At 38.5% G+C, this 72,089-nt stretch overlaps 2 protein-coding genes across 2 annotated transcripts; both read left to right on the top strand.

The window, feature by feature from the left end:
* Positions 1 to 3,857: 3,857 nt before the first annotated feature.
* On the top strand, positions 3,858 to 14,154 carry ZC3H15 (zinc finger CCCH-type containing 15; the record flags this gene model as incomplete). Its single annotated transcript, XM_079538797.1, has 10 exons — positions 3,858 to 3,935; positions 5,161 to 5,262; positions 7,561 to 7,672; positions 9,215 to 9,367; positions 10,727 to 10,818; positions 11,481 to 11,663; positions 12,409 to 12,555; positions 12,708 to 12,812; positions 13,091 to 13,217; positions 13,876 to 14,154. The coding sequence occupies 10 exons, from the start codon at positions 3,858 to 3,860 to the stop codon at positions 14,067 to 14,069; spliced, it is 1,293 nt and encodes a 430-aa protein (XP_079394923.1). The 3' UTR covers positions 14,070 to 14,154.
* A 10,374-nt stretch (positions 14,155 to 24,528) lies between these two features.
* On the top strand, positions 24,529 to 64,239 carry ITGAV (integrin subunit alpha V; the record flags this gene model as incomplete). Its single annotated transcript, XM_079538947.1, has 30 exons — positions 24,529 to 24,680; positions 27,790 to 27,917; positions 38,981 to 39,072; positions 39,560 to 39,674; positions 41,028 to 41,089; positions 42,701 to 42,746; positions 43,820 to 43,945; positions 44,738 to 44,782; positions 44,968 to 45,011; positions 45,098 to 45,154; positions 45,791 to 45,843; positions 46,306 to 46,508; positions 48,565 to 48,756; positions 48,879 to 48,924; positions 49,521 to 49,622; positions 50,165 to 50,223; positions 51,347 to 51,501; positions 52,589 to 52,726; positions 53,329 to 53,396; positions 54,317 to 54,464; positions 55,180 to 55,272; positions 56,307 to 56,386; positions 58,352 to 58,432; positions 59,171 to 59,276; positions 60,265 to 60,423; positions 61,400 to 61,513; positions 62,312 to 62,425; positions 62,518 to 62,625; positions 63,633 to 63,755; positions 64,144 to 64,239. 30 exons carry the CDS (start codon positions 24,529 to 24,531, stop codon positions 64,237 to 64,239), a joined length of 3,105 nt encoding a protein of 1,034 aa, XP_079395073.1.
* Positions 64,240 to 72,089: the final 7,850 nt, after the last annotated feature.

Here is a 72,089-nt window from a genome sequence, read left to right as displayed (position 1 = left end):
TAGCTACTCTGTGGAATAAGACAAGCTAAGCAGTTGAAGAAAGCCTCTGAAGTAGTTTAAGATATTATAAGGAAAAGCCTCTATCTTGGAAAGCAAAAAAAAAAAAAAAAAACACAAGATACTTCTTATCTCATTCGTCACAAAGCATTGTTAATTTCAAGTAATTTGGGCTTCCAGAATTATCCTAAAGGCAGCAGCTGATGGGCCAAATAATGGGACATCCCAACAAAACTGGAGGGAAAACTAGATCCACCCAGGTTCAAGAAAGGGAGGGATACCAAAACAATACTTAATGGGAAGCCCTTGTGGATTTACTAGAACCTATACTAACAGATAAAATTTCTGGAGAGGAAAACGTGTTTTCAAAACCCTGCAAATGAAGTAGGTGATACCAGAAGCTAGAGGAAACTTAGCTGTGAGCTCACCATGAGGCAAAATTAGCCTAAGTGTACGTGATTAGCAAAGAATTTACTTCTCCCATGTGCCTTTCCCTAAATTACTTTCAGCAATTTTGTGGTTGGTAAATGCCTGCTGGTAAGCAAAAATAATTCTGTTCATGCAGCAAGACATGCTCCTGCCAAAAACATTTTACTTAATACAGCTAATACTGGCACCATAAGATAACCGTCTAGAATGGGTCTTCCTGACGAACAAAGGATTAACTTCTTCCTGCAGTAATCTAGGTGCAGACTGACTCAAGTTGTCACAAGGCTATCCATGTGGAAATTCAACAAAGAGCTCACATCATATGAACAAGCAATGCCTGCCATTAACATTTTGGTTAAAATAATGAACAACTGTTTAAGCCCATTTTAAGACACCGCATTCACAAACTCTTCACTTCTGGCGTGGGTTTAGAGTTAGAACTACATGATTGCCAACAACAACAAGTATAATATTCCATTTCTATACTTTTAACATTGCGCCCTGACATTGTTACTGAAGACTGTTTAAATAAACCCACAGCTTGTTTCAGAAATGATGCAGAAATAACCTTTGTTAATTATAGCACATCCTAACCAGAACCATACTCCTGACCAAAGTTTGCCTGTATCCATTATCATCCCTCCACTCAATGAAATTGCAGTTGAAAGCATACTTCTCTCTGAAAGCTAAAAACAAAAATAAATATTATATAAATAAATATATGTACATATATATGCACACACTTGAGGAGAAGGGAAGTCACTGACCAATGTATTTATTCAGCGCAATACAGCATAACAGCAATCTATTTCTGTAAGACTAATTTTGGTAGATATACCCTTTGGCTATCTGACACTGCAGCAAAAATAATACTGGCCCAGCAACAAAGAGGATACTCTAGCATGCAGAGCTCACCGTAATAGTCCCACGCTTCTGCACAAAAACAGAAAACACAAAGTGTCCTTTTAAATCCTAAGAACAGGTTTGATAAATTTTGTTCATGGGAACATAGAAGAGTAGGCTACCTTTCTCTTAAGCAGGATTTAAGACAATGCCCACAATGAGGCTCCTGTTAATTAACTCCTTGTAGGCATGTATTTAGGCTATTTTCCTCATCCAACCTTTTCTGAAATAAAAAGATGAGGAAATAACAGTTTAAAGTATTATTTTACATACAAATTAATTGCCCTCTCCTTAAGTCATGTTTTTCGAAGAATTTTTTTCCCTTAAAATAATTTTTTACACCTCAAGAATCTACTCATACGTTACACTTTAAACATTGCGCTCTAAGAAGAATAAGCACTTAAAGAAATAATCCTCTTTCAGTACTTTTAAGAGTTACCTCCAAATCACTACTACCACTAGAAAGCACAAAATTAGAACTGCTCTTACCAGAATAACACAAATAAACACATTTCATTAACATCAATCAACATTTCTTAGCTTTTGGACCCCAACATGAGAAGCCACAATCCCCATCCAACAAAAGGATCATACCTTTTGTATGATAATAATATATATTATATTATGTATATGTATTATGTATATTATGTATTATAGTATGATAATAATATATATTTAATATATTTATATATATATATAAATTAATATAAATATTTATAAATAAATATAAATATGATAATAAAAAGATCATACAAAGCTGGTTCAAGTCTCCTCTAAGCTCTTCTCAGAACTTATCACCCTCACTCCACCACACAAACAAACAAACAAAAAAAACTCCAGGAAATTACAGAACACTCACTTTTCTGTAATACCTTCACATAAATTATCAAGCTTATCAATATAAAAACAACATATAAATCTACTTACATGTACATCTATATATACATATAGCCCACCCTCTAACAAAAGAGCATTACATAACATTATATAGGCAGCTCTTACTACTAACCAGACCAACACCACCTTTATTAACCAATTAAATATCTTAATTAACCAATTATGTTTCACTTTATCTTATAACATCCTCTGTGGGATGCTAGCTTCTTCTAATGACAGGTATTCTTAATTGTGTAGAAAACAAAGTAGGAAGTAGTATAGAAAATATAGTAGGATAGCTTCATAATAGAAATCTCAACATGTTTTAGGAATGTAAAATGAGATATTGTTACTTTGTAAATAAACAACCACAAGAAACATTTGAATATCTGCTTTTGGTTGTATAAGGAGCTTTAGGGATCAGGATGTAAGGAAGGATACAGCTGTGTGATGTTATGAAGGGGCTACCAAAAGCTCCCTTACCAACAAAACAAAGAAGGTAAGGTTCTTCCTAGGCAAGTAGGAGCTGCCTTTTCTCCTTGGAACTGGTACTTACAGGACAAACTGTCTCTAAACTGGTATCTGCTGGAGGGAGAACGGACCTTGCAGGAGTGCACTGATGATAACTTGTCCCAGTGGAAGAAGAGCTGCTCTGCAGGACTCTGTGCTCCCTGAGGAAGCAAAGCTCACAGGCAGCCTTGGTTGTAGTGCTTGTCTGCTCTCAGGCAGGCTGCAGCTGTTGGCATGCTAAACCTGACCCCTGTGTAGTGCATGGAGCAGGGTGCACCTTCTGCTTGTAGAAAAGCCTGCTTATTTCTAAGGGCTGCTATTTAGCGCAGTTCCCCCGGTAGCCAGGGTTCACGTGTGTCAGAATGCTCCACGGAGCAACAGGTTCCTTCCCTCAGTCCTAGTGAGCATGGAACGCAGTCCCTTAGTTGCTCTTCTAGGGCAGTTCTCAGGGAATGCCGAGTTTCCCAGCTGACCCGAGGAGGGGCAATGCAGGGCCGCGCACGCGGTGCTTTGCACCTGGCTGTAGCTGAGAGCCTTTCTCGCCCTCACTCCTTCCCTTGCAGGTTCTCTTGCGTGCACTTGGGCAGATGGCAATACGAGATAAAGCGTCTCTTTTCCTTTTAGCGTTGTCTCGGTTACTTTTCCCTTCCTCATAAAGAGCAAAAGAAACATACAGCAGCAAAAATTACAGCTGCAAAGATGCGCGAGCGCCATTACGTGCTTCGTTTCCGCTCCCTGCACCTACTGGAGCTCGAGCACGCTTCTCACGCGACGAGCGGCACCGAGCCGTCTGCCTCACGCCCCTCCGCTAACAGCCGAGCGGGAAAGCCGACTGCAGCGCGCCCCTTTCTCTCCTAGTTTTACGATGCCCGCCTGCAGCCGGGACGCGCGAGAGGCGGGAAGAAGGCGCGCTCCGCCCCCTCACGGGAGCCAAGCCCCAACATGGCGGCCCCCGCGGATCGCTGCCGATGCCCTCCCTCAGGGCGGGGCCATTGACGCAGCGCGCCCTGCCGGGAGCCGAGCGGCCCCGCGCGCCCCGCGCCGCAGTCCCGGCGTGCCCCGCGAGCCAGCCGCCCCGCGCCTCCCGGCGGCCGCTTGTCCGTCCCCGCCAGGCTCCGAGTGGGGGCCGCGGCCGTCCCGCCATGCCCCCCAAGAAGCAGCAGCAGCCTGCGGGGGGCAGCAAGAAGGCGGACCAGAAGAAGAAGGAGAAGATCATCGAGGTGAGGCTGGAGGGCCGCGGCCTGCTGTTCCACGCGGCTCCGGGCGGCCTTCTTCGGCCTTGGGGCCGGGCCTGCGGGCCGCCTCCGCCGCTCATCCCGCGGGGCCGTAACGCGGGGCGCCGCTGCGGGTGGGAGCCCGGGGTGTGAGAGTGTGTGTGTGTGTGTGAGATGAGCGTAGTTGGACTGATGCGTACACAACAGCTGGAAGAAGGAGGTAAGGAACGAGTACGAGGGGAGGCCGCTGCCGCAGGCCGGGTGTTACCTGCACTAACCCGCCCGCCGCCGGGCTGGAGCCGCACGGCCGCAAGATCTCGTCCCTGTGTCTTCTGTTATGTGACACGGTGTGAGTGGTGACAGGGTGACCTGGGAGTTGTTTCCTCCATAGCTCTTTTAGGATAGATTTATGTTTTACTGTTACGGTTTCCAGAGGTGTGTTTGAACGGAGGTATTATTGCCAGATGAACATCTGGCATTTCCTTGTGACCGGAGGAAAAACCCTGCTGTCACATCCCCGGCTCAAGTAGGTTTTATTTTTGTGCGTGTCGCTTGGGAAGATAGCTTGTTTCAGATGCATGTGTGAGGGGAGCCATCTTCTTAATTAGCTTTCTGAAAAGGTTTGATGTGGAAGCCTTATTGCTAGAAGTCTAGTGGTAAAACTGAAGATGTAGAGGAAGAACTGGTTCAGGTAATGTAAATGAACTTCTTGCTGTGCAGTGCAGGGAAGTATGAACGTCTGTCTGGATTTACAGAGTGCATAGGGGAAACACTGAAGGAAGTACTGTTGGAAGAAAAACGTCTGTAATACTTAGAAATCACTACAGATATATGGCAATATTAACCTGCTTAACAAGAAGGCGAAATACTTAAGATACGAGCGCACGTGAGTGTCATGTATACAGGAGGGGAAGAGCAGTATGTATGGCTGTTCAGTTTTCACACATGCGTACATCTGCACTAATGTTTGAACATGCAGATCTGGGACGAAAAACAATAGGTGGTGGCAGCAGCGTTTAGTACGATTTTTGCAAAGCACACTTAAAAGTGATGGGAGGGAGACTCACTGTCCACTCTATTGCTTGCATTGTTCGTGCTGCCAGAGGAAACAGTTTGTGTGTTACTGAAAGCCCAGGTGGAATGGCAGGTTTTTGGTTTTGTTTTTTCTTTTTTTGTAGCAACTTGTTCTGATTCTTGGTCAGTTACAAGTAACTTGTCTTTGAATTTTTAGGACAAAACATTTGGTCTGAAGAACAAAAAAGGTGCAAAACAACAGAAATTTATCAAGGCTGTGACTCACCAGGTTAAATTTGGTCAGCAAAATCCACGTCAGGTAAGCGTTCAGTTGAATTATTTTTCCACCATGTAGTGAAATCCTCTTTGACTGTAGGAATTGATTGTCATGTAATACTGTAGTAGAAAAAATACTGAGATGTTACTCAGCTGTCTGTTGTGAGATGCACAGATTTAGCTAGTTGTATTTAAAATAGCACTCTTTGACAAGTCTTTCTGCAAAGATTATGTAGCTGAAAGTGTCTCCATAAAGATAGCACAGTGTTTTTTGTCTATTGAAAAGTAGAAAACACATCTAATAAGAACATCTGTTTACACAGTACATTATCATAATTGCATTTAAAGTATCCCTAAAAATGATTGTAACACACTGGCTGTTGGCAAAAGTGCAGCTGTGTGTTCCTTCTCTCTTTTTCTTTGATTCCCATTCAGTCTAAGAAATCATGAATCATAAATTGTGACTAATCTTAAATTGGGGATTGAGGATAACTTCAAAAAAAAAAACCAAAAAGTGCTCTTGTACTTAATGTTGTACCTATGAAAGTGTGTACTGTAATTGGAAGTGCAAATAAATCCAGCAGTTGTGTGGCTATTTCGTAAAAAGGTCAGACAGACTGAAATCTGGAGCTGCTGTCACTACCACTTTGATCTGCTTTTGCAAGATGAATTAAAAATGGATGTGGCTGAGACATGAAGTTTCATTGGTTAGAAAGCAGGATTTGAGAGAAATATTATTGTAATGGAAGTGAGCCAGGTCTTACTCCTGCAGTGCTGGAGAGGTTAGCAGCCTGGTATTCATAACGTTCCTGCTCTCTGAATAAGCCTGTAGAATAATTACATTTGCAGCAGTTAACCTCAGGATGTTGTGGCCTGTGCTAGATGCCTTACGTGATGTGAGGATGAGCTAACAAATGTCGAGTATGACTTCAAAAGTCAAGTTGATGTGCATGTCCTGAGATTACTAGCTTCTTGTAGTAATGGGGTCTATTTGGTATCACTCAGAAACATTGATGCGACTCAGGCAGTCCTTCTGAAAGGTGTGTGAAGTCCCTGAATCTGTAGCATGGACAGCAATACTACTACATGATAAAAAAATATTTTTTTCAAACATTCAACTGATGGTGTTCGGAACCTCATTCCAGACCTGATGGCACCTATCTTACCTTGTAAAAACAGTTTTCATTTAGGATTGTCCTGGAGAACTTAACAATACCTTAAAGCAAGTACTGCTGTGTCCTTAGGAAAAATGGAAATGCTATCAACACTGAAAAAAACAAATGCAAATCAAACTGTTTGTATGTTTTTGAAATCTTTAAGTGAAACAGAAGCCTAAACTACATCTGTTGTTGTTAAAAATCAGGTCACTTTTTTTTTTTTTTTTTTTTTTTTTTTGTAGTTGCCATGTTAGGGTCTGCATACTTGGTAAAATAGAGTTTGGGAATTGCTGTATAAAAACAGGGTGTTCTGTAATCAATTCCAGTGTAAAACAGCTTGGCAACTAAGCTCTTTTATGAAGTTTGACTGAGTATTGCCAATAACGTCTCTGAAATATTTGTTAAAAGTCCCACTAGCTTCTCTTAAGGATAAAAATCAAGTCATCTAAGCATGTTGTGTTTCTCTCATGACCTTTTTCATCTATCTTTACCCTTCTCTACCAGTCTCGTGCTAGATATAGGCCTTTCCTGGCTTCTCCAAAAAAGGCTGAGGCAGGGGTGCCATTTTTGTCTTTTATACCAACTTTTCCTAGGTGAGCCTGTCCCTTAGTCTTCCCCCCTTGTGCCTATGAAAACTAAGAAAAATGTTCTCGTTGTATAACCTACTAGTTGGCATTGAAACATTGCTGTGTTGATATCAATTCAAGCAAGTAGTGTTCCAAAAACATTTCCCTGCTTCTACACACAGATAACTCGGGAGCGCTGTTGGTATGCCTGACAAGAAAGCAAAGCAGGGTGTGGGTGATTCAAGAGAAGCTTTTGGCACATATTGAACTACCTGGTTTGAGTGGTTGCCCTGCTGAAGCATCACAAAAGAACAACTAGCATTTCCTCAGTCTCAAACTTCCACTTCATTTCCTAGCCTGTGAAGGTGGTACAGGAGTAACAACATCTCACATCTCTGACAAGTTCTAATTCAAATCTCTTCTGTCTGAAATGTCAGTGCCACTAGATGGCATTTGCAAAGGCAGGGATTTGGAGGAACTTAGAAATCATAGGCTCCCAGCTCATGCCTCTCTCCCCTACTCATTCAGAGTGATTTTATGTATTAAGGTAAGGTTCTTGTAAGTGAGAAATGTCATTATGATTTTCTGTTACTAATAGCAAATTTGGCATCGTTGCAGGCTGCCCAAACAGAAAGTGAAAAGAAATTAAAAAAAGAAGATAAGAAAAAAGAACTACAAGAACTAAATGAACTCTTCAAGCCTGTGGTTGCTGCACAGAAGATTAGCAAAGGTATGAATGCCTGAAACTTATGTTTTGTTCTACTGCTCATATGTCTGTCTCAGGAAAAACATTTAGAAATACTTTGCTGCGCTGAGGTATTTCTGGGTGGATGGCCTGTTTTGTTTTTCTGTAATGACACTTGTTTAAAGTGGCCTGTATCCCTGTGGAAGCATGAACATGCAGATGTTACAGGTAATAAGCTAATCATTGTGTTCACAGAAAACGTTAATGCACATCAAAAGAGCAGAACTTTGTCAATGACTTCTGCTCTTTCTCATAGTTAACAGTAGGATGTTGGTTTCAGAAATGTAGTCCGAGCTGAGATGGGTTATGGAGCGAGCTAGTATTGCAATGATTGTAAATTGCAAATTAATTGCTAAGTGCTTGATAATGCTAGAAGACTCCACAGTTGTTTGCCATAGGGAAGAAAAAAATACCAGTATTTCAGGAATGGACTTTATGTTAGTTACTGTGGGCTGTATTGTGCTTCTGGAACAAGAGTTGTTTACCAAAGAAGTGTGGGGGTTTTTTCGTTGGTTTTGAAGTGAACTTGATGTTTTGTCGTCGTGTCATTTAGCAACAATAAAGGCGAGGTTCTTTATTTTTATCTGTAGTGGAAGCTATTGCATGAGAGGTATTGCAAAACACCAACATTATCCTAATTAAAACTTTGTCTTTCTGTGAGCTTGCCAGCAAGTTCAGCTATGTTACCAGATGTTCTTGTAGGGGTTCAGTTGCTGATAAACTAGTTCTTTATTTAAGGTCTTAAGCAGCTGCTGCTGAGCATAATCTAGTCCCTGGTGACTGGAACCAAGCTTGAAATGAGCGAGTGAGAAACTCAAGCTTAAAATCATACGTTAGTACTTGAGAACATAATGAAATCAGTAGTACTTCATCTGTTACATCTAGTAGATAAATTTAAACCCCTCTTCATTTCTTCTTTTGCCTCCTGATGATCAAACAATTTGTTGCTGTGGTATTTACTTGAAAACCATAGTTAGTGATTGGGTACTTCCCATTTTAGCAGCACTGGCTTATTTTTAAGGCTAGAGACAGCCATCTTAGTATTATTGAATGAGTACAGGTTAGGTTAATAAAACTTCTTCTTGCATATTTCTGATTATATTAAAGAAAGGTTGACATTCAAAAGATGCTTTACCACATATCAGAACCAAAAATGGCCTACTATATAGGGAAGAACTTGTGTGGAATGATTTGTTATGCGTTACATGAGCACATTCTTCTCAGGCACAATGCTACCCATACTTCCTATAGTCACATCTTCATTGATAGTCAATATAAATATCCTGCTATACAAAATAAATGAGATGCTTTCAGAACACAATGTATCTACTTGAAGTGAAGAAAGGGCTGTTGGGGTGAACTTTTCATTAAATAACTTCTTTTTTAAAACACCTTTTCATTCTGTGCAGGTCCTAAATATGGTAAGATCTTAGACAATGTTCTTTAAACTTTCAAGATACAACTTCTGTTGTGTTCTAGTATTTTGCTTACAGATGTTATTAAAATAGAAAAACTTTCTTCACTCAGGTGCTGATCCCAAATCTGTAGTTTGTGCTTTCTTCAAGCAAGGGCAGTGCACTAAAGGGGACAAGTGCAAGTTTTCTCATGATTTGTCCTTGGAAAGGAAGTGTGAAAAACGAAGTGTCTACATCGATGCAAGAGATGAAGACCTCGAAAAAGGTACACTGCTTCTAGAAAACATTCCGTAAATCATCTTCTGATTCTGCAGTTGCATTTTTAAGTTAAGCAAGTTGCTTTTGTATGATTCCAAAGACCCTGGTCACAGTGATAGCAACCCATATTGCTGTGTTCAAAATGTAAATGAAGCTTGATTGCTGCTCTTAAAAGCTGGCTTACAAGTATTCTGTAGTCCTTATTTGAAAGAGTATCACTAAGTGATCTTGGATGGGGGTTTCTGAGTTCTGCTATGTGTGAAGTATTGTGTCATACGAATAGCAGGTCATACAGTATTTGCTCTTCCTCATCATTTCTACATTATGAAGAAGTTTAAGGTGTATAAGTAGAGTCACATTTCTTAGTCTTTACCTGAAAATACATTTCACATATTACAGATTACAGATAAAAGTTTCTCAAATTTTTGAGGAGGATGTCTTGTGAGCTGTATAGCGAAGGAAGAACACGGAGGTTTACCGAAAGCAAGTGTAGTATTTTGCACCTGCGAAGGAATAACTGCAAGTATCAGTACAGGTTGGGGTATGACCTGCTGGAGGATCTGAGGGTCCTGGTGTTTGACAGGTTGACCGTGAGCCAGCAGGGTGCCTTGTTGGCCAAGAAGGCCAATGGGATCCTGAGGTTCTTTAAAAGGTGCGTGGCCAGTAGGTCAGGGAAGATGATCGTCCCCCTCACCGTGCCCTGATCAAACCACAGCTGGAGTACTGTATCCAGTTCTGGGCTCCCTGGTAGAGAAAAGCCAGGGATCTCCTGGAAAGAGTCCAGCGAAGGGCCATGAAGATGATAAAGGGCCTGGAACACCTTTCTGATGAGGGAAGGCTGAGCAACCTGCATCTGTTCAGCCTTGAGAAAAGAAGACTGAGAGGGCATCTTTTTCACGTTTAAAAATACCTTAAGTGTGGGAGTCAGAAAGACACTTCTATGTCTTTTCAGAAGTCTGTGGGGACAGGACAAGAGGAAACGGCTGTAAACATAAGCATAGGAAGTTCTGCACCAATATATAAGGGAACTTACTCATGGTGAGGGTAACAGAGCACTGGAACAGGCTGCCCGGAGAGGTTGAGGGGTCTCCTTCTCTGGAGACATTCAAGACCTGCCTGGACGCCTATGTGTGCAGCCTGCTGTGGGGGACTGCTTTGCAGAGGTATTGGGCTCGATGATCTCTAGAGGTTTCTTCCAACCCCTACAGTTCTGAGATTGTGTTTTATTACAGAAGACTGAATTGGGTTGGTTTTTTTTCCGTAGGTTAACTAAAACATAATAACTGCATGTTACTGCTGTTAATTAGGGGAAAAAGAATATTGTTTAGGATTTGGAATGTTTGTGCAAGCTTCTGTTGTCTTCTAGACACGATGGATAACTGGGATGAAAAGAAACTAGAAGAGGTGGTGAACAAGAAGCATGGTGAAGCGGAAAAGAAAAAACCCAAAACTCAAATAGTATGTCTTCTCTTTTTTCACTGAACTGTAGTTTTTGTTATTTAGCAGCAGTGACAGGCTGATTGAGTCGTTTTGGCTTTGTGACACCTGACTGCTAAGAAATTAGTTTGTACACTGAATGCTGTATCTTAATCCTTTGTGCTCTTGATTTATTTTTGATCCTTCAGGACGACTATGCCTTGTTTACAGTCCCAAACAGGCTATTGATACTTGCCAGAATTAAACTTAGGTATGACTAAGTGTTACAAATTGCTTGTCAGAAGTTTCAGAATGATATATTTATGTCAGGATCATGAGTTGGAACATGAAACATCTGAAATTGTTTATTTTGATTAAAAGTACACTCGATTTTCATGACCAAACATAAACCCTTAGCATGCTTTTACATGTGCTGCTGGGTTTACTGTAGTGCAGTCACTAGTCTTTCAAGTCAGACTATCTAAGTTGAGATTATATTAAGGGTGAAAGCTGTTGAGTATTTGAGGTTTTAGATAGTTAGTTGCTCTTTTTATATCTACTATTTGTAATAGGAGTGCATGGCAAGTTTCTTTACTTTTGACCACAGCTGGCTTTGAATTACTGTACTTTGGGCATGTAGTAGCTGTGCTAGTGTAAATTGCTGGGGATGAGAATACAGTACTAACAACTGTTGTTTTATGCAGGTCTGCAAATATTTTCTTGATGCTATTGAAAACAACAAATACGGATGGTTTTGGGTCTGTCCAGGCGGCGGAGACAATTGCATGTATCGCCATGCTCTTCCTCCAGGTTTTGTACTAAAGAAAGACAAAAAGAAGGAAGAAAAGCAAGATGAAATTTCCTTAGAAGATCTAATAGAAAAAGAGGTAAAGTTTCAATTAGGTACCTCTTGGTGGTGTTTGTTTTCATTATACTGAAAAGAGGAGGAAAACTGTCAATAACATCTTAGTGAATTATTGAAAAGCATTGAATGGTTGTATATCTATATAAGCTGGACTGAGGAATGCACAGTAATTCGTGTTTTTTGTTTAGCTAGTTTATGTTTAGCTAGTTTTCTTCCTCTCAATCAGATGAGTGAGTTTCTAAAAGTATAGCTGGATACTTACTGTTAGGGTAAGATGGATAATCCTGTTTTAGGAGGCTTCTGTTTCTTACTGCTGTTTGTCCTTTTAACTCTTACAACTGTTTCTTCCTCAGCTCAAATTCACCACTGCCTTAGTTCTTGCTTAATTCTGACATTCATTACTGTATGGTTCTGTTAAAAGGAATCAGCATGAAGAAAGGGCCCTCCCAAAGATGTTATACTGCAGCTCTGCTGACACCATTCCCTGGCAGTGCCAGATGGAAAGTAACTTAAACTAATTCCACAGGCTTCTTCCTTCGTTTTCCACGTTCACTTAAGTGTTGATTTGTCTCAACTGGAAAACTGATGTGGAATCTCACTTTAAGTTGATGAAGCATGTTTAACAGCGGTGAGAATGCAGAAGCAATTAGAAATAAATGTTTTCAATTAGTTTCTAGAAAAGAGTAATTACATATCCTTAATTTGTTATCCCTAGGGTTTGCTTTTGGAAACAATGTCTAGCATTAATCAGTCTTTCTACTTGACAGCGTGCTGCCTTAGGACCAAACGTTACCAAAATCACATTAGAGTGTTTTATTGCATGGAAGAGAAGAAAAAGACAAGAAAAAATTGATAAGGCAGAGCAAGATATGGAAAGGAGGAAAGCAGATTTTAAAGCCGGCAAGGCGTTGGTGGTACGTTCTATACTTTCATTCTTAATGTAAAGAGTAAATATAAGCTGACTACTTTTTTAGAAAAACTAGAATTGTTGCTTTTTTTCTTTTCTTTATTTAACAACCTTATAAATTCTGTGAAATTATAAATTAATTGCTTTTTCTGCTAACAGATCAGTGGACGTGAAGTATTTGAGTTCCGACCAGAGCTGGTTGATGCTGATGATGAAGAAGCAGATGACACTCGCTACACTCAAGGAACAGGAGAAGATGATGAGGTAAGAAAAAAAAAAAAAAGGGGGGGAAAAAAGCTAACCAAAATAATATTTTGAGTTACATTGGAAATTGAAAACGTTGTTTTTTTGCAAGGCTTGCTCCTAATTTGAGAGCTCTTAAGGTACAATTAAAATTTCAAGTACTTAATTCAGTGCTAATACGGAATGTTTTCCCAATTACGATGTCAAAAGGAGGATGGAAAAGGTCTGTAGAAGTTCTGCAGAAATTATAATCTGTGTAGAAGAGTGATTCATATGGAAAATACTGTTGTACTTTTCAGGTGGAAGACCCTGTGTGTGTAAATGATATAGACCTGAGTCTGTATGTCCCAAAGGCTGTAGATGAAACTGGCATTACAGTGGCTAGTCCTGAGCGATTCAGCACATACGCTTCAATAGAAAAAGATGGTAAGTTTATTATGTAGGCATCCCTTTTAAGGGAATGAATTGATAAGTTCATTTTTTTTTTGAAAACTTGCTTCCAAAAAAGCAAGCAGAAATGTGTTCTTGATATGCCAAAAAGTATTGTTTGTTTGTTTGTTTGTTTTTTAAAGAGCAGAAGCAAAATGACTATCATGATCATTGTACTTACTGGAGGCAATGATTCTAGTAGATCTGTGGTGCACTTCTTATTTTTCTTGAGTTCAACTTCTAAATAAAAAGTAGTGTATAATATTTTTACAGCTTGCATAGATTAACTTCTAATTTCTACAAGCTAACACTTCATTTTGCTGCAGTTGTCAAATGCAAACTCCAGTCTTCCAAGTTAACCCGAGTCTTTGAAGTGCAGATGTTGAATAGGAGCAAAACGTTAAGCCTGATCCTGTTATAAAAATAGGAGTTGGGGGTTAGATATGCGAGTTATTGTTTTCAGCCTGTTCTAATAACTAATGATCCAACCTTGCATGTTAATTGGGCATGTGCCGTTTAGTCTATATAAGCTCAGATACAAAAATTGAAAATATTAAGTGACTGGTTGAAAGACTTCAGATCTTGTCTGGTATGATTGTGAACTAGTGATTAAGAAACGTGTGACACTAAAATGTATAAAAAACTGTATTTTCAGATAATAAACTAAGTGAAGCTTCTGGAGGTGAGATAAACAGCAGTGAACAAAATGATTTAGAAGAAGGTCGTGATGGCGATGAGGAGTTAGAAAATGGAGTCATTGATGCGGTGCCCGTTGATGAAAATCTTTTTACTGGCGAGGACTTGGATGAACTAGAAGAAGAACTAAACACTCTTGATTTAGAAGAATGAATTAAAAAGCTCATTGGAATTAAAGTCCATGTGATAAAGTGCAAACTGACTACACTTTTCCTCCTTCTTGAATAGAATTCTTAAACAGGATGTTTATGGTTACCCGGCTGATTCTGATGGGCACGTCATATACCAGGAATATTTTACTTCTGTCTCATCTCCAAACTTGCTATGATCACAGTAAGAAACTCAGAGTAGTTCATAATTACCTGACAGCTGAATTTGCAGAGAATGAGATCATAAATTTCACCTAAAAGTAGGAAGTGTAACTGCTTTGCCAGTATGCAGGTGTAAGTGAGAAGTTGATACCAGCTGCAGTATGAAATAAAAGTGAACGTTCCTGACCAGAACTGCATTTGCAATAGTGATTGTGTTGATTTAGAAACTGCCTGACTTGCTTTTAGGCAGAGCACTCTAGAGGAGCTGATGCAGATCACGCTTCTTGACATGTTGATTAGCTTTATTTGATCAGCTGGATACTGAGGATACAGACAGTGAACTGATACATCAACAGTACAATATGGTGCCCTCTGTTGAAAAACTTCCAAATTTTCCCAGCGCCTTTTGCCAGCGAAACTGTAAATAAAAACTACCAACTTAAAAAGCCCCGTGTTGCTTTTTCTCTGTTAAGATATGACAGCAAATGGATATTAACATGATTTTCTGATACAGTGATGGATGCTTTCTCTCCAGTCCTCATGAAGTGATTGATGTTGGCTTAAATTACGTTAGGGTTAATGGCAGTTGGATTTTTTTCTACTCTTCACGCAGTTTGTAGAATTCAACAGCTGACTTCCCCTCCTGTTGTCATCTCCCACCCATCCATCAACAGATTTAATCCAAGCTATTCAGTGCCCGTTTTGGATTGAGTCTCATGCTTTCCCTGCTCTGTTTGTATGTTAGCTAAGGCTTTGAGCTCTGTGGAGCAGGGATGTTATGGTCTAAAAATGCCTATAATGTCTTGGGTATTCTCTAAGTTGTGCAGTAATAACGTTTGGCTGAAGGCAGAGCTGTGGATGCTGTTGTGTACCCTGCAGGGGGCAGCTGTCAGGTTTCGGTGAAGTCGAGTTGCCCTTCCAAAATTTATCAAAACCTTACCATGATGATGTCTGTAGAGGTGCTTTCTCAAGGGGGCTCAAAGTTTTATGCCTCATTACCACACTACTCAGTATCTGTAACAGTACTGCTGTACTAAGGGGTACCGTTTATATGGCTCTTTTTTCTGAAGTTTTCAAGTTACTACTTAAAGTTTGTTAAGCTTCATGGCATTGTTAGCAAGCTTACTTGAACCACTGTTGAGTGGTAATACGAGCTTTAATGGTTATTTCTGACACTGCTGAGTCAACTCTTGTATCTTTAATGCTATTTCTAAAATAGCTGACTTCAACCTTTTTTGCCCTTTTTGGGATCTTTGTGGAATTTTTTTTCTCTTATAGAAACAAGAAAACAATGTTTGGGGAAAAGAGGTCTACTGGAATGGACTCCTAAATGTAAGTGTTTAAAGACAAGCTGCAGTATCAGATGATAAATGTTTATTCCTGCAGTTTTCTCTTGTGGCCATAAACGAAGAGTGTTGACAGATTATTGTATTATACTGACCAGAAATAGGCTATCTGGATTTCAGGACACTTAAGAATGCAATTCAAATTTGAATGTATGATGCCTAATTTTTCAAAGTTGTATATTTTAAATGGGAATAAAATAATTATTAAGGATTGAAATGGCTATATTTTGTTCTGGAGACTAATGTTCTGACAGCATGTAAAAAAAAACTAATTGTTCTGACAGCGTGTAATACTGATGTCTATCATCTTGTCTGTTTCATTGATGTAAACATGTTACATCTTCACAATTGCAACCACGTTCTTAAATTATTTGTACTTTGCAGGTTAGCTCATTTCAGCTGAAGGAATGTAAAAATAAATGAGCAGAATGTGCCCTTTTTGAGTTCAGTATAAAGGGCTCAGTGCAGTGCATACCCTGCTGTGTAGGTTGAAACTAAATAGTAGGATATAGTCACGTTGCATAGCATTTACATAAATTGAATAACCATAACTTAATAGAAAAAAAAACAGTTTTCTTGGGCATTAAGTTTTGGCTTAACTCTCTGTGGTCATGAAGCAATAGTTTGCTGCCCCTCTGATTTGGCTTAATTGATTCTAGCATTTCTACAGACTCTGCTTGCTCTTGCTTTGGCCTCTTGGCTCTGTAGAGATCTCTAACCACAAAAGTGGGATGGGTGCTTCTCAAGAAGCGTTCATGTAGCACTCAGGCATGCTTCTGAGGATTGTTGGCATTATGCTGCTGCTTATTCCTTTTGCTTGAAGATAAGCTTAAATGTAACTAGTTGAAAAATGCTTTCATGAGTGAAAGCCTACATTAGAGCCTACAATAGAGTTTCAGTCATTAAATGCTTAATGAGAAATGGGTGCTAAGACCTTACTGAAGGTAAATTGTGGAAAAGAACAGCTAATTAAAATGAAGTCCACCTGAATGTTACCTACCCACGAGCTGTTTCTACAGATGCAATTGTCTTGTAATTCCTCCAATGTAAAGTGAATAGCCGATGCCATAGATCTGCTTAAAGAAAAATGAGATCCTGAGATAGCAGTGTCTTCACCTGTGTGTTTTTAGGGGTCAAAAAAACAGTCATCTTACTACTGTGGGAAGGCTCTATCCAGAGGATTCAAGTCAGGCTATGCAGACGCATAGGCCAGGGAGGAAACATTTCTGAGGAGCTTCACTCATTCTGTGCAGTGCACACAGCCTGCTCTGCTGTTTGCCTCATCTCTGCCCCCAAATTTAAGTGGAAAAAAAAACTTTTTTCTCTTATAGAAAGTGAGAACTGTGGTGTAGCTATGGGGCTTTCATAACTCCTGGGGAAAAAATGCTGCTTGTAGCACTCCGCCTTCATTCTGTTTCTGTGCAGGGAACATCTGCATAGAGCCCATACTTTTACTTTTTCATAGTAGTTTCAAACAGCAGTTTGCTGTTAAGGAAGTGGAATACCTGTTGACTTTAAAGCTTGAAAGACAAAAATCCATTTCAGTCACAAGATGACACCTTTAACTGAAAATTCTCTTAGGACTTCTGAGGGCTGTATAATTGAAAAAATAACTTACCTCCTCCTCGATGTTACTCAGAAAGCTTCCTACTTTAAATACACATGGCTGGTAAATGCCTGGGAAAAAAAAAGAAGGAAAATTAAATGTGAAGGTTGACCTTAACTATTCCATCACAGCATTTCCACTGCAAGCAATTAGTAGATCATTTCTTACTGGATGACATTTCTCAGCTGTATTTTATCAAGGGGGAATTCAATTAACATTTGATGGAGCAGTGATGTTCTCCTTGGCAATGCGTTATTCTCCTATATCCCATTGTGTTCATTTCACAAATAGATTGCATAAAAAGAACTTGCGTATATAAAATACACTCATTTCTGAGTACTTTCACAATTCTTTAGTCAGATGTGTGAAATAAGTGTTGAAAAAACTTGTGTAGGACATTCTGATGGCTGATTGCTATTTATGTTGCCAAGTGAATGCCCCTTTAAAAAAAAAATAATTAGCCAAATAAAATAAGTTTTGTAAGTGTTAGTTTTTTGCAGGCTTAATTATCTTGCAAGTAAATAATGGCACAGTTCATAAACTGCTAATATTCATGTGCTTCTTTGGGATAGCTTAATGGAACTTCAGATTATTTTATTTCAGTCAGACATTCCTACAAGGTTAGACCTTCCTTTCCCTCACTTTTTATTACAGCTGTAAGATGAGCAATCTCATTGTTTCAAATGCAAGTTTATCTCGTGTATGTGTGTGCATATGAGTCTCTCAATGGCTTTTTTTTTTTTTCTTCAATTGTGTTTCTCCCTTTTCTCCCCTCTGAATCCCTTTACATTTCCAGCATCTTTTAGCAAGCAGCCTAAGCTTTGTAAGCAGCTGACACACTTTGTTTGGAACATGTCTCCTAACTTAAAGTATTTGATCTCCAGGGAAAACACTTAGCAGAAACAACATCTTATGTCTTCCTCAGCTTTGACTTGGTGCCAAGAAGAGGAAGTGATACTGAAAATAAGTAAGTATTTCAGTTTGAAGGATACCATTTTTTACTGCGTTTCCATGCTAGAAAAACTTGTGTACAAAATTAGCAACTTTACCTCCCCAGTAGTGCATGAGACTTTCCTATGAATGGGCCTTAATCAGCAGAATCTTTAGTGGAGCAAATGGTCTTTGTTCCTAGTAATGTGCCGGATGTGCTTGATGTAGTTGTGATCCCATTAAGTGCTTTTTACAGTGGTATCTGCAAATCACCTTTCTCTTCCCCCCACCCCTGGTAGTATTAGAGGCTTAGAAGTGAGCTTGGCTTATTTTCTGTCACTTCCAGTTTCTGCCTTTCAATAGAAGTTCTGTCTTTTCACAGAGAGTGGCTGTTGCTGGTGTTAGCAACAGGGCCAAGATGTTTTATTCATTTATGATGCTATAGTCCTAATATGTGAACACAACAGGCTCCTTCATAACGCATTATTGAAATAATCAGTTCTTTTGATCATATGTACCAGCATTTCATTTGTGTTAAAGAGACTTCAGGCATCTGTGGCTGAGAATATTCAAGCAGTGCAATATACTTGGACACAGGTTTGAGAAAGGCTGGCATGAAACTAAAGAAATATTTCCAAACTGAACCAAATTGAACTTGAAAAGTGTCAAGGTGAACTCTTAAAGCAAGATATAGTGGAAGATGAAGTATACAACTTCTAAAACATTCCTAGATTTCTGTGTAGGGCACACGGAAAGACACGGGGCAAACTACTGTAAAAAGTTCACAAGACAAAATGGTATTCTTTGTACAATAAGGCATTAGAGAAATATATTCTACCAGTTGTACATTCTTGGGCTTGTGTTAAAATGAAACTGTATTTTCAGTGTATGATATGCTTGTAGAGCACGTTTTGCAGTTGTAGAAAGTTATCTAAAACCTTATAGTTCTCTGACCTGAGAGTGTTTGGTCCTCTTTGCGCTTCACTTCCATTCCTGTTTTATTCCTTGCTTTACATCCCGACACTGAGGCTGTCATTTCTGCACTCTGAACACTGCACACAAAATTGAATGTAAAATACTACTGTAGTGTGTCTACACAATAATCCAAATTCCTTGTAAGCTCTTAAACAAAGATTTCAGCTAACTTTGGAAACATTTAAATTTGAAGTAGTTTAACTGGGTAGGGAAGAGTAGACTTTAAAAAAAAAAAAACAAACAAAAAAACAACAACAAAACAAGATGAACTGACCTCTACTTAATCATTTCATGGCTGCAACTGAATGCCTCCTTAACATCTCAGACATGAATTGGGTAATAGCCATGTTTCTCAGCAAGAAACCTTTGATCTTCTCTCTTCACCCCTTTCTTCTGTTGTCTTCTCTCCCTTCCAAGCATGAACACGCTGTTGCAGAGAGTTTTCTGCCTGACCTCTGCTCTGTGCTGATGGGCTGAGTGTCTGCCGTGTGTTCCAGCTGGCTGCCTTCTGCCTTCGGCTGCTCAGTGGGTGTGCTGTGGAGCTCCGTGCTGCCCAGTAGCATGCTCTTGTGGTGGGAATCTGAGGTTTTGTTTATGGAATCAAGAGAAGAGTTAAGTTGGTCAGAAATGACATAATAAAGGCATTATCTCTAGTATGTCAGATGAATCGAAATTGAGGAGGGACGGGCTGTAAGGGGTGCAGAGGGGTTTATTTAACTGCAGACACCTCACCTTTGTGAACTTTTTCCTTGAATAAAGAGCTAGTGGGTGTCAGAACTGCATGCTGTTTAGTCATATCAGCCCTATATCGGTCTCCAGTCTTTTTCCTGTCATTATAGAAAGTCTGTTTTCTGTGAAGAGCGATTCTGTTATGTGACCCACAAAGTGTCCTCCACACAGGAAACATAAAGCTACAGTTTGACAGAATATGTGCTATAAATAGATGGGTGCACATTCTTGGTATGTATGGGAGGCAGGAGGAAGTGGAACAAGAATCCATAGATGGTAAAAAAAAAAAAAAAAAAAAAAAAGGGAGAAGTTTTAAAATACGCTCTTTATTAAGGCAAAGAATTGTCTGCATATTCTATCACTAGTGACTTGTCAACATTAACTGGCAAATTTCTTTTGGTAGAAACGGGGAACAGAAGTTACATTCCAGGAATTCTTCAGCCAGTAGCACCCAACTCAGAGCCTATTGGAACCAACGCCTGGACATCGCAGGCTAGGCAAAAGCCAAAATAGTTTTAAAAGATAACCATAAAAATATAAAGGAGGGGGAAAAAAAAAAAAAAAAAAAAAAAAAAAAAGAAGAAAGAAAACTGAAACAAACAAGACCCCATCCTTTGTGCCTGTAGATCAGGGCTGTTAGAAGCATTCCATTTCTCCTTGCTCCAGGCAGAACTCTATTTCAGATGTGTTTCTGCCAGGTAGAGTTGCTTTCCAGTAACAGCTGAGTGTGGGTTGAAGTCTTCTATGTACACATCACAACACATTTTCAAAATGTGTTTTCCCAGCTTCACAGCCCCGCCTGTTGGCTGGAGTTTGGTGTGGTGGCTTCCCAGGCTTTCCCTATCTCCAAAAGAAATGGGGTCATATTTACATATATTATTGTATTTCTTCCTTTTGATCCTTTTCTCCAGAGTATAAATGCTGTTTAAAAAGATATTCAAGTCTTTGGGGTTTTTACTGAGCCACATCAGGTTAAGTTGATTTGTTGGATCTAAAGATCTGTAAACTAAAATCTGAGGAAGATGGGATTTGTAACACTGATTTTGTCAGATAGAAGAGATGTGAATCCCTTTGTAGATTGTGTGGAGCTGCTTCTGAACTGGGTGATCTGAAATCCCAACATACAAAAACTCCTGTTGAGTAACCAGCATTCTGCAACACTCAGCGGGGACGGAGGAGACGCTGACTAACACTGAGGTAATGCGGCTATCACAACTGAGCAAACCAGAAAACAGCCTGGATCCGACTCATTTCCTTTCCAACTGGAAGATCTCAAACTTTGCCCTGAGCGTGGTTCACCAGTTAGAAACTGCTTTTATAGACACTCTCGTATTGCTAGAGGAAACTTTGCCTGAGAGGTTCTAGTAACCAATGAGTGGGGTTTTTCTGGACCGGTGAACCCTGGTGGAACCACAACAACCTGAGCTCACAACACAGCTGTGGTGGTTTTGCCTCACCCCTCACCCAGTGGTGCTTTTGTGGTTTGCAGTGTTCATGGAATTTCAAGAAAATAAGCATTAGTTGATGAGTGTTAGACAAAAATAACACTGAAGTAATAAGATAAGACCATTTTTAGTCAAGCTTGCTTTCTACTGCTGTATTAGAGACTGAGTTACTTCTTAAAGGTCTGCTCAGAGCAATTAAACTGCTTTGTGAATCTGAATGCCTGGGTGGCAAAAGAGAAGAGCTCTCTTATGGTTGAAGGACGCCTTTTGCCAGCCAACAACAGTATCAACAAACAAGTCAGTGGCAATCCATTCTGTGCTCCAGATGTTAGTAGAGCTGGATCTGAAAAATGCTGGATCTGCTAAGAAGCTGAAGCTTTTCCCTTAGCATGGGATGTTTTTCAGGGCCTTTTAAGTAGAACCACTGTGGAATGCAAATTTTTAACTTATCCTGAATTACGGGATTTTGGCTGTTTCTTTCATGACTGTAACATTACGAGAGAGGAACACAGGATTGCAATAAAAAAAAAAAAACATATTCTGAAATACTCTGTTCATTCTACAGGCTGAAAGCTAAGGAAAAATTAAAAAGGAGCAATGAGTTCTCCAAATATGCCTGGCATCCTGCAAAGCCTTACTCAACTGTGTTAATGATCAGTTGTATGAGGAAAAGCTAGCAAGGTCACAGCTTGCTGTCCCTGTTCTGCCCACTTCCTAGTGGCTACTTTCCACTGCTGTATGCCTTAGCAGACTGCAGATTGAAAAGTAGTCGGTAGAGCAAACATAGAAGCATATAATTTGTTTGTTTGCATTGCGTAACACAGTTCTACTAGCTGTTAATCTACTTGTTAGTCATACTGAGAGCTAAACAAGTTAGCAAGGAAAAATTACACTTTTACTAGAAGGGTGTTTCCTGCTTTAGACTGATACAAAGTCTTTTGGGGCCATCATTCCTTTGTCTGTGATTCTGTCAGACGTAATAACTCAGTGCCGGCTATAGCCTCAATCACTTTTTCTGGCAATAGAAAATGCTTGTTTTAATTTCTAGTGAGATATGCTTTGACTGGAAGTGCACCCCAGGCCTGTGTTTCTGTTCTCCGTGCTGAGGTGGAGGCAGGAGAGCTGCGGGCTGCCCGGAGCGATGGATGGGTTCTGTGCAATGCAGCAGCCCAGGCAGTGCCCCATCCTGGTGTGTGACTCATCATGGTGTGGGAGCTGAGTCAGGGGAAGAGCAGGCGGCATTCCCTGCCCCAGTGATAGCGGGCAGATAGACTTGTGAAGAAATTGTCCTGTTGAGGAGAGGAAACCTTCTGATGAAGGTATCCTTGGGGATGAGCAACCTCTGATGTATGCCACAGCTAAATTACTCCCCTGGCTTTTCACTTATCCATCCGCTGACAGCACGCAGCAGTGCTGCACAGCCACTTCTTAGGAAGACAAAATTTACCATTCAGTAAGCAGCCCTCATATCTTAATCATATCATACATCTTAATCTTATCATATCCCTTGCTGTTTGTGTAATGAGAAGGTATATGATCAAACACAGAAAATAAATCCTCCTTTTGCCAAATCTACAGACGTATTGAGTATTTTGTTATTTTATGCTTTTAGTATTTGCTAAGATTTAGAAACTTATTTACCTATCTGAAGTTTTGCTTTGATCAGGTACGGTGTAACAGCTGTGAGAGACAAGTCACTACATCATAAAAGTTATTCTTCGCCATGATTTTACCTATGGAGAGGTGACAAGATAAGGAAAATCAGCAACAAACATCGAGCCTGGGCATAGGAACTCTCCTGTTTTTGGCAAAATTATAGATTTTCAGTTGATTTCCTCAAGAAATTATCACTTGACAGTAAGAACAACTGACAGCAACACAGAATGACCAGGTCCTTCTTTCTGGCAGTGCCGTGCATTTACCTGCACAGGCCCCTTACTGTCCTTGTGCTGCAGTGTGTCAGACTGCAGACAGGCAGGCTGTGAGACTTCATAACTGATTACTTTAGCTTGCGTATTTTCATAAAATCTGACCATAACAATATACAATGGAATTGAAGTTTTTACTTAAAGCAACTTTCTCTATTAGGTGAGAAACTGCAATTATCACCCCAATGTTCAGTTCTTCTCCCCGAAATCCTTCCCTTTTTTCCTTTCATGTGTGTGCCACCACAATGGGCTATCAGTGAACACAGACTAAGTAGGCATCACCAAGAACAGTGCAGTGCTGTAAATTTGCCCTCCAAGATAAACAGGAAGCTGATGCTAATTCTGAAATGTGATTCATTGTGCAATTGGTGACAAAGCACACTTCCTTTTTTTTCTCTTTTTTTTGTGGGGGTGAGGGGGAAGAGAAGAGGGGAAGGTCCTTTGGTCCTTTGAGAGCAATAAGTCCTTGAAAGATAAGCAAAAAATAACATGCTAAGTGGTCCTGGGTCAACGTTTCAATATCACGCTTCTGAACGAAGCCGATTACATCAAAACTCAGGAATGCTTGCTGGCTATGAAAGGGTGTTCCTTCTGTCCAGCGGGTTAACGGGCAGCTCCGTCGCACGAATTCTGGCCGTAAGAGGCTGCCTACACGTGCTCTGACCGCTTTATTATTTTCTCCGTCTTTCGGTGAGGATTGCTGCCAGCTGGGCTCACTCTGAACGGCCGGCCCCGTACGCCGCGCAGTTCCTACCGCGGATCTATAAAGCAAAGCAGAACACTCCGCGCTCGAACCGAGTCCGATATCTCATCAGCGGTCCCCGAGCCGTCGGGGAGCGGTCCCAGTCCTTCGGAGGGCTCGGGCTGCCGCCCGCGGGAGCGGTCCCTCCCGGAGCAGGACGGGCAGCGGCAGCCCCGCGGTCCGCCGTTCCGCAGCCCGGCTCCGCCCCGCCGTCCGCAGGCCCGAGCACCGCCGCTCCGCCGCCCGGGCCACTCTCGGGTCGCTGGCGCGCGGCTCCCCGCGCGGCTTTCGGCGCTTCCTTCTCCGGCGGTCCCTCGCTCCGCGGACCCCACCCGCGTGCGGGGCTGCCTTCCCACTGCACGGCCGCCGGAGCAGGCCGCGTCGAGCCGCCCGGAACGGGCCGCGGAGGGGCCGGGCGGCGGCGGGAGCGGGGCCCGCCCCCGGCACCACATGATGCCGCTCCTCCTTCCTGCCGTCCCGCCGAGAAAAGGGAACTGGGCGCGGAGCAGAGGAAGCGGCCCGCTCCCGCTCCTGCTCCCGCTCCCGCGCCGGCGCCGCCCTTTTCCTCCGCGCGGGGCCGGGTCGGGAGCGCCGCGGGCCATGGCCGGGCTGCGGGCGCTGCTGCTGCTGGGCTGCGCGCTGACCGCCGCCCGCGCCTTCAACTTGGACGCCGAGCGGCCGGCCGTGTACTCGGGCGCCGAAGGCAGCTATTTCGGCTTCGCCGTGGACTTCTTCGCTCCCGATTCCTCCTCGTAAGTGTGCGGTCCCTCGGCCCCACGGTCTCGGAGCGGGTCTGAAGCGCATCTTCGCGCGGCTCCGCTGCCCGGCAGCCGTCCCGTCTGCGCTCGCCTGTGTCGCGACATCTCCTCTATCTTAATCTCGCGGAGCGCGTTATTAAAAGCAAATATGTTCTATTTGCGTTCCTCCCTTTATTTTCAGGCGGCATCTGCGGCTGCCGAGCGACCGGCAGCGGCGTGGGGCGGGCGCGTTCCTTCCTTCTCCCGTTGGAATCGCCCTTTTGCCTTTTCGCGTTTCTTTGATGGTAACTGTTGAGCCCCGGGTGGGTGAGCGTAGTCTGGGGCTTTGTTTGTTCGCAACTTGAAACGCGAACGTCTTAGATAGCCTGAGAGACTTCCTCCGTGTCTTTGAGAGAAGCCTTTCCCCGTGACTTTAGCTATGGGTAGAAGTTACTTTGTATCTGGTCGGCTTCCCCTGCTGCCTTTTAGATCAAATCTCTTAGTGAAACCGAGTCGCTCCGCAGCTTTTACAGCAGCCGGCCTGGCGCAGTCAGATCGGTGCCCTGGGAAGCAGGCCGGGACGCTCCGTGCGCGGGGTCCGCGATGCCTCCGGCCGCAGGCAGCGGTGCCGCGGATCTCTGAGCTGCGGGAGGGGATGCTCGGCCGTGCTGAGCCTGGGTGGCTGTGGTGGGCGTTTGGTGGGGCCTGAGTCCCGCACACCTGGCAGGAGTGAGTCCCGTTACACGCTGCTCTGAACTTGTGCTTAGAACCTCTTCGTTACAGGACGGAGGTAAAAAGCAGCTGAGTTCGAGTAATTCAAGTCCAATTAAGCTGTTTGGATCACCTAGTGGTACAGCAGAGTTAATGGCTCTCAAAAGCTCAAGCTGTTGTTTTTTAGCTGCAGGCAGCAGTGTGAAGCACGTTGAGGAGTCTTGTATGAAAAACGTACTCCGTGAGTTGGTGGCAGTCTTTTATCTGGGTGCTTTTTGTTTCCTGACTCAGGATGTAAGTGCAGTTCCAAGTGGCTGAAGGTGTGACTTACAAAGTAAAAGAGGCCTTGCATACACAGAAGAACCAATTTTTGTAGTCTGTCGTTCCCATGTATGAGTGTATTTCAAAACTTGATGGCCCTTATCAGCACGTGGCAAAGCACTGGAAAGAGAGGATTCCTCTAAGCACAGCTATGGAAACCTGACTGCAGAGGCTGCGAATGCGTTCCCAGTGTTGTCTGCAGCGTTATGCTGGGGTGGCTGGTGCCCTGTGTAGGGGATGGGTAGTGCCACAGCACAGCTGCTGTATGCTTATGGAAATAGAAATCTCCATCAGCTGCTCTCTTTACCAAAGTATGTGGAGTACAGTCTTCTTTGTGGATGGTCACTGGTCTTATAATTTGCCAATAGTGTTACAAATTGCTCAAGTCTACTGGTTTGGTTTCTGATTATAGAATTTATTTTTATTTTTATTTTATTTTTTCTTTGGGAAAAGAGGTGACTGAATCTTTGTGGAGTTCCACTGCAAGTCTTTAATTGGTGACCACCTTAATATACCCCATCATGGTGATTGTGTTATGAAAGAAAGGCTAAAATGAGTGTGACTTATTTTTTTTAAAGCAAATATTTAGTTTGGAGGGCTTCTCAAAACTAATGAACTAAGAGTGAAGAGCGAGGCAAGTTACCACTTGTTTAATAGATTGTATTTATAATAATTAAAGTATTTCTTCACTTGATATTAGGAATGTTTATTTTTAGACCTTTCTGTTATGCCCAGACAGAACATTTAAGTCCATTAAAGCATCTCAAATACTTTCTCTTGAAAACTAGTCTGTGAATGCCATTAGGGGAACCAATGGATTGTGGGAAGTCTGGCTTTTCTACCAAGTCCTTACCAGGGAATTTTGAAGGTTCTGCAAATTAAGCGGAGTTGAAAAATAACCTCATTTGTTGGTATTCATATGAGTTGAGCTTTGGTAAGGTTCTATGTGTTTATACCTGGATTTCATGTATTAAGAAGAAAAAACATAGCTCAGAACTAAAATGAAGTCTGAAGGATAACAATCACAACCAGAACAAGTCTGCCAAAGTTTGGATCTATTTACTAGGAGACTCACTCTCCAACCAGCTTATTTGGCTATGCCTATTTCAAAACCAGCTGCCCTATCTGATACGAGATAACATTGCCTGCGAGTGGAAGACTTCTCTCTTTGACAGTCTAAATGAAAGCAGCGCAACAGAGCAGATTCTGATAAAAGGAAGCATTTAGTTCCACATCTTTGCTTCTTCTGTATGTCACTGCCTCTGCTTCAGATGGACTTCCTAAGAAAAGTGCTGATGAGTCGCGTGTCTGAGAGCTGTGAGAGTTCCTGGGAGAACTTAATAGCCTTGTTTGGTCTGGCTTTGCATTCCATCTGTTTCTTACTCTGCAGCTTCTGCATTTCACCACTTGCACGAACCCAGTACCATAGCAGTTCCTGCTCAGAGTGGACCTCACTTACATAAGCAGGCATTTGTACAGTGACCCATCTTAATAAGAAAATGATTATTTTGTAATGAATTTCAGTGGGGATTCATAAATGCGCAGGTCTGTGGCTGTCAGTGTCTTGGGTGCTTGGTGATTGCTTTTAGCAGAGGGTTGGCTGATGCTGGGCTGACTCACTGCTCACTGCCTCCTGAGCGCTGCTGTTCTGTGTGTACATCACTGAATGCTGACCAACTTCCGTGAATTACTCTTACATACAGCATTAACTAGAAACGATGCCAGGCAATTTCTTTGTTAAATTACAGAAATACGCGGCTACTTCTTCTGTGGTGTCAATGCAGATTTTTCTGAAAGGGGGATAAAAGAATATAAGAGGTGTTTATCTCATTTAAATATCCCTTCAAGCAAGTCAGAATATGCCATTCTTTATCTTCTTTCGTCTCTTAAGTCAAAATTAGTTTGCCCGCTTTCACTTGCGGAAAGGAGGGAGCCAAGCCCGGTATCAATTCCTCTGACGCCTGAAGTAGTTTTGGCTTTAAACTTAATGCAAAAGCTTTATCCATTCAAATCTATGAACTGTTAGCATGTCATGAAGTAGCAGTGTCTGTGCCTGAAGTTTTGAGACTTTCATTTGTTCAATTTACTGCAGGATATTTCTTCTGGTGGGAGCTCCAAAAGCAAACACCTCCCAGCACAATGTGGTAGAAGGGGGCCAGGTGCTGCAATGTAACTGGAATTCCAACAGGAACTGCCAGCCCATCATCTTCGACTCCACAGGTAATGTGCGGTTTGCTGCAGGGGAAGGGGCTCTGCCGTGTTCCTGGGCATATAGGGATTGCTATTATCCTTATTTCATAGCAAAGTAAGTGGTGTATGAGGAAATATTCAGAAGCTTAGTCTGAAACTGGGAATATAAGCTTTAGACTGTGGAAAAAACACCTTTTCTTACTTTTCTTCTTGGGTGTAGCTTTGTAACGTGTGACATTACTAATAGGAGTTCTCAGGATGCCTCAGGTCAGAGGCATTGCTTACCCATCTCTGAAGTGTATCAGAGCTGAGCAGCAGCAACACTGACATAAAACATCTCACTCAGCCCTCATGCTCTAGTACACACACTGATTGCCACAAGCTGTGGCAGGTCATGTGAGAATGCACCAGGAGTGCTTTTCTGCTTGCGCCATTCAGTGCTGAGTCCTGTTTTCAGCAGCCTGTTTCAGTGGAAAAACCTGTGTGTGTCCTAGGAATGCATTAGCAAGACCTGCCTGGTATGGAGGAGGAAACACCTGTGCTTTGAAGTCTGGTTGGGTATAATTCATTTTAGCCTTCACTGCTGTGACTTGTCAGTCCAAAAGCTGTAAAGTTTATTCAGCTTTTGTAGATCAGGTACAAATGCACTGAGGAGACTTTTTGCTCAATCCCATTGTCAAGATATAGCACAGAATGCTGGTGATGTTGGGAGTTCTCAGATGTGTTTATATATATTTCTGAAAACTGACATGTTATCAGCTTCTTGCACGTAAAATGCACAAACAGAAGAGATGCAAATAGTGATGCACGCAAAATGCAAGCTGGTATCTATCTGCAGCAGCCTAGAGAAAGCTTTCTTTCAGATGACTAAAAATTTTTTTTTTATTTAAAGAATAATTTGTCTCAAATATATCTCTAAATAATATTCTCCAGTAATATAATAGCTGAAGTGCATCTCTTAGGGAAAGATGAGTCTCTTGGGTTAGGTTCCAGATGCGTCCTCAAATGAGAACTGCTGTGGACTCGCCCATAAGCCAGGCACAATAAACAGATACAGAGGCCTCACTGCTTTGCTTGATGGCTGTGCTTAAGATATATGCTATTGAGCAAATGAGCAGCATTTTGCATATAATCTGCCATTTAGGTAATGGACAAGGTAATCGTTTGAGTTGTAGCAGTAGAACAAGCAGGTCATAGTGGCTTAAGAGGATTCATGACAGGCATGTTTTAACTCATTCCAGCCTTGTGGCAGTGAAGTGGGAGATAATGCATTTGTCGATTATTCTCTGGGTGAAAAGGGCAATTGTATTTCAGTGTAATAAAATAATCAATGCTCTGAAACAAAATAAATTGTCTTTTTCTTTGTCTGTAACACAATGGTTGATTTCCTACATTAGAATGACAAAATCTAATGCCAGCACAGTGCAGTCCTTCACTCTTGCTTGCCTGTAACTCACAGTGTAGCACTGGGAGTCAGGGGAGGCTTATGATGCTACTCACAGGAAAAAAGCAGCTGAAGATAATGTGACCATTAATGTACAGTGCTAATGGGAAGGGGTTTTTTATAGATAGCTAAATGCAGTCTCTGCAAGGATTCAAGCTCATCCATCACTCCTTCAATATTTGTGTATTGTGGTTTGTAATTGCAGAGGCATTGCTTAGCTCTGGAAACACAAAGCAGATCTATTTTAGATTATTTAGCTGTTTTGTTAATAGGGAAAGTAGCACACCTTCTGTGTAATTCATTAGCTGGGTTTCTTTAGAGTTCTCTAATTGCTTACAGCTAGTGAGAAACCTGCCCTTTGAAAATAACGCGGGCGTTCGTATACATGGCTTTCTCTGCATCTCTGTCCTCCTGTTTGTGGCTGCACAAGGTCTGCACAAGGACTGGCATGATCAGAACTGCCCGCTGTAGGGCATGGCCCTGCTCGTGCCTCCTGGCCCCTGTGCCAGATGGCACAGCCAGCAGGCCTGGGCCAGACCGAGTCACCGCATCACATGCACAGCATGATAGAAGAGGCCATGTCCCTGTGCTAGCAGTGCAGCCCAGCGAAGAGCAAGTCACATTCTGCATGAGGTTTTCTATGCCTTTTCTATGCCCACTGACCTTCAGGTTGTATCACAAGTAGTGGATGATAGAGGTAAAGCAAGGGAGGCGCTTCTTTCCCCCCCCCTCATTTTTTTTCCTTGTAAATTTGTACCTTATTTTTATTTGTACTTTATTAATATTTACCTCAAGCTGTAATATCTTTTTTCTTCTGCGTCTGTACGAAGGCTACACTGAGCTCAGTTGCATATCAGTGCTTGAATAGAAATGGGTTTTATTTTCTGTCACTTGCTTTTGGTGATATGGTTCTTAGCACAGCAGTTTGGACACTTACAGCTGTTGAATTTGTCCTATGGTATGTAGCTGTAGCAAGAAGGTACCGCATCTTTGATATTGATCTCTGAAGGGTTTCTTCAAGTGTTTGCTTTCTGCTAGCTGTGCTGGTCACCCACCCTCAGCTCCTCTGGGGAAGAGCAGTAACTAGTTGAGCTGATGCTTAGTCAGCTAAGTCCCTACTCCTGCAGTCTTGCTTGTTTTCCTCCTTCCTGTGCATAACTACTTTTAGGGGAGATAGCTGGGTGCCTCACAGGAGGAGTCCATTCATGGAGCTTATCTATTTCTCATGCTGAAAATGAGTCAATATACATATATGTATGTTTTCATCTGAATATGTAACAGAAAATTCCTTGTTAAAATATATATTATGGTTTTTAAGCTGCTGGGCAGAAAAAGTTCTTTTGCTGTTGTATGTAGGATGTTTTCTCACTTAAAGCAGCGATAGAGTTGTGAAGGGGATGGAGGATCTCCTTTGCCTAGGTGTCCCAGAACTCCCTGCACGGTGAGAGTATGTTCTACATGTGTGCCTGTGTGCGTGTGTTTCTGTGTGCACATTACACTAATTGCTTTTGACATTCTGGTATACATGGTGGCTTTGGAAGGCAAAATATTTATATCACACATTAACACTTCCCAAATGTAAAGATGCTTCGCTGTGGGGCTTCTGAGAGTTTTAGCACTGACATCAGTTGGCTTTGATTTAACGTCGTTATGACTATGTGAAAATTGCATAACAAATGTGTGGTAGAACATGCCCCCAGATTCGAGGTACATATGGCTGTGCTTCATGTGTTTTTGTGTATGTAGCCGGAATGTTGGAATACTTTTTTTCTTCTTTGGAAGGGCAATATTATTGGACAAACATTTCAGGCAGATTTTTTTACACTTAGAAGTAAAATTAAAAAGAAACCAACCACTCAGGCAAGCTTCCTCACATGTACGAGTTTGTTCATCTGATGGAAAACTGAAATATGATTCAGTGCCTGTGTCTCTAACAGGTTATCCTGCTGCTAGAAATAGACCTTGCTGAAAAGTGTTGAATAAGAACTGAACTTCTTTGCCTGGTTCCGGTTTTTCTTGCTGATTCCGTAGCTAAACATGCCACTGTCACAAAACTGAAGTTTCTTGTCATTGTGTTCTTCTGTATATTGACTTCTTATTGCTTTTGCCACAGTTTCATCACAAATTCAATTGAACTGTTATGTAAAGTAATTGTTTTTTTTTTTCCTTCCATCTTTGTCAACTTTCAGGGTTTCAATGTGTTGGAGACTGTATTTCTTCAGAATGAGCAGCTGGTAGAAACTTATATTAAGGTAGCATATCATTCAAAATTGACCCAGTTTTGTCTAACAAATGATATTATCAGATCATTTTCTTTGCTAGGTGTTATATATTTTACACTCACATTTCACATCTGTTATTTGGTTGGTGAGTTTGGTTTTTTTAATTATTTCTTTTAATTTGTATTTTATTCCTATTTAGCTGAGGCATTCTTAGTATGATTAATTTTGCAGGGCTTGTGAGTCCTAGTGCTAATTCTCTACAGAACTGACTGGAGAGGTGGTTCCTCTCTTTGAAATTTGGTTTCGTCTTTTTACTTAGCAGCTCTTCTCAGGAAAATGCATGTTCCTGGTGGGTTCACTGTAAAAGGAATGCACTTAATATAACAGTCCTCTTTTCTATTACTGACCAGTTCTGAGAAGTCCAAACCCACTTGTTTAAAAGATGCACCTCTCTGCCTTCCCACAGTCTTGGTTGGGGCTTTGGCCAAGCTGGACTGGTGGGAGGCATCCGTGCTCATGGTGGGAGGTTGGAACTGGGGTCTTTAGGGTCCCCTTCTACCCACACCATTCTGTGATTATTTGTCAAGGATTTTAGAGAGTGGGTGCATTCTGAATTTTTGTTTTGACAAAAGAATTCTTCAGAGACCCATGTAAGCAGCTGGAATTAATGGAACTGTACACGTGTGAGCAATATGTAGCAAATTAATGTAAACCAAATGAGTTTCCTATGTACTTACTATCCAAAAGGAAACAGTCTTCTTCATAATTTTATTTTATTTCTGTCTTGGAGCCCTAGCTCTGTATCTGTCAAGAATATTGGGAACTGATTTGGTAGAAGTAGCACTTCTTCTTACTCCCATGTCTTTTAATAAAATACTAACAAAATAGTTTTGTGATGATGTGAAGTTTTTAATCAGAGCTATAACTGGGAGATATACCGGCTCCAGAACAGGATGCTTGAAAGTGCAGCTCGTTATGGCAGCATAAAGAAGAAGTGCGGTGCTCAGACTGTTTCAAGAGCTTCAGCGTAGAATAATCTGATGAAATGCAGAAATGCAGACAGTTCCACAAACTGTTACGAAGGAAAATATGCTCATCAAGCAACTTTGAACCTCTATGCTAATGAGTTACAGATTTCTTGAACAGATTTTGTTTTTAGTACAGACAGCACTGGCTGCTCAGATAATGCATTGTTGTGCTCTTCTGATATGCTTGGCATAACAGATTGGTGCAATGCTTAATTTTCATTCCTTCTTTTGGTGGAAAGCTTTTCCTATTGTTGTGTTAAATCTCAGAATGCAAGATTAGGGAGTCTTACAGAAATGGTTGAATGCTTAAAACAAAGAGCATCTCCAGTGCTGAAGTCCTGTTCAGCTCTGTGTGGTGTGCTCTTACTACTTTGGAGAAATAACTTCAAGTAGCCTCTGCCCGCCTACAATTTTGCCCTTTGACAGTTGTTTTGTTCTTCCTCTCTACAGCTTTCCATGTTTTTGACACACCGGAATTGTTTCAAATGAATGACTTAGTCTTAATTATTTTTGGATGAAATTCTCTGAAAACTGTTTATTTTGACCAACGCTAAAAGATGGGGGGGAAAAAGCTTTTGAGAAGGAAAATTAGAGTAAAACCTCCCGATTCTTCCTTATGTTCCCAACTTGTGTGTTGTTTTGTTTTGTTTTTTTGTTCATTCTGTTTCTTTCCATTCCCAAGTGGGTGATTGTAGACAATAGGAGTCTTTGTGCGCAAGCTTAAACCACCAGTTTGGCATAGCTGTATCTATCTGTGACCTATTTAGTTTGAAGTGGATATTTTAACTGCCTGGTGCAGCTTTATTCTGTAGCATTGCACAGTTTAAGATCTGCTGATGTAGGGAAGTTATGAGTTGCGTGGGTGTCATGAGCTTGTATTTTGAGGTTTTGATCATCTGCACAAGTGAGTCAGTTATTCACAACAACTTCTTTTCCACCTGTGGAATGAGTGGGAAAGAATAAAGAACTAGGGGATAGGTAAGTATCCTGTGGAAATAGCATGCCTTTGCAAATACTTTTCATTTGTAGGAGATTGGTTCAGTGGGATTAAGGTGCACTTTGTGCAGGGATTTCACTATTGATTTAGTCAAGAGCAAACCAATAAATCTTGTGAAGAGCATTCATTTGTAGTAGAATGGACTGATTTTATCTTGCTGCATCTATGATTACATCAGTCTCATTGAAGTTCAGTTGTTATCCTTATCGTGTGCTGGGATGACTAAAGTCAGCCTTGGGCTTTGAGTACCTCTGTGAATACAAAAGAGGGAGGTAGAATATATAAAACCTCCTCCGCTGGTTATTACAGCTGAGGGTGGAAAAATGCTCATGCTTTCATGATTAGGTAGACTCCTGAATGAATGCTGTTGGCGCTGTGTTTGGGTAGCTGGATCCCAACTGTATGACAAGCTGGAAAAAAAAAAAAAAAAAAAGGCTCTTAGTTATAGTAGGCAAAGGAAAAGATCCAGTTGTTCCAGCTCCGCCCAGAGAGAGAAACAGGATTCATAGCTCAGGAGAGGGAAGGGGAGTAGTGGGAATCTCTGTGTTCCTCTGTATCCTCAGCCAGTATCAAAGCACTGTTGCTAAACCCTGTGAGTCATCAGCTGCCTCACGGCACCGGGACTTTCAGGTGAAGTTAAACTTGGACTTGCTCCTTCTTGCCTGCAACTAGGGGTGAAATCTCTGAGGTTTTAGATGTCAGATAGCTAGCTTTCTGCTGTGTCAAATTCTGGCTTATGATAATAGTACGCTGGTATGTTTTTTAAGGTTTTTCATCTGGCTAGCTGTATTGTGTTTCCTTTTACCTAGAACTGGCAACATCCTGTACTTTGGGTTTGTTACAAAGAAGTTTATTTTGACAGAAATATGGTGAATTGGGTGGCTATTTAAGGTTTACAACTTCGTTAGTGCTTATAGCGCGCTGATACTGAGCCAGGCTTCTTCAGTTCACTGCTTCTTGTCTCATGGTTGTCTCAGTTCAGATTGGCACTCCAGACCAAGAGTAAATGGATGAGTGCAGTTCTGTCATTACTATACAAAAACCAGAGAGGCTACAAGTTAGAGACAGCTCCTGTCACTTTATAGTAATATCTTTATAACTGGTAACTTTTGCATTGGGAAATAGAAGGCAGCAGCTACCCAAAGCTGATAGCCAAAAGCAAATCAGCTTTGAAAAAGCTTTTGATCTTTTTATTTTCATTTGGAAGATGATTTAGACTATTAATTCTAGTTAGCATCCCTTCACGTTGTTTTTCACAAGTTGTAATTACATGTATTGAAGTTGACAATTTTGAATCTTATGTAATCTAGTGAAGTGATGATGCTACTCTGTCCAGGAGCACTCATGTGTAGAATTTTCCTGACCTTGACCATCACTGCCATCTCACACCCCCTCCCCAAGGAGGGAATTTTATGAGACAAAGCACTGTTGGCTTGCCATGGCAACCTTTTATCCATACTGAAAAAGACATGTGAAATCATCATATGATGTCTACTACAATGGGAAGGAGCAAAGGGAAAAACCACAGCATAAGTTGTATTCTCAGATACAACCCTACAGTCAAATGACACAGTCTTGGAATTAATGAGCCATCATGGAGGAGTCCCTGGAATGGCTGTGTTTTAATCTTAAAAAATAGCTTTTGGAGAAGAACTCTGAAGTAAAAGAAAAAAAAGTCAGAATCCAATTTGTATTAGTTGGCATATTTGCTTGAATGCCTGGTTTACGTTGTACAGCACTGGTGTGAAGGCACAAATAAGGCATTCTTCAGACACTCCAAAGGACATGAGAAATAGAAGCAAAACATCAGTGGCTATGACAACTGTCACAGCAGTAAAGGCAACTATGTTACATCAAAACACTGGCTTGGATTTATAAATCCCTGTATGCCTAAATCCTATCTGTATTAGTTTGCTTTGTTTAAAGCAGCTCCTGTTTTTAACAGAGGGGGAGGCTTTTTTCTCTGCTCTCTTCCCTCTCCCTTCTCTCCTCCCCACTGAAAACTTTTGCAATGATAAAACAATAACAAAACCAGGCCCTTGATTTCTACTAATACACAAACATCAAAGTCCGTCTCAATGTCAGTTAGCTTCACAGTAAAGCTAATAAACCTTATTTAACTTTGATTTGCTCCAATGAAGACTCACGTGTTCTTTGTTTGTTTTCCCCAGTCAAGAACAGAAACCCAAAATGTTTCTTATTCAAAGCAAGGGAATTTTTGATGGCAAGGTGTTTTCTGGATTTCCTCATAAAATTAGTATTTCTTTGGGAGAATTAAAGCTGGGAGAAAGAATCATAACCTACTTCTCTGTGGTTTGCTTCCTATGGGGAATTTTTAAGGGAAGTGGGCAGACAAATAAAAGTAACTTTTCCTCTTTAAGGAGAGTTAAGAGTAGGCCTGTATTTTAACATTCACAGTTTATGTGTCTGTGCACAGACAAAAAGTCTGTGCCTCCAAATTATTTTTCACTTGATTTAGATTTGTTAATTTCACTTAATTTAGGTTTTTTTCACTAGATTTTAGATTTTTGTGTTCTAACAAACTTAGCCCCAGCCGAACATTCTTGTCTTTGGAAAGAATGCCTTCACCTAGTGAAGCACTGAATACAGGATAAACTCACTCTGAGGCATTTTATCCTTGAATCAGGTGTTTTATATTATGTGCATGGGCACTGACATTAGCTAAGGTGTCTAATGGAGCAGTTTTTACTGTATGTGCTATGGATTTTTTTTTAGTTTTTCTTTTATATGAACTTCCAGGTTTGTTTTTTTTTTTTTAATCTTTCAGAGATCACGATGCTGGCTTCTGATGTCATGACACTTGAAACATAATTGACTTGGGGTTGTGCCAGCTTCTGACTGTATCTCAAAGCCTTGTTGCTCATCTTTCAGTTTTATTTTGATGACAGTTTTCTAATATTATCCTTAACGTAAAGCAGAATTATGGCCTTTTAAATACTGTAGAAAAAAATGTCTTCACTGAAAGCCTGAAGAGGAAGAGTTCTTCATTGCGGCCATCCTGGATGTTGCCTCTTCCTTGGTGTGGGCAGCCCTGGAGCTTCTGTAGCTCAGGAATACAATGGGAAAAGGCGGAGAGCTGTTGTTCTGGCAGCGTGTGCTGGATGAACAATTGCTTCCCCTCTTTCCAGTGCTATCACCATAGTCTGTGGATGGATGGCACCACTAAGCAATAATCTGTCTTTTTTTATCACCTCATTATGTCTTAGCTGATGCATTCAACTGAAACTGGAGGGAAATAAATTCCTTTATGTGTACAGTAAAATCAGGTTGCTGATAATGCTCTATGGCAGCTTACCTGCTATTCTGACAAGGTCATTACTTCTACTTATTGTTTAGTGCTTGAAGCTGACATTGGAAGTCTCTATATCCTCCACTTTTTTTATAAGATTTAGGATAGGATTCCACTTTACAGTATAAAACTGTTATACTACTTTCCATTGTAGTCATAAATAGGTAGTGCTGCATGAATATCAAGAGCAGACAAAGACATAAAACTCCATGAAGTAATTGTTCCCAACAAGATTTATGTTCTTTAAAGCATAGTGCTTTGTTTGGCAAGTAAAACTGAGAGGTGGCTTTGTATTTGAGAGTAGCTAGACAAACAGAGGGTAGAAGCCAAATCTGTCTTTAGGCTGTGTAACCTTGGGTGTGGTGTTAGAATGAGAATAAACCCAGTTTAAACTCATAATGCTGCCAGAAAGGATTTAGATCCCAGTCCTGGCCCTGTATCCCTGCCTTCTCCCCAGGAGGTCAGCACTGCCTCCCTCTGCTTGCAGTTAGCAGGGTTTGGCCCTGATCTACCTGCTTTTTTTCTATAGGGCTCCTTCTGTGTATGTGGCCAGAAGGGAGTAGGGCTATGACAAAGGTTGGCAGCAGGAACGTATGGACAGCATCACATGGAAACTTCTACTCCTGGGAGCAGCTGCATCCTTTAGCAAAACTGTCCATATTTTTTCATGAGTTAAAGGCGAGGAAAGAGTAAGATACAGCAAAACAGAGACTTTCTATGTGTGCTCAAGACATTTCGTATTTGAAAATAATTTGTGCAGTCTTTAGGTCTTTTTTTTGTGAGGAGGTGACATGCAGACCTTCAAACTACATTTGTCTGAGCATCTTGTGACAGTATACAGTGTGTGTATATTTGTGCAGATATGCTTAATCATCAGGCCCTCCCTGTCTAGAGCACCTTTTCAGTAAGAAAGTGAAGGAGGGGAGGGCAGAAGGAAGTGTTTTCTCCTTTTCTCTTCATTTTCTCATTACCTTTGAAAGAAAACACGGCACAATAGTTCTCTGTGATGTTATGTGCTTGGCCCTGACTTCTGCGTAGTTCTGATAATAGAGCAAAATGAGAGTAGTCCAGGTCTTGGCTTGTTTTGGCCGATTGAAGATAAGAACTGCTCTTACTGTACTTTTCGTGGGATTTTCCTAATGGAAGTGACACAGTCTCTCAAGACAAAGCATGCTTTCTGAAGTGTCTGACTTGCAAGGAAGTTGTGATTCAAGTGGTCACAGGTCTCGAGCACTAGAACTTCTGATTCATAACAAGGTTGGGCTTGGGGTTCCCCTCCAGTCTGTGGAAGTGATGTAGGGCTGGTGAACTCTTGGACTCTTTGGCTTTTAGGCACTGCAAACCAGCAATTTGGGCGTTTTAAAAAATAATAACAATTCAGAGCGTTACAATCATTTTTCTCAAGAGGCCGGGAAAGTTTCTACTTTTTCCATTGAAAGCACATAAGAAATATGAAACATTTTAAAGACTTCTTATATTCATAACAGCGCAAAACACCACTCGGTAAGTTGCACCTACCAAACTTCTTCATTGAACACAGAAAACTGAAATTATTCCTCTCTATGAACAAATTCATTACCATTTTTATTACTGTCTGCCTCACAACTTGTAAGAATGCTGATTGCTGCCTTTGTATGCTGCAGTCACATTAAGCATAGGCATGTTAACACTCAATAGAGTAGTAGATGAATTTCTGTCCTGACTCCAGCCAATGGGAAGATTAACGTAACTTTATCAGGATAATGTTTCTTCTAGAAGCACATTCTTAACTTAGCTTTGGCACTGATTCTTGACTAGTGCTGTAATCTGACTTGAAAATCAAATATCTGAAGTATGAGATATTTACTGTGTTCCTGTCAAAGATTCTCTAACTGTTGCGTGCTTACAATACTAAAAATAGCTGCATTTTGCCTAGATTGTAAAAATAAATATCAATAAGTCATTTTTAAATCTTATTTTGCTAGGATGATGTCTTCCAGTGTTACTGTTTTCTGCTTTTTTCTGGGTGTGGCAAAATCGGTGACTTAACATATTAAATTTTTACTGTAATAGTTCACCATGAAATTATGCTTCTTCCTCATTTTCTTTGTAGGCAACAGAGACTTTGCTCCTGATGATCCACTGGAATTTAAGTCTCATCAGTGGTTTGGAGCATCTGTGAGATCCAAAAATGATAAAATTTTGGTAAGTTTTTGTTGCTTTTCAGATGCTTCAGTACTGCTGTATTGTAGTAGAAAAGATACAGAAGGATCTTAATGACTCAGAATTTAAATAATACTTCACTAATCAGCTTGATTTGTCTTTTTCAGAATTTTAAAGTATTCATAGACAAAGGTTGTAGCAATTTTCTCTGGCTTTGAGAAAAGTAGTAGAAATCATTTTCTGAAGTTAAAATGTGTTTTGAATTCTTAAAGAACTCCTTACAAATGTTGCTTGAAGAAAATATTATTTCTCAATTTTTGGCTTTAAGTCAGCTCTTTCTAAAAATATAAATATTTCAGCTCGAACAAAATCTCCAATAATCCATGGTGCATCTGTCAAAATGTCTTTGGTTTCTAATCTGTTAAAAAAATAAAAAAATAAGGCAATTCCATAGTGTTAGTCCTTCTAGTCCGCACCTCCCAGCATTTTGAAAAGGAGTTTTTTTTCTCACTGCTGTCTTCTTCCTTAGGCTTGTGCCCCATTGTATCACTGGAGAACTGAAACAAAACAAGAGCGAGAGCCTGTGGGAACTTGTTACCTGCTTACTGGATCCAAATCTGTGGAATATGCACCCTGCAGGTCAAGTAAGTGATTTGTTGTGCTTGTGTTAGGAATTTTTCTTGTTACATTCTGTGTATATCTGAAGCAAGAAGTTTTACAGGTATTTCCCCCTTATAGCAATTTGAAATAAACTAAACTACATTTAGATATCTGGATTCTTCTCCAACTGATGATCAGGGTCCAGACCTTATTTCTCTACTGTAGGTCAGAGGAAAGTCTTTGATTCAAATATAATTGGAACCAGAAGATGCCAGACTTCTTATTGACCACTTCACTAGCAATGGCTCTCACATTGAAACTAAGCCCTTTTTTCTTCTTCTCAAGACGTGGATGTTCCTCTGTAGCCAGTGCAGTAATCATAATAATTTTTTACTTTATGCTCTTCACAGCTGTCTGATTGGCATAACATTAGGACAGCACATCTGGCACTTGACGACCATCTCTAGACATTTCTGAAGCTTAATTATTCATGCAGCTTAAAGAAAAAGCTCACTTGCACAAAATCATGCAGAGGAAGCTTCTGATTTCCATGAATGTGTATATACATGATGACACAGTTTTAATTACATTCGTTGTTCAATGCTGAGTCTTACTCTCCAAATGCTTTGCATCCTTACTGTATAGTTGAGTTGGTATACAGTTCAAAAGCTTATAACCCTATGTTTCTTTTCTTTTTTTTTTTTTTTTTCCTACTATGCAAGTCTAAAGGTTGAGCACTTGCATAAAGTTTTGTTTTTATTTTTTTTCCCCAAGTCATTAGTGAACAGCAGGGTTGAAATCCATTGTGGTCCAACAGGAAAAGAGGTTAATTAAGAAAGTATGACCTTCAGTTAGTCACGATTCTAGATGAGTGTCTGCATTTCTGTTCTGGAGCTATATAGTCATAAGATTAAGCCAGCTGTAAATGAGTCTCAGTGTGTGGGGATTTTTTCAGCCAGGTATGCAACTTTTCTTTTAAGCAATACTTCAAATATCCTATCGTTATTTACATTTCAATTTTGATTTTTTTCCATAAGAAAAGCAAACCTTGTTCTATATTTTCAATGGTTTCCTGAATAAAACAAGTAACGTCTTTTTCTTGATAATTTAAGATTAAATCCAGAAGAAATATGCAGTTGCTGCTTATTTAGACTGAAATAGGCTGGAAAGTATGCTAAGGTTAGAATACATGTTAGGCCAGCCCTGAATGTATTACAGCATTTGATGGTGAGTTGTTTGTACAGAGAAAATACTAATTCAAGAGAAATAAGTTTACAAACTTCAAGGTCAGGAGTGCAGTGTTACCTAGAAAGATGTTGGGAAGAATCCACAAAACAACCTGATTTACTACTTTGATCTTTGATTTTCTTTTTTTTCCTTCTATATCTGTTCTTTAGCCACTATTGATGCAGATGGGCAAGGATTTTGTCAAGGTGGATTTAGTATTGACTTTACAAAGGTATGTGATTGTTACTTAGTTCCTGTTACTCAGCAGATGGTTCCAATTTAACAACCCCCCTGATACAGACCGTGTACAAGCAGAGACACTATGAAACTACATGTAAACCACCATTCCTGGTCCAGCCAGGGAGAGAAAGCCAATGATAAACTCCTCGTAAACTAAAAACAATCCCTTCAAACCATTCCAGTAGTGTAAACACGTTTCTCCCTACACCTTCGTAACAGCTCACTTACCACTTCTAGGAGTCATGTCAAAAATAAATAATCCAGTTTTCCAGCCTCATGCTATGAAGCCTTGCTGCAGCTAGTACTCAGGTAAAACGTCTTCAGACCCTTTTTTCTGGAAGGACAAGTGCCTGGCTAATGGTACTTGTTGAGGAAAAGTAACTCACTGCTGAAAGGAACTTGTAGACAGCATTCTTGTGAATGGAGCTTTGTTTTTCTCAGTGACTAGGAGAAATAGACTTTTTTTGCCCTCTTTATTATATTTTTTTTCTATAGTATATTCTCCTTCCCTTTAATATACCTATATTTTTAATTCAGAATAACTTTTTAAATCTGCTCACAATAAAATTGTGCCTGAATCTCAGAACTAACTATAGTTCTTCTATCATCATTTTTTTTTTATCACTTAAATTGTTTAGCATTATCTGGGCCTGGTAAGACCCATTTGCGATGTGGCAATCGTTTGGGTTTTTCAAACCTTATATTGCATAATACTCCTTCGTTCTTTGCCTGAAGACACCCTTGTTTCTGCTCCACAGACTGTGTAAATATTGGCCTAGAAGTATTCATTTATTTTGCCTGTACCCTTCAGGACTACTGTGCAGACTCTAGCTCCTGTTAAAACAAATGCTGGGCTCCACTCCACCTCCCTAGCTGAGTTGGCAAGACTGGTGTCTCCAAATCTCTGACCTATTTTGTTCTGAGAGGTGAATGTGGGAGGTTTTTAGATGAAAATGAGGATAAGTGGCTTAGTTATGTAGCAAAGCCAATGGTCTGATTGAGTAAAGTACTTATGGAGCAAATTCCCAGCACTGGGATAGCTAATGTGGTTCAAGTTGCTTAAAATGGTTTGTGGACTGCATTTCTACCAAGGAATATGGATTAGCGGAATTACATTACAGCTTTTCTGAATTAAACTTTACTAACAAGAAGTTGTAGAAAAAAGAGGGGCAGAAGATGAGTCTAGTTTTGTGTATTGGCCAAAAATCATATTGGTTTGTAGCAATCTTTATACTCTCCCCCAAATATGTTTGTTGCCTTACTTGGATAAGAAGTTCTACTAAAACGAAAAGCAAAATGACGCTGATAATTTTAGATGGATGATATAGAGAAGCAAGTCACTGAAGTGATATTGTAGTTTATCTTAGTGTTCTACAGTGTATACATTTTTAATTAGGATTAATCAATCATTCCTTCAAAAAATGTGAAGGGTGGAGTGGTGGGGTCAGTGAAGCTACAACTTATTTACATGTGGTTTATTTACATGCAATGTATTTGCATGTGGTTATTTGATTCCCATGAATACAGGACGTGTTCTCTTGGTCTCTAGAAATAATTAATTTGAAGATTACCTCCCCTCCCCCTTTTTACTTTTTCCCCCAAGGGAGACAGAGTCCTGCTTGGAGGACCTGGCAGTTTTTACTGGCAAGGTAAGATACATTGTTTAAGTTACAGAATAGGATGACCTCTTCAATTTTCTTAACATCTTTTCATTCATATTTTGTTAATGTGGGCTTCAGTGAGTACTTGTTTGCTGGGTCTTGCAGTATTTACCTGCAGCCCTCAGTTTGGAAGATGTTTGTTACAACCAGGACAGAATTGCCAACATCTGTTGCCTTCATTTTATAATGTAAATACCAAAATATTTACAAGATTTTCTGTATAAAGCCAGGCAACACGTAGACTTGGCATCACAAGAGACTTCTTTCTAGTTCTATGTTCAAAACTCCAAACCAAATGAAATGATTGAAATTCAGCTGCAGACAGAATACGATATACATTATGTACCTATATTCATCTTATTGCTTTCTGGCAAAGATTCAAATTCATCTGTTAGAACTATTTATTCTCTTCTGTTACTACCGAAGAAAAATCTCAGCTCTGAACAGAAGATAGCAATAGCATACTTCTGAAAACTGTATTTTTACCCCATGTTCTGAGATGCTGGAAGAGTAGTTGTCCCTGTGCTGCATACACATCTGGAAATGTGAAGTCAGTGCTCTGCTGGAAAAAAATGTCTTGCAATACAATCTAATTTTAAACTCAAAGAAAGGAATGTGATGAAGTCACCATCTAGTGGCTAGTGAAATGAGAACAGGAAGAAGGCAGTAAAGCACTAGCTTGTTAATAGCTTGTTTACTGCCATACTAAGCTCTCATTCTATGGAATTGAGACAAGAGCGGGATGACTCAGTTCTGAAATAGCACAAGCATATGCTTACTTTTACCTAACTGAGCAGTATCATTCAAGTCCTTCCTTACATATAGGAGTGGCTTCTATTTTCAGTGAAAACATGTCATGAGCTTTTGATTAAATATGTGCATAAATCTTTGCTGCAGTAGGATCCAGATTTCCATTTTTATCCTTTCTGGTGTTGCTGCTGTTGGCTGTTTTCTGATCAGTATTGTGGAAGAGCTGCTGCTTTATAAGCAAGTATCTCATAAATCTGTCTTGTTTACTGTACGTGTGCACATGTGTTTTAAGCTGTTTTCTGTATCTTTAGGCCAGCTCATTTCTGATCGAGTGACAGAGATTGTGGCTAAATATGACTCCAAAGTCTACAGTACAAAATATGACGACCAGTTAGCAACCAGACCTGCTAGTGCTGCTTTTGATGATAGCTACTTGGGTATGTAGTTTGAAAGGGAGGTAAATCTTGTTGTACTTGAACAATCAAACAAAACAAACACGAAAGCTCTTGTGCTATTCATATTCTTTCTATTAAGTTGTAGACCACAGTATTAATTTAAATTTTGGCAGATAAGAAGAGAGCCAAAAATGCTGTAATGTCTGTATGAAAGAAGCTTAGTTACCTTGCCATAATCTTGACTCAAAAACCAGCTGATCACAAAATAAACGGGACTATTTCTGTACATTTTGGTGCTCTGTAATTTAGGCCTAATACAATTTATCAGGTATGATATTTACCTGGAAGTTACTCATGTAGCTATTTGTTTTAGAAAAGTAGTTGTTTCTAAATAACATATCAAAACGAAGCAAAAATGGGACAGAATCATGTTTGTAAAGAACGCTAATGAGAAGATTGCCTTTGACAAGTAGGAAGTTACCATTTAGCTTTACCTATGTCTAACTGCATTCAGAAAAATATTAAGGGTGAATGTGGACATTTCCCAGGTACTCATTCTAAATAACTGCCTGAAACACTTCTCATCATAAAAGACCTGGTATACAAAGTTTGTTAAATTCACCCACTGAATTTGTCTTCTCACGCAGAAGCTGATGAGTTACAGTCTGCTTGTGTAACTGTTCATCATCTAATCTACTCAGAGGCAAAAAATTGTTTCATTATATTTCAGTGTGAAGCAAGAGACTTGTGCATCAAGACTTGTGAAAAGTCTTAAAAGAGGTGAAAGGCTTAAAAATGTTCCTGAAGTGATTTACTAATTTTTCTCTTAATCAGGTTATTCCGTGGCTGTTGGAGACTTCAGTGGTGATGGCATAGAAGGTAAGATTGTTGTTTCAGTAAAAAATGGTAATTCACTGTGTAGGACTTTCAAGTAAGTGGTGTAGAACAAATGGTCAAGTGCAAGGGAAAACGTATAAAGCACTAGGAATGAGCTACCCTGTACAAAAGAAGGCATTCTGCTTTGGAAACTGAATGTTATATGGGTGTCTTGTTTTGTATTTCAGACTTTGTATCAGGAGTCCCAAGAGCAGCAAGAACTCTAGGCATGGTAGGAAATTTGAAGCAGTTAATTTCATAATAAATGAAAAGATTAAAGTTGTTGCTTTGCCATAATGTGTTTTTTCTCACATGCAGGTGTCCATCTACAATGGGAAAAACATGTCCTCCATGTACAACTTCACTGGAGAGCAGGTATGTTCCTTCAGTGTGGTAGATGACAGGGAGGCTGTTTTTAATGAGAAATGATACATTAAGAAACTATTTTGGGTACTAGATTATGTAAAATTCCCTATGTTATTAGCTTCAGTGCCAAAAAAATGTTTACATATGTAGGAATTGTAAGTTCTGCCCGTTCTTGTTTTATGGTACTGTTCTTGTTTTATGGAACAGGCTCTCCAGGGGAGTGGTGGAGTCACCGCCTCTGGAGTTTTTCAAGAAAAGGGTAGATATGCTACTTATGGATGTGGTTTGGTAGGCACGGTGGTGATGGGCTGATGTTTGGATTAGACGATCTTAGTCTTTTCCAACCTTAATGGTTCTATGATCCTTAGACACTTAACGCCACTTAGAAAAACAATCTTAATTGGGTAGAGCAAATGCTGCCTATTTCAATAACTGAGAAGGAGTACTGGATCATGAAAGGCAGAGCGGGGAAGGTAACTCACAAATTTACCTTCTAACAGAGTACTGAAGACAAAAAATGAGAATTTTTTTTTTACAGTATATATAATCATCTCCCTAATATCACTTCTAAAAAGCTTTGCACAAGCTTTATTGTGTGTTTATGTCATTAGGACTCAAAAACTTGTTTTGAATTTTGTTTTCCAGATGGCTGCCTATTTTGGGTATTCAGTGGCTGCCACAGATATCAATGGGGACGAGTAAGTGGGCTCCTTCTCCCCCCTTCCACCCAATGTTTATGGAAAGATAAAAAAAGAAAAAAAAAAAGAAAAAAAAAAAGCTTTTATTAAAAAAAAAAACAAAAACAAAAAACAAACAAACAAAAAACGCTTATAATATGCTTTTTTTTATCCTGTTTAACTTGGTTAATTGTATCTATACAATAGACTTTTTCACTAGACTTCAACATTTTGTCAAGTGTAGATTCATTTTTTATATACTTACAAAAATGCATGTGTATTCACATGCTCTAAATGCGTTAAATTGTTTGTTATATGGCTTCCTTTGCCATAAATATTTGCCTTCTGTTGCAATTCAATGATGGGAAACTTTCATGTTAACACTGGCTTGAGTGCTGAATTATTCCTGCTAATGGATACTTGAGAGAATGAAATTGGATTTTCATGCTGTTATTAAAAGAACCTTATCCCTCTTTGGTTCAGTTACACAGATTTGTTTATTGGAGCCCCACTCTTTATGGATCGAGGTTCTGATGGGAAACTTCAAGAGGTCGGCCAAGTTTCCATTTGTCTTCAAAGAGCCTCTGGAGGGTTTCAGATCGCAAAGCTGAATGGTTTTGAGATATTTGCAAGATTTGGCAGTGCTATTGCACCCCTGGGTGATCTAGACCAGGATGGCTTTAATGGTAGGACATCATTTTTTGACGAGAATTTTAAGTTTATAGATTAAATCTAGACAACATGAAGTCTGGATTCTGCATGCAAACATTAAGAATTCTAACCATGAGTGAATGTTGGACACTAAGGTCTAGACTCCTTTCGATGCTTGTATGCTACTCCCAAGAATGCTAACAGGAGTTACATGTATGCATCGAGCAGAGACTATACCATTTAAACTACAGCATGGATTATTTTAGTTGTTATGCTGGTAGTGTATTTCTTTCTAGGTGATAAGTACAGTAGATATTTTGGTTAAATATCTTAGTCTCCACTGTAATTTGTTTGGACATCCTCAATACAATTTACCTGTTTCCATTGCTTAAAGCCAATCTTTCTCTCCAGAAACACAAAGATCACTGGAGAATGTTTCCAAGAGTTGGTTAAAACTGTTTCAATAGAAAAGATTTTCCTGAGAAAAGTCTAGATTTTAAAATATATATATTTTAATTGAAAAGTCTGCTGAAAATGTTTTGTGACAACTACAGCCAACTGCACCAAGAGCTGGGTTTCCTGAGCGTAAGTGTGGACTCTGACCAAAAGTGTGGAATCCCAAGCCTTTGGCCAGTGCTTCTTGTAACTTTGACTTGGGCATGGACAACAAACAAACAGCCAATAGTTATATAGTTTTGGGTCAGAGGCTTTCAGGGTCCTAGGAGAACACGTTTCATAAATAAATATTTGTTTTAGCATTTTACTTAGCAATTTACATTATAAACTTAGCCATTATTGGATAAAAATCTGATTTTAGGCCGAGTATGAGCATGCTAACTTCAGAATCCTTTTGCAATGTGCCAGTTTGGTACCATATGTATGGTAGCTCGAAATACTTTATGCCATTTAATATGATAAAGTTAATACTTAAATTTTTTTAGTCAGTGGTAGTATATAGAATTAGTGCAAGTATTTAACATCACTGCACCTATTCATGGAAGACATTGGAAAGGTTACAGCTAAGAAAAAAAAAAAAACCTGTTCACTTGATTAGATGATCCAGACAATGCTTTCATTCCATCATATTTCAGTCTGAAATACGTATAGGTGAGAAAATCGTAGCGAAAATCTTCCTTGTTGTAAGTGTAATTATTATGCCATTATTAGATCTACTTTATTCATTTTTTGTTCTGTTCCACTTTGGGAGTGCTAATTAAAATGCTTTTCATCACAGTATGGTTCAAGATTGAAATCTCTATTGTTTGTGTAAAGTTTGTAAAGATGAGTTTTAAAATATGAAATGGTAAGGTATTTGTTCTCTTAAGAAACATTTTCAAAATCAGGAGAAGAATGGGGACTCATTTAATTACTCTCTGTATCTTGTTAAGTATTTAAACACTTGCATGTTAAGCAAAACTTTGAACCTGCTGGGAAAACATTTACTTTAGGTCACCAGTACACTTCTAAAGCTGCTTTTAGAGGTATTATTTCCTGTGGAGTCTGATTAGCATTTTATTTATTACTGTTTATTGTTAACTGTTAAGTGCTCACAAACATATTAAACTAAAGAGAGAATGTAATTGATGTAACTGAAGATTCTCTGTAAAATAAATGGCCAAGCCCTGATACCAGTAGATTGGAATTCAATATTTAACATTTGTTTAGGCTGATTTCAGAGTCTTCCACAACTATTAAGATACCACACCCTTTGGAGGAACATGAGCATGTTAATGAAACGGACAAATAGTTCTACTTACTTTTTTGATTTGTCTCCAGCAGTGACTAATTTTGGGTGTTAAATAAACTCAAAACTATCCCAAATCCATCTGATCCATCTGTGAGTTAGTGAAGTGCATAAGTATTTGCAGAACTGTTCCTCTTACTCTCCACACCCAAATAAAAGTTTGATATGCTCTTGCTAACTTTTTAGGATATCCTAGCATACAATTTAAAAAAAAAAAAAAAAAAAGTATTTTTTAAAGACTTGTTACATTCTGTTCCTGTTGATATAGATCAAAATCACAAGATCAGAAATTACCGATCATCAGCATAAATGTTAAAGATGTTAAAGATAGTTCTTTTGTTTTACAGATATTGCAGTAGCTGCACCGTACGGTGGAGAGGACAAGAGAGGACTTGTCTATATCTACAATGGAAGAGCAACTGGTTTGAATGCAGTCCCATCTCAGATTCTTGAAGGGCAGTGGGCTGCTCGTACTATGCCACCCAGCTTTGGGTACTCACTGAAAGGAGCCACAGACGTGGACAAAAATGGATATCCAGGTCCTTGGCTCTACATGTCACTTTAGATTAATAGCAGCCCTACCTCTAACTAACAGCCTATTAAAATATATATATATATATATAAATGTGTATTATTTCTCTTTTCTCTCCTTTTTTCTTAGACTTGATTGTTGGAGCCTTTGGTGTTGACACAGCTGTTTTGTATAGGTGTGTATTACTCTGTGCTTTTACAAAAGTAAAAGTAAATAAAGAAGGAAAGCTCACTGGCATTTGTTAGTTACAAAACAAAGCAAGATTAGTGAAGTCTGAAATTCTGCCGTTCTGTCTTCTAGACTACTGAAGATAGGAGAGGAGGAAAAGGTTGTACTGCTGTTTTTACTGGAGAAATTTGTAATCTTATTATTTATCCTTCTCAATGTATCTGTTGTTACGAGACAATTCAAAATTGTCTTTAAAGCTTTCTGACTGACAGTTTTCTGGATTCTAAGAAAGAGGTTGCTGCTAGCTATTACGCTGTGCAGTCCCAGTATTCTCCCCAAGACTTGGTCATTTGGGGAAAATACCAAATTTGTCTGTGTTGAAAATAGGAAGGACTTTTCCTTAACACAGTTGTCCATGTCACAACTCTGATGGTAGTAAAAGAGTATGGAAAGGCTTTCTCATTTTTCTTAATCAACTCCAAGATTATTTGTTATTCTTGAACTTCCACTAATTATTTTCTCAGTGTGCATTTTGCAGTTTAGTGGGAAGGGCACTGTCTACCATGGTGCAGAATGCTATTCAAAAGGATGTCTTCTTTTTAGGGCCAGGCCAGTTATCAGAGTGAATGCTGCCCTGGAAGTTAATCCAACCATTCTAAACCCAGAAAACAAAGCCTGTTCACTGTCAGATGTAAAAGTTTCATGGTAAGTAGGATATCCCTGTTCTCCTTGGAGAGGAAGCAGCTTTTCAACTTTTTATTTTCATAAACTTCAAGTTTTGAAAGGAGTCTATGATTCTACAATTCTACCCTTTTCTTCTCCAGCCTGAACAGCCCCGGGTCTCTCAGCTTTTCCTTGCAAGGGAGTTACTCCAGGCCCTTAATCACCTTTGTGGCCCTCTGTTGGATTCTCTCTAGAAGATCCCTCTCTTTCTTGAACCAGGGAGCGCAGAGCTGGACATAGTACTCTAGATGTGGCCACACCAGGGCAGAATAAAGGGGGAGGATCAGCCCCTCCGACTTGCTGGCCATGCTCCTTTTGCACCCCAAAGCTTTGCATTGCTTCCTTAGCTGTCTGTTTTATTAATAGGCTGCAATTTTTTTTCACTAGTAGAAATCAGGGCTTGGGATTGAGTTAGAGTCTCGCAACAGAAGACCTCTGAACTGAGAAAAACAGTAAGGAGTTTTAGAAGAAAATAAGATGGGGGAAAATGTGTGAAATTAATCCTTTCTTTTCTTCCAAAACAGCTTCAAAGTAAAATTCTGCTTAAAAGCAGACGGCAAAGGAAAGCTCCCTAACTCGCTCAGTAAGTTTTATTACATTTTTTGTTCTGCCTTCATTTATCTTGTTTGCAGACACAGGTACTCTTTCATTCCTGAAACAACTGATAACTATTTATAACAGAATTTTGTAAGTTCAATAAATACAAATCTACAAGACTTTCCTCAGTAGGGGTTGGTGTTGGATTTTTCTTTTCTTTTCTGTTTTTTTTTTTTTTTTTTTTTTTTTTTTTTTTTTTTTTTTTTTTTTAACTTGAGTCAGTTGAAATTTGTGGTTTTTAGAGTGATTGGGACTTGAAGCATGTCTCACCATTTTGTGTAATTAGTCTTGAGAAATTCTTTCTATTTTATGGAACTGATATGAAATGTTATGTAGAGGAGAGTTTTAAACAAGAACATTCAAGCATATGTTTAGTTAGGCCTTAAGAATATAGACAAGACACAAAGCACGTCTCACGTTTTTGTTGAAATCCTCAGATTCTGATTGATATCACTGATTTTCTGATCATATTTTCTAGATCAGAATCCAAACAAGACTGCTTCAAACAGCTTTTAAAGTTTTTCTTGAGATTGTATAGTATGGCAGATGGCATGCTATAGCCCAATTGTGACTAGCAATTAGAAATGCTTTTCCTTATTTGCTGTACGACATGCATATAGGAGGTATGATTTGGGAGGATTCATAAATATTGCTGTTAATATTTTATATTTCATTATCTGTATTGAATATTTGAAGTAGCTAAGTTAGCAACACAGTTCAATTATATACATACTATGTACAAAGCTGCTGTACTATTTACTGGCTGGAAAAGCATTCCTCTTGCAGTTCCAAAGCACTTATGAATTTATCACTGCTCAAACAGTAATACAGGTTTTGTTTTGAAAGAATGAGTGGAGCTCGATTTTTGGGTAATCGTGGCACTTCGTATTTATTCTTAGTTACTGTACTGAGAATGATGTATTAACAGATTTTGTATTTAAATAAACAAAAGTTTTACAGTTTCTAAGTATTAAATACTAATTATTATATTTATAGCATTATATATTATTTAAAAGGTGAAATCAACTTTTAAGCTCACTTCTGATGCAGATCTACTTTGTGTTTAATTGGATAAAATATCCCTAATCCAAATGCTTTGTATTGGACAGATTTCCAAGTGGAGCTGCTGTTGGATAAACTGAAGCAAAAAGGAGCTATAAGGAGAGCTCTCTTTCTCCACAGCAAACAGCCTAGCCATTCCAAGAACATGACTATTACAAAGGGAGGCAAAATGAATTGTGAAGAACTTGATGCTTTTCTGAGGGTGAGCATCTATTTATGTTTTAGGAAAATCATTACTGGAGAAACTTCATGCCTAGTGGATAAACCTAGTACTATTAAACTGGTCTATCTTTCCTGGGTTAATGTTGCTGCCAGAGGACAAAGAGGATTAGTATTTTGATTAAGATCCTGGTCACTAAATGGACTGGAAATTCAATTCAAATTCTTTAAAGCACTTCATGGACAAGTCACCTAGACATAAAATTAGTTATAATTTACAGGTAACTTGGAAGTCAATAAGAAGAGGTTGTGCTTCTACTTTGGAAGCAAGAGAAATAAAGAAAAATACAGATTTTTCAACCATAAAGTGAAAATCAGCAAATTAGAGGAGATGGAAATAGCTGAAATGTTCCATATGCTTTTTATCAGACTTTTGCTTCAGTCTCTACAAATGTGGACAGGTGTCCACAAATACAATGTCTGACCCAAGAGAAGAAACTCTGGCTGGTAAAACATTCTTAGATGGAAATAACAATTACAATCTATATGAGAAGACTGCAAATAGAACACAAAAATGGTTGAAAACTGTCAGGAAAAGAGTTAATAACAGATTTCTGTCCAGAGAAGATAGCCTCTGAAGTAAGGTCCTGTAATGAACTCAACAATGATTTGAAATGAATAGTATGAAAACGAATGAATCCATTGTAAATGAGTATTTTCGGGAAGTCTGAAGATGAACATCTATGAGGGATTTAAGAAACATACAGTTTTTTTTTTTTTTTGTTATAGGAAGGAGTAGAATTATTCAGGCTCAAAGACTCCTTGTTGCTTAAGTTTTATGACTTAATCTTTCTCCTTTTACGTTTTGTAAATCATACTTGCTAAAACCAAAACTGTATATATTGAAGTATACAATGCAGATTCTTTGAGAAGACATGTATTAGTTGGAAAGAGCTCAGATATTGGAATGCTGTTTCGGCCTCCTAGTTCCTACTGCAAGTTGATCAATAAATAAAAATACTGCTCAGTGTTGCTGTTGGGATGGCTGTTAACTAGAAGATCTTTGGTTTTGTTTTGATTATGCATTCTAATTATAATTCTTTTTTTTTTTTTTTTTTTTGTTTCCTTAGGATGAATCTGAATTTAGAGACAAATTAACTCCCATTACAATTTTTATGGAATATCGTCTTGATTACAAAACAGCTGCAGATGCAACAGGATTGCATCCTATCCTCAATCAATTCACTCCTGCTAATATGAGCAGACAGGTACAGTTCCATGTTCTGTCGTCACAGATTTTGTAAGAATATATTTTCAGCTTTCTAAACATTGTTCATCTTAGCGCTTATCAAAAATTATGATACAAAAACATGTATCTAGGCCTTAGCCTTTGAGTTATGCAACTTTAGATTGGACTTGCATGCTATTTTTATGTGTCTTTTTTTTCCTTCCCTCTGTGACATTTTTCTTTTTCTTTAAAATATTTCAATCCTTAGCGCTGGATTTCTTGTTCATCTGTACAGTGTAACATTTTTCTGGAGAAAAGAAGATAGCAGTACTGAATCCCTTAAAGGATTGGAGTGTTTTTTCCATTCCTCACGCTGTGCTGCTTTATGTGTTTTAGCCATTTATCTCTACAGATCTCATAACTTCTGTTTCTGCTCTTTAGTATACAGTTTCTACTCTTGTTTGTAAAGAGGAAAGTTGTAACTTGTTTGCAAAAACTCAAGATAAATAGATTCAAAGTAATGAAAGAGGACCAAGTCATGTAGGTGTTAGTGCTGGAGCTGAAAAGTGTGGCAGGTTCTTTGATTAACTGGTATGTTATGCACAAATAATTAAATAAATATGCTTTTGATTTTTTGCATAGGCACACATCCTATTGGATTGTGGTGAGGATAATATCTGCAAACCAAAGCTGGAGGTTTCAGTAAGAAGGTAATTATATGACAAAAATGCCATATGAAAAAAGAACAACACTATTTGACTTCTAACCTTGAATTCTGGACTTCAAGAGCTTTGTAATACTTCCGTTAAAATAGTCGCTTGAAATAAGTAGGACCTGTTTGTTGCTGGGAAAACCTTTTTTTCTGCTTTGTAACCAAATGTCACTAGCATGTAATACAGGGAGAGCAATGCACCCTCTCCAGTACCACTGAACACAGCTTTTTATGTCCATGTTTGCTGACCTGGATATAGCGGTAGTGTTAGTCGTAGCTACACCAGTGTTAGGTTATTTAATACTAGACAGGAACATGAAAATATGAACATGGCATGTTTTTCTTCAGCATGGGTGGATAAAGCTTCTTTTGTCTTTTGTTAGTATGGGCAGTATCTTTTATATATTCAAGAAAAAAAGAACAAGCTCTCTATTGCAGTTGTTGTCCTGAGGCTGAGCTTCTTCTGCTTGGTAGGCCTGAAAGCCATTCTGAATATACTACCTCTACTCATAACTGTTAACATATTTTATGCCGTTATATCTACAGTGTTTGCTCATGTATGTATGGGTATGCTCATTCATGCAAATGTTTCAGAAACCTTTTACATTAGTGCAGCTATATTTAGCTTAACTTTTGGTTGGTAACATGAAAATAATAGAAATACTTTTTTTTTTTTTTTAAGATACTGTATTTGGATTTGGAACAAATGTATTAGAGAGGTGTGGATGTATTCTGTAGTTGAGCCTTCCTTCCATCAACTTTTGTTATAAATGTGTGCTTGTACTTTTATAAAGTAGCCATGTAACTCAAATGTGCACAGGAATGTAGTTGTTAATAATTGTTTACTCTGTTAAAAAGCAAGTGTTGGGCTACATAATTTGTTTATATGTTGATTATTTTACCCTTGTTTTACTTCAGCGATCAGAAGAAGATCTACATTGGTGATGACAATCCCTTAACGCTGACTGTCAATGCAGAGAATCAAGGGGAAGGAGCCTACGAAGCAGAACTCTTTGTCATAGTTCCTCCCCAAGCAGATTTCATTGGTGTTGTTCGAAATAATGAGGTAAAATTGTGAATATTGTTCTTCTTTGAGTAATTGTTGCTACTGAAGCCTGCAGGAGAGAGTCCATCAGTGATACTTTTTAAGATGAAGTCTTGAAGCAAAGCTCCAAAGTAATGCTCTAAGATTCTTCCAAGCCCTGTGTTTACGTGACACCTTGGCAAATGTTTCTAGTTTGAGTCTGCTGGTAGCAACAAAGGAAAGTCTGTGTCATGGGGTCTGACACACAGATTTTATCTGCTATCAGTCTTTAAACAAATGGTAACCATTCAAATTTAAATATATTAAAAATCTGATAGCTCCTTTAACACCTCTTGTTGAGTAAGCTAGTGAGTATTTATGTTATTTTGCTTTCCGATCTGTATTTTCTGCTGAGAGTTTTAACACTTCCCTGATTGCCAAAGTTTATTCACATAGGTTATAAAGAATTAAGTGGAAAAATGCTTTAGATCACTGAAATAATCAGGTCTGTCCAACGTAAGAGCACTGAATTTCTCCTGTGATAACCTTGGAAAGAGCATCTGTCTCACTTCAGTAGCATTTGTCTCCTTGCAAACTTGAATATTCAGATTTCATTGAATTTATAGTGCTTGATTATGTTACGACTGAGAAATGATGTTAAAATTAATGCAGCATATCTAGCACTCTTCCCTGGCCTGTTAAAGAGATGTCAAGTGTGAAGAATGATGTTCCTTAATCTTTTTTTATTTTACTGTAGGCTTTAGCAAGATTGTCATGTGCATTTAAAACTGAGAATCAAACTCGCATGGTGGTTTGTGACCTGGGAAATCCCATGAAAGCAGGAACTAAGGTGAGATTTGGTCCAACATGTGTCTAGGAGTTCCAGCAGGAGGGCAGCTGGGACTTTTCTTAATCACAGGTAGTGTTTGAACAGGGTGTTTACTGACAGGAGGTTCAGCGAACCATCTAGGTACCCACATTTGGTTAATTCAATGGAAATTGGTTTCAGTTTCTCAAGTAAATTGAATTAAAAGGAGCATGTGTGTTTGTGAGTTTCATGATGCAACTCAAAATATGTAGTTCAGTGAACAGAGGAATTAATGCATTTTGGTCCCTTATGTCTCTCGTGTCTCTAGATTTATAGAATACTAATTTTTTGGTATGTAATAAACAGCTAGCTCATAATATACCTTTCTCTTTGTTATGGAAAATGAATATTGTCTCTGTCTAGTTTTGTCAAGTCTGAGCCAGTATTTAGACTAGCTGAAAACTCTGTGCTTCAGTCAAACATAGCCAAAACTGCAGGAATTCAAAAACAATTAGTGGTACCTGGCAGATGTTAAGGTATTATGACTTAAGAGGTCTAGTTTTCTGAGGAAATAAAGTGAAAATCAGTTACAATTATAAACGCTTTGACAGTGTTTTCTTCCAAGAGGCATCTTGTACAGACTAACAAATGCTATTTCCGAAGGATTCAGGGTATAACCAACCTGAATTGCACAAGTATTGAAGCAACTGTTATGCACTGACCTTGTGAACCGTGAATTTTCACGTTAAACTGTGCCCTGTTCTTCAGACCATAGCAATTTTTGTAACACATCTGGATACTCAGTTATGTGTAGAAATAGCTCAAGCAAGGTGGTGAGCATGATATACACCACATATTTCTGTCTTAGGGCATTGGTGGATCGATAGAGAGAGAAGTATGTTTACTTCTATAATGAACTGGACAAATTTTATTTGCCAATTCTGTATTGTGTTCTCTTTATGGCCCCATGCTCAAGCAATTTCATTGTAGTATAATTAGTACTAAGAAACTTTTACTTGTTATTTTATTTTACTTCCACTGAACCATGGTGTTTTTTTTTTTTTTTTTTTTTTAAGCTATTAGCTGGCCTGCGTTTCAGTGTGCACCAGCAATCTGAAATGGATACCTCTGTGAAGTTCGACTTGCAAATACGGAGGTATGGAAATTGTGAATATGCATGTTGCCTGGTAGATAATGTGCTGAGTATACAGGTCGTGAACTGAGCAGTTATGGTTTCATGCTGGGATAGTTGTGTGGTCTTTGGTAATATTTTTTAAAAATACCCTTTCTTCTATGAATTAAGGTTTTTAAAATATAGGGAAGATTGAGTGTTCTATTTGAATGTATTTTTTGCTTACAACTTCTACACAGGACATGGCACAATTGGCTGTTTCAGTATTGCTGTCTTAGTAATTTGAAGTGTTTCAAGACAAACTGTATTTTTTGTGCTTGCTGTAATCTCCTGACACTACTGTAGTGTTGCAGTATAACTTTTGTCTTTGAGTTTCTAGACCTGTTTTAAAACTAGTGTTTGATCTAATATCAGAATTTCAAATTTTATGTATTTCAAGAATGAGAGAAGTAAGCCTTTTTGAAGAGGCAACACGCGCAGTGGTCTAAACAGATGCAATATGCAGTGAACCATTTTATGTGCTGTACAGTAGCCAGTGTAAAAGAGTCTAAAAATTAAACTGAGCAAAGTATTTAGCGGTTTTGCTAATCATAAGATAGGCACAGCACTTGAATATGTGACATATAAATATGAATTTATATCTACTGATAATATTCAGTGTTTGGAGATGTGATCAATGGGAATCTTCATACTCAGTTTTCTATTGCTTAACCGACCACACAGATGTGTAGTGTTTGTTTTTCCCTATAGTGGAGCAACCCCCTTTTTTTTCCCTCTACTCAATTAAGGGTTTCATTTTTTCTGATGCAGTAAATAAATAATGATCATATACATTCATTTTTCAACTACAGGAGTTAAGTAGTTTTAAGCCTGGAATTCTGTTCTAATGATACAGTGGTTGGCCATACCGGTCAAAGTTTGTGGCAGCATTAAACATCTTTTTGATCTCACGTTGCTGTTTATTCAATTTTCTCCCCCTTTTCCAGCAGATCGTAAGCTGTGACAGTGAAATGTGACTCTGTTTCTTTGCTTAAATCAATTTTGTTTGGGGCACCTGTCTTCACCCTTAGACTACCAGCAGTCACTCCTACCTTTCCCTAGGAGAGTAAACAGTCAGTAAAGAATTTCTATGTGAGATTGCTTAAGTCCTGCTCCTCTTCTGATGGAAGAGAAAGAAAGTTCTTGCAATGTTTTCCACCTTTTATGGAAGCGATTTCCTTAAACAACCACTCATTGTCATCCCTCCATAGCCATGAGATCTGACTTATTTCCACTGCATATTCTCACATCCAACTCTAACGTATTAATTAAATAACTTTTGAGAGAAGTGGCAAACTTAATATCATAAAATTGCAAAACAATACATGTAATAAGATGTCCTGTAGGAGAAATATCAAGTTATCTTTTTGAAATGCATGTCTGTGAGTACACCAGGCTGGATGAATTCCCTCGTCAGAAGACACAAGACTATTGTTTTCAATTGTTACGGTCCAAATTTTCTTAGTGGAGTGCTCATTAGAGTTCAGGTGTTATCATTAAGTTGTTTCCTCTCTACTTTCTTTAAAACCTGAATTTTTTTCGTCAGGTTACCCTAGTCAGCATCCTGGGACTCAAGGGCATACTTCATTATTTTATCTGACAACGGTGTGATTTTTTTTTTTTTTTTTATACATTGTCTCTTTCAGTCTTAATGTCACTGTACAAATACTATTTCCTTCTCTTCTCTTGGTCCTAGCTTTGGAAGAACATTGCAAAGTGGAAAAGTGTTAGTAGCTTGGAGATAATCTTGCTGCCAGCTATCTACCATGCCACTTCGAGGTCCATCTGGTTGTCTGCTCTTTTAGTTTAATGTATCTGCTCTTCTACAGTGGCTCAGGTGTCATGTTCTGTTCTGTTACATCCAATCACTTCAAGGTTTTTTCATTTGTATATTTGTTTTTAATACTTAGTTTATTTCATTTAACAAATTCACTTCATTCTTCTTTGCAGTTCCAACCTGTTTGACAATCTAAGTCCTGTAGCATTCTATCAGGTTGACCTTGCCATTTCAGCAGCTGTTGAAATTAGAGGGTAAGGCTTGATACTATTTCAATACTCTTTTTTTTTTTTTTTTTTTCCCCCTCAAGCGAGCATTGTGTTTGTTTCTTTATAATTCAATAATCTTTCTTTCAGGTCTCTCTGTGTTATTTTCCATGAAATCATAAGGAGATTTTAATCATAAAGAACGTGTAATTCTCCAGCCACAATTCAGACTTGCCAATCTTAAATAATTCTGACAAATTGAGAAGCTAATTGAAAAAATGGATGATTGTTATGCTTCTGTTATTTCTGGGAGGCAAGGGGTGTGCTGGAGGGAACACATCCCTCATTTTCATAGTTGCACACTTTTCTCTAGATTGCTTTCCTCCTCCACGAACCTTTTCTAAATTTCTAAGTCTTTCTAAAGATAAACTTGCAGTGGCTTCACCATCGTCAATATTAAGCATGGTATTAATATTATCATGACTCCATTTAACCTTAATTCTTATACTTGGTGAACATATACTCCATAGCTAAAAGCTGTAAGATCCTTTTGCTTAGTTAGTTAACTCAGATTCCTGACTTGTCACATTATTTGATTTCTACTACACTCATTTTCTGATCTTATTTTGAGTATTTGGTAGAAAGGCAATGTAGTTCTTAAACATAGTGGCTGAAAAAATTGTAGATAGTATTTTAGGCAAGTTGCTTTCTTTGAGATGTTCTAGAGAACTGCATTTTATGTTTCATAACTGATTATGTTTCATAACTGTTTGCTCCACTGTTTAGCGTGTCATCTCCTGATCACATATTCCTTCCTATTGCAAATTGGCAGCCCAAGGAGAATCCAGAAACAGAAGATGATATAGGGCCTCTAGTTCAGCATATCTATGAGGTATGCAGTTTCTACTAATTTCAATTACACTGTTCTGTGATAAAGGAGAATAAAGAAATCTTCAGTGTAGCTTTCTGCTGAAGTAGATGATCTTTTTTTTACTTTTTTCTTCTGTAGAAACAAAAACTTAATTATACTGGGCTAATAAGTAGTATCTGCAAGAAGGGTTTGAATGCCTGCAATTACTGTAACAGAAGTGGCCAAATACAAGAGAATAATTTTTTTAAATAACTTCATTACACATCTTTTATTGTCTGTAAGATTTTTCTAGCGCTTTGAAATCTAGATAAAATATTTGAAGTACTTTGAACTCAGAAAATAATTCATAGCTGTAAATTATTTAGTATTCTCATTAGTATTCCAACTGTTCTGAATCATTATTGTAAAAGTCTTGAACAATTTTAAGTATTAAAAACTTCCTTAAAAGAATGATCACAGTTTAAGTCTAGACAGTTGAATCAAACAAAACTGAGTGAGCTGTGTGAATTGGAATAGTGAAAGTTCTCGAACTTATAAGACACCATTTATCTAAAGAAACTTAGAGGTGCATGTTGTTTGTGCGCAGGGTGTCTTGGCTGAGACACGTACAGAGGCAGTGATTCATGATGACACTACAAAAACTACATTGCTTCAAGGCGAAAAAATTAATGCTAAAAAGCTTTCCTTGGAAGTATTTTTCCCCATCGTGTTACAGAAATAATTTCAAGTTTTGACTGCTGTGGGACTGTAGTTCAGTTACCATTTTTAGGTGAAGTTGTTGATGTTATTGCTCTAAGTTGCTGGCGGTAGCGACCTTCGTCTAAGTATCATTTGTGGCTGAAATAAAAACTAACCACTGTGTGTGTGTATACTTGTGTATATATATACACATATACATGTACTGTATGTATTATATATAAACTACACGTGTTTTATATATATATATATATATATATATATATATATATGGGTTTTTTTTTACATCTGTAATGTTTATTTTCATAATCAGCTGAGAAACAATGGCCCAAGTGCTTTCAGCAAGGTGATGATGACTCTGCAGTGGCCTTACAAATACAAAAACTATACACTGTTGTATATTGTTCAGTATGACATCGATGGTCCCATGAACTGCACTTCTGATACGGAGATCAATCCATTGAAAATTAAGGTATATGGTACTTTCCTTTTTGTTTGAGTGAAATGAAATATGTTTGCTTATTTGCAAAGACATTAAAAAGTCCTGAATCAAAATACCTAACACACTGAGTTGAGTGTTCCTCTATTGTTGAGGAGCAAGACCACAGTGTTTGATCGTACTTGTTAATGTACATGGCAGGTGAAATAAAAATAAAAGGTAGGTAACAGATTGCCAAACTGAAGACAAATTTGTGTCAGATTTCCTTTTGCTTTTTTCTTGAAAGCCATACTATCTGAACAAAGACCAAAGCAATTGAATTCTGTTGAATGTAGCTTTAAAAATATTCCAAGTAATTCAGGGCTATTCATGTAGATTTTCTAGGTTTTGTTTCTTGACAAAATTGCTTTATTTTTAATGTTAGTAGCTTTTCTGTTGCTTAGCCACTTCCAAAGATCCCACCTTGGTCAATAGGTGTGTTTTGCTGGAGAAAATAATATTGACTTAAGCCCTATTGAAACAAGTAGCTTGTAAAGAACAGAACGGAGAAGAAACTCCATTTTCCCAGGCTGGAATAAACTTATTGTACATTTTTTCAGGTCTCTGTTATACGTCTGTGTACACACGGACAGTGATAAGGTACATCAATACAATACTAGTGCTATTTTTTTCAGAACTAAGAAATCTGAAATGACGAGGAAAAATACTTAATAGAACATGACAAAATCAGATTTCTATTGCCATCTAAGTATTTTTATGTTCATTGTGCACTTGAAAATGTTTTGAGTTGAAGAATTAAGTTATTCAAGGCTTTTTGTTAGATCTTAAAAATTTAGCAGTAGTCAAGAAATGGCATGAGTAATGCTTTGGTAACAGCTATAGCGGAAAGCAAAGCTTCACTAAGACAGAAAGAGGAGTTGTATTATTTTCTTGAAGTTTTAACTGAACGTTCAAGTTGTTGATTATCTAAAGGTAAGAATTATTGTTTGGGCTTCCTTGGTTTATCCAGATTTCTGCTTCTAAAGATGATGAAAAGAATGAAACATTTAGCAGGGAAGATAATCGCAATCATCGTATCAGTCGGAGGGATTTAACTGCCATTGAAGGAGATGTGCAAACCTTGGTAAGCTTTTAACGTCGATGTATCCACAGTATGTTGGCTTATAATGGAGAGATGAAAGCTCTGTGTGACAAAGCATTGCTTCAGAAAACATGCTAGGGTTCATTCTGTGTTTTAAAGGATAACAGACGAAGAATCTCATTCTCTGGAGCTGTGTGATGCGTTTTGTTTGTTCTTATTTTTCCCCAATGTGTGCATTATTCCCATTGTAGCCATCCAATGATGTGTGTGGCTGCAGATTTGTTGTAAGTTTTATGCCTTCAAAAACAGAACTCCAGACATTCAGTGCCTTACTTCTGTATTGTGCTATTTCTTGAATTTAATAGGAGGAAGACATGCAATGCAGGTAAAACAGAAGCAGACGAGTGCTGTACCCATTGCCTTCGCTGCAAGGAGTAGCTTACAGTTTAGGTCAGTGAGTCAGACCACACTGAAGAGCAAAGTGTAGTTTTACTAGTTGCAGTTACTTAGACCTGAGTTTTCCTAGTGAAACAAATGTGGAGGATGGTAATGTAAATTGATCAGAAATGCCCTTCAGCCTGCAGAAATTTTTTCATACGTACTGACAGAAGTTTCAGCTTTGGGATCCAAAACTGTAGAACTGGCTTGAGTAGCATTTGTCTGAAAGTGAACTTACTGAACGCTGTCAGTAGTCATTTAAAATTGATCTTCATTTAATGTACTTAAATAGCTAACGGTGCATTGCCTAGCAAATAGAATGAGTACCTATATAAATAATGGCGTTAACAAATATTCAAATGTTTTCATCTTTCTCATATCATTTCTATTTTCCATGCACAGGGCTGTGGAAATGCTGATTGTTTAAAGATAGTCTGCCAAGTTGGCCACCTGGAAAGGGGGAAGAGTGCAATACTGTATTTAAAATCACGACTTTGGACCCAAACTTTCATGAACGTAAGTAAATGGATACAATATGATCCCTCTTCTGAAACACAATAAGTGATTTTATATACATACACAATACTAATTTTGTTTTTCTTATATAGAAAGAAAATCAGAATCACTCCTATTCCCTTAAATCATCTGCTTCATTCAATGTTATAGAGTTCCCTTACAAGAACCTTTCTTTTGAAGATATTCACAATTCCACAGTGGTAAGTCATTTACATCCACCCTGAGTTGGATGTAAAAAATAAATAAATAAATAATTTTGTGAATGGTACAAAAAGAATGATTGTTCAATAGCTGTGCGTGGCTTCGTTTAATTCTAACTGTATCAAATATTTAATTCATACATTAATTTCAGAACCCTTGAGAATAATGGGAATATTTTGTGCTAAAATTAGAGTTAAAACTATTTGTAGCTTTAAAGAATTAACTGAAAAATGAGAAAAGGAAGTCATGGTGAAGAGTTCTAAGTATTCTTGTTAACAGCAATTTTGCTACAGAAATATTTGATTTTGAAAATTGTGCTTTTCTGTAGTAGCACTTACAAGTCTAAGTATTGGGCCTTGATTATATTATAATGTGTGAGACTGAAGACCATCTGTGCCCTAGAGAGGTCTAAAGAGAAAGGAGACAAGGTGCAAACAGGAAGAAAGATATGGGTCACTCTATTTGGCTGCCAGAATAAGTTTTTGGTTGGCATTACAGTGCATTATAGTGTAAAAGAGCTGAAAAAGGACCTTGGCTTATTTTAGAGTATAGTTGCCAATGACTATTATTAACTGCTTTTTAGCTCTTTGAACTTCAGGAGTTGAATCCCTCCTGCCAAGGAATTTTAAGGGAATTTTACCTTTTTAGGGGAAAAAAAGAAAAGCAGTGAATAATTTTTCTCTAATTTTCAAAACGTTTCCAAAACCCTGCAGTTGTGTTCTATAATGCTTGGTGATTCTCAGTACAGGTTGCCATGGTATCACTGACTGAAGGGGAAAAAAAAACCCACAAACAACTTGTGAAAATCCTATTAAATTTGGGTCACTGAAGCCTTTTTGTCACTATTCTATGGCTGCTTACTCACACTGGAGTGAAAAGTTAATTTGTGCTGGATTGAGATTATTTTAATTACAATAGAAACCAGATAAGCAGTACTTAAAATGCATGAATGAATTCACAATTCAACTGCTGTGCAAAATGTGTTTTTATTGTGTTTTTCTTTTAGGTTACTACAAATATTACATGGGGCATTCAACCACAGCCTATGCCTGTGCCAGTGTGGGTTATAATTTTAGCTGTCCTAGCAGGATTATTGCTCTTGGCTGTTCTAGTGCTCGTTATGTACAGGGTAAGTACAGTATTGTTTACTTAGGGGTTGATTTCAATACCAGTGGTGTATTACTTCAAATAGTAGCAGCAGCTTGCAGAAATAACTTGTTTTCCTGGTGACCTGAATGTGTTAACTTTTTTAGTTAGCCATAAAAACTTTTCTGCTTTGTCAGGGAGAAGTTCAGTAATAAAAAGAGAACGTCTGTGATTGTGCTGAAATAATCAGTTTAATCTGTGTATCTGGTATTTATTGGCCTTAGAGGTCAAAAAATCAAATGGAATTGAGTGGCAGGAAAAAACAATCAGTAACTGATAAGATAAAATCTGTTCAAGATGCAGAAAGAAAAAGATGTGTGTATGTTTGAAAATAACACGGTTCAATTTCTCTGTTGTTTTCTGTATTACAGATGGGCTTTTTCAAACGTGTGAGACCGCCTCAAGAAGAACAAGAAAGAGAACAGCTGCAACCACACGAGAATGGGGAAGGAACATCAGAAGCTTAAGCAGAGTTTTATCTGTAAGACATTCTAAAACCTTAAAATGCCTACATCTTAGTTACAAATACAGGTTTCCCCCCTAAGGAAAAAAAAAACACTCATGACTGCAAGGATTATGGTGTCAGAAGATATCAGCACACACTTAATGAGAGCAATATATTTAAATCCTCCTTTTTGTATTAATCATGTCCGTACATGTGACTAACACGTCTGCACTGATTTGCGTGTGAAAACTGTTAAGTAAAACGTAGTGCTGTGAGTTGGCTTATTGGGATGCTGCAGGAGACATGTTTTTAAGAGACCGACTTTATATGAACTACGACACAGACTCCTTTTATTAGGCTGAAGCTAACAGCTTCCATAGATACTTGAACGATTACATGTTGTTTCAACAGTTAGTTTTTTCTGTACACTACAGTTTATTTCCCACCTCTTGAAAGCTAGTTGCACAAAAATGACCACGGCTTGTTGAATTTTGTAAAAACAAACAAACAAACAAAAAAAAACAACAACAAAAACCAAAAAAAAAAAAAAAAAAAACCCAACAAAAAAACACTCCTTGACTCATTAACTGTGCCGGGGATTTTCCTCTTGCTCAAAAAATACAAGAAAGATTATTCAGTGGAATCCCAGATGTGATGCCTGTTGTGAACTCTCATCTGCTCTCCTGTCTAGAGATTCGTCTAGAGCTTTCCCTCTAGACGCTACAGATACTGTTCTCCAGGCCCAAGGTCCCCTACAAAAGGGGTTGAACCTACACCACGGGAGGGGTAGAGGGCTGGAGATTATGTACTTTCTATATGGGACCTAGCAAAAATATTCAGGGCAAGATCCAAAAACTGTACTGTGTGTTTCATGCAGCAAGATCCACATGTCTCACAGTGTCTTGGCAGCATGGTGCCTTTTAGGAATGACCAGGGACAAGCCTTTGGACCATGGCTGCCCACAGACACATCTGATGAGAAAACTTTTCTCCAAAGATGAAACCTCCACAGGGTTTGGAGTCTGAGTCTGTATATTACTTGGGCTGGCTGGATTACAGTTACTGGCAAAGCAATTGGTTACCTGAGTGACAGTTCACCTGATGCGCCTAGGAGAAGATGTTAATAATTCTCACATTGCATAGTTGACTACATCCAAGTGCGGGATAATAGTGATAATAGGGACGGTTTTAACTATGCTGTGTGCCAGCCACCTGTGTCTCGATTACATCAGTACATTAGCCTCACTTCCACCTACCCTAAGAGTAGTGAGATTGTCAAATGAAGCAGAGTATAGCAGGCAAAATGAAAGGGTTTTAAAAGAGGAGGTTGAGTTGGCTTGCTCCAATTCATTCATTCATTGTATATTTGATTGCACAAAAGATGTTTAATTATGTTCAATACATTTCATTGCCAGAAGAGAGACTATTTCATATCACTGCTGGTTTATATACATACAATAATGTGAGTGGGCTTGAGCCACTGGTTTTAGTTATTCTTAGCTTAATTCTCTCATTACTGGTCTAGTAAAGTGAAGCCTCATATACTTACGAGAGCACATAAAAAGTGTGTATGCATTTTAGTAAGTAAGTGCAAATCAAGCAGGTATTTGGCTCGTATATGTAGATGTGTTGCACAAATCTTAGAGTGAACATACTTACACTGGTAGAAAGATGCCTTACATGAGCTTTGTTTATTCTCTCTTCTGAAAAAGAATTCAGCCACATATAGAAAGAAGCATTCCTTCTCTAATTAATGTGATTTGTGTTTAAAAAAAAGAAAGTTCTTAGAGGGACAAAAACTCATTTTGTAATTTGTGGTTTTCATTCACATCTGCATCTCTCCCATAAATGCTGCAATATCCAGTGAACCCAGAATTACCTGAAACGAACAATATGATTTAACTCTTATTTCTTCCTCCTTTCTGAGCTATAAAATCCACAAATAGCTTTTGTTGTTAAGTCCATTTTTACTCCCTAGACCATGAAGGCATTTGAGTTAAGGGAGACAGCAAAAAGGCTGTGAGGGCCAGTTTGTATATCACATCTTGGTTTGTATATTATCCATGTACACATTTCTATTTTAAACAAGTTGCTCAGATCTAATTAGTTTATTTGAGAGAATATAGGGCAAAATTCTGTTTTCACTGAGTTTCCCAGGTCTTTATCGTGAGCAAGGTCATGCTTTTGCATTTGCTTCTAGTAATGTTACTAGTAATACAGTAAGGAATTGGGAGTCAGGCTTTGATCCTGGCTTCAAAATGTGACTTGTATAAAACACAACTGCAGTTACTTACACAGGCTTCTATTTCTTACACCTCATCAATTAATTATCTATGTGCAAGAAGGTTGTTTTTCCCAGTCTTAAACTTAGTAGGTTAAGAGGTTCAAGGGACTGCCAGACAGATCCATAGCTCTAATTCTTGTGTGTTTCTTCCTTACATGTACATATCGGGTTGACTTGAAATTATTTAGACTACTCGCATGTCTAGGCACTATAAGGAGATGAGGAGAAAAGAAAAACAGCACAACAAAACATGGTCAAGATCTCTTCAGCTGACGTGAAAGGGTTTTTGTAGCCCTGTTAATGTCATTGCTAACTATGTCTTAGTTTTACTGTGGCAACTGGAAAATCATTTTGCTGTTCTTCAAGATAAAGAGGTACATTTTGTTGGTACATGTACTGTAGCTATGGAAAGCTTCTTCCATTTATTTAAGTTACATAAACACTTATTTAAACAATTTTTATTTTCCAACGTTCTATTTGAGAATAAATGCAAGTAGTTACTTCTCCCACATCCATTAATTTCCACTTTGATTGGTTAAAGAAAGAAAAGTAGCATACATAAATGGAGCATACGGAGAATGTCAATAGATATAACATCCCAAATTCACTTTCAAGTCATGTTATTCTTTCAGAAGGGTTCTGAAGAGACCACTTTTCTGAAGGGATGTACAGGCAGTCTTTGATTTTGCATTTTAAACTTGATAGTACGGTTAAAGAAAACACATGCACTTGTGTCACTATAAATTTTATGGTGGCATACAAGCATTGATGTATTCTTATAGCACATATTTTAGAGAGACGTTAAAACTTTCAAATAAACTTAAAAAAATGTATTTTGGAATGAAATGAATGCCCTTGAGTCGAAACTAATGCAAATAAGATGCATACTGCAAGTATTAAGAAGCAGCCACTAAAAATACAGTATCAAATAATTGTCTTAGCCTTCTTTTCAGAGAGTTATGTTTCAGAAGCAAAATGTTTATGTATATAGTATCAGGAACTACGTAATTCTTTAGCCAATGGAAACATTATCAAGTGCTATATCTTTTACAGTGAAAAATGAAATTCTGTAACTGCTCCAATTTAGAATTATTGCAGCATCTCATGATGCATAATAGAAAGTGATTTACATTTAAAAATGCGTATTGTCTGGTATAATACCTGGCAATATTTAGAAAATGTGAAGTGGAGGATCTAACTGAAAGGTTGTTTCTCCCGAGAAACGCTACCAAATTGAGATAGCTTTTGTCTTGCCATGACTGCGAAGTCAGACATTTATTAACATAAATGGAAATATTTGAGAGATGTTGACGGGGTTAGTACCAAGTTTATCATTTTACTTGTCCCAGTGTTCTAAATTGTGATTGACATGTGGATCTTAGATTCATATAATGCTTATGAAACTCTTAAGAAAGTTTATTATATATGTACTTTCTTAAAAAAAAAAAAAAAAAAAAAAAAAAGTTTATTCCAAGCAAAGGCTTCAATGTTTTTATGTTTCTCAATTTGTATCTATGGTTAAACAGCCATTTAGCTAAACTCTCATGAGTATTTAAAAAATATTCTAGCTGTGATCAGCATGTTCTTGGTCCTTCAAAGGACTCATCTTGCACTTCAATTTTCTGCAACACTGAACTCTACTGATGGTTATCCCTAGGTCCTGAAGTATTTATCCCATCCCATCCCAAATAGTCAGCAATGGAGCAACATTACACTGCTGAAAATCCAGTTAGTTTTTTTTTCTTTGGTCTATGTCAAGGCCACAGTCCAGTGAAATGACAGAAAACCTGACATTCTCTGCAGTTGCCTTTCAATTATACTCTTCACGTTCAATGTTAATGAGGAAGACAAAACAAAGGAGTTCATGAAATGAAAATGGAAGTCCAGTATAAAAAGTAGTTGGCAGACCACAGATGAGCATTACGGGAAAGGCAGAGTTCTTTGTTTGCTCACGTGAGTGATGGGATGAACCCATAAGTAGTGGCAGTGGCCTTCAATCACAAACAAATGGCATACATTGGAGCATGATTCCATGCTGAGCTCTACTGATTCTCACAGATGAGAGTGGGATCTGAGCTCTTTGGTACAGAATCTCTAGCTTCTCATTCCCAAGTGCAATATACCATGATCAGAACTAGTTCACTGCCAAGATGTCTGGTTTTGTTTGTCTAGGAAGGGATGTAGCATTTGTTGACTTGCAGCAGTCAATATTTTTCAAAATTTTAACAAAACTAGTGTAATGAAACGATAAATGAATGGTGTAGAAAGATGTTGATCCACCCACATTGGGTGAAACAAGATGTATATTCTAACCTATATCCATTACTAAATGCTGAATTATTGAGAATTGGTACAATATTCTTTAAGTCCACTCTTGAAAACGTGACTAGAGACTGTACAATAATGGGTTTGAGTCTGTAGTGCTACTGCTGTTTCATAGAACGTTGGTCTTTTTTTTTTCCATTGTGTAAAAGTTTTCAATAATAACCCAAGGAACTTAGCATTACATGCAGTGACCTCTCCAGATATGCTTCATTAAGATTGAATAACTTGACCTTTGGCTTTTGTAAAGAAAATGAAGAATTGATGTAGCATTTCAAAATCTTCAAAAGCATCTTCAAAAGATGTTTTCAGGTTTAGGTGGCCCTTTCTAGTCCAGGAAGGCAAGTGGTATTTGCTATGATATAAATATGTTGAAAATGTAAGGTTGTATTTCTTGGTAATAGAATTTTTTCATTGATTTTTTGCTCGTGCATTAAATCGTTATAGCATAGTTTGCACAGGCAGAAAATTAACATACTAATGAGACTGCTGCGTTTTGGGTTTCTTAGTTATGTAGTAAATATTTGTAATGAACGGGAATATTTTCAGTAACTATGAACTTGTTTCCAAGGTCTTCGGTACATTTAAAGAGAGCAATATACATTTGAAGTCACCTTATTTTTATTAAATTATAAACCTTGAAAAAAAAAAAGTGGATATTATAGCACAGTAATTTTGTACTGATATCAAAAATAGCTATTAAGCTATGGTTTACTTTTCAATGCATTCTTTTCATCTTAATTGAAAATTGATTTTATTAGGTTGTATTTTTCTATATGTGTATGCAATTTCAAAATATTGTTGGATAACCTGTTTGAAAAAATGTATTTTGAGTTGATTTTGATGTTAAGAATTTTGGAATAAAATACCTCTTAACTATCATGGCTTCCTTCATTTTTCTTTCCTAGATTATTTTAAAAATATATATCTAATTTACCTTCAAGTATTGCATTGTATATGTTTACAATCACCATGATGTACTAACCATGAAAAGGTCATATTTTCGTAACTTGTACACTTTCAGGTAAAACAGCATAGGTTAATCTCAAGCCAAAAGAATTCATAGCCACAAGCAAAAATGAGGATGTGGTCAGAAAGAATTTTCTCGTCACAAAAAAAACGAAACCAATTTTCTTACAGAAATTTCTGTGTACCAAAAGTAACTCAGATTCTGTAGCTGTTGCATCATTGTAGAAAATGTTCAGTTCTCATTCTTTGCCCAGGAGAAGTCTCAGAAGTATTGTTTTTGGTTGTTGTCGTCGTGTTCTTAGCCTAACTTTATGTTAGGATTACAGTCTAAATAACAATCATCCTTGTGAGTAAACACTTTGTGTCATGATAAAGGTATACACTTTTATTTTCCATTGATTGCACATTTGCTTTTTTTTAGAACTAAATGTTGACATTTGTGAACGCTTGAGGAAAAACTCCAAAACTGGGTTACCTGGATTGTTAGTAGAGAAATTGTTGGCTTAAAGACAATCACAAAAAGACACAGAAATAATGAAAAACTGTTAGTTATGTTTTAACAGCATTTTGTGCCTTTACAATAGCTACAGTTTAAGCATGTACAAAGCACTATTACAGCAACCAAAACATGCTTCTGAGTGTTGTATCAGTACAAGGTGCAGCCGATGCAGGCCTAGTTTTGGATAGCTTCAGTTAGTTATCAGCACAGATAGATACACAGATTATATATATCTGCTATACAGATTACTATATCTCTATAACAGTTCCAAAACAATGCATGATTAAGAAATTAATGACAAGAGCTGTATCTGTACAGCAACATGAGGACAGAGTGTTTGTTCAATGTTTTTCCATCTTAAGCTGTGATCACCTCAAAGAAAATAATGGTTCCTGTCTTGAGGTTATTTACACCAACGGAACTCCACTATCTCCAACTCCGTTATATTACTTCACATACTCTGGGTTTCTAGGGTATTGGTATATTAATAAATATAAGCATATATAAATGCATTTTAAAATTACCTGTTCAGGTAATTCAAGACTGTGGTGATAAATGAGACTTTTTTTTTTTTTTGAGTTTTTGTATAAACCTCTCACAAAGAGATAGGATTAGTGCTGTTAGAAATCCATAGTCGTACACACAGGGTATTCCAGAAACAATCTTTTATTGCATCTTTCAGATAAACCTTCTGCACGTTGGGTGCTGAGCCACTACCTCCTTTCACAGGTGTGTAGGACTTGCCAAGACCAACCTTGTAGGGCCCAAATGTGTAACAGACCTTTGAATGTAAGAAGCTAAAAATACCTACCTTGTCTTTACAACTTTACGTGCAGATCATGTCTATTTGTTACTTCTATTAGATATCTGCATTTACATTTTGTGTTCCTTTGTACAGGCTTTTCAATCTCTGACAAAATATTACCAGATGCCATGTTGCATCCCTGCAGTGGTTAATGATGTGCATATATTTTGTAATCTACTCAAATTTTGAAAAGTATAAGGCCAACCTTTGGAGACTGCAGAAGTTTCTGCAGGATGTATTACCTCAAATAAATACTCAGGAAGGTGAAATAAATTACTTACTATCAGATAACAACCTTTTTTAAGAAGAAAATTTGGCTAAGAAACTTTAAACCTGATTGTGATTTTTCTTATTTCTGAACTTCATGTTGTTTGTACTTTCTAGGGTGTGCCAATGCGTTTTTAGAAGTTTATCTAAATGCAATACCAGCACCAAATTTCCATATAATACTTCCTTTTGTGAACTGTTTGCAATAATATTATCTCTTAACATGTGCTTAATGGATTCATTTCAAACTTCATAAAGATTAATTATGCATATTCAGACCATCAATGTTAATTTAAAAAGCTGCAGCTGCAGATGGGTTAGACCACCCATCTTCAACTAAACTTGGACTATCTTTTCTTTTTCTAAGAGCCCAAATATTTAGAAATGAAAATCTACTTGATCCATGCTCACCCAATACCACACACCCTTCATTAGACACTGATTAACAAAGGTAACAAATTGCTTACAGCATTTAATTAGCTTTCTGTGGATCCCTTTCCTCTCTCTCAACAATGGCATGGAAGCAGGCCCTCTTACTTTGCCCATGTTAAAGGTTGAATAGGAAGCTAGTTAACAAGATGTTACCTGGGTGCATGGGCACTGAGCAAACAAGAATCTCTTCACTTTGTAAGCTGCTAGAGGAGAGCTCCAAACCTGCAAATGATGGTTGCGTTCTGTGCCCTTTTGCTTAGTTCAAATAAAGATACCTTCAGAAGACATACTTTCC

Source organism: Tetrao urogallus (genome assembly GCF_951394365.1).
Source record: "Tetrao urogallus genome assembly, chromosome: 8".
NCBI classification, from domain to species: Eukaryota; Metazoa; Chordata; class Aves; order Galliformes; family Phasianidae; genus Tetrao; species Tetrao urogallus.
Note: the sequence above shows the minus strand (reverse complement) of the source record. Positions and strands in the feature narration are given on the sequence as shown.